Source organism: Mirounga leonina, unplaced genomic scaffold (genome assembly GCF_011800145.1).
Source record: "Mirounga leonina isolate KUSES-001 unplaced genomic scaffold, KU_Mleo_1.0 Mir_53, whole genome shotgun sequence".
Taxonomy (NCBI): domain Eukaryota; kingdom Metazoa; phylum Chordata; class Mammalia; order Carnivora; family Phocidae; genus Mirounga; species Mirounga leonina.
In genome coordinates this window covers 38,524,580-38,596,668 of record NW_023270807.1, presented here as the reverse complement: position 1 = coordinate 38,596,668, position 72,089 = coordinate 38,524,580, and the positions used below count along the sequence as shown (strand labels likewise).

At 39.6% G+C, this 72,089-nt stretch overlaps 1 protein-coding gene across 6 annotated transcripts; it reads left to right on the top strand.

Moving 5' to 3' along the window:
* Positions 1-12,647: 12,647 nt before the first annotated feature.
* On the top strand, positions 12,648-44,313 carry HMGN3 (high mobility group nucleosomal binding domain 3). Of its 6 annotated transcripts, none has more exons than XM_034990515.1 (7): positions 12,648-13,043; positions 32,313-32,363; positions 39,129-39,158; positions 41,747-41,797; positions 43,178-43,291; positions 43,412-43,454; positions 43,832-44,313. In XM_034990515.1, the coding sequence occupies exons 1-7, from the start codon at positions 12,801-12,803 to the stop codon at positions 43,843-43,845; spliced, it is 546 nt and encodes a 181-aa protein (XP_034846406.1). In that variant the 5' UTR covers positions 12,648-12,800; the 3' UTR covers positions 43,846-44,313. The 6 variants fall into 6 exon arrangements, with proteins under 6 accessions (XP_034846406.1, XP_034846404.1, XP_034846403.1 ...); XM_034990513.1 differs by having other exon boundaries at positions 43,412-43,498; XM_034990512.1 differs by having other exon boundaries at positions 43,412-43,504.
* The last annotated feature ends 27,776 nt before the right edge of the window (positions 44,314-72,089 follow it).

Sequence of the window (72,089 nt, the reverse complement as noted above, 5' to 3'; positions counted from 1 at the left end):
ATTACCTTTGTAATTATTCAAAGATCTCAGATTAGACACACTGTACAAGATGATCCCTGAAGTCCCTAGAAAAAGTGCACTCCAAAATGAATTTCTATTAAATGAACTTTGGGATCGCTGACTTCTGTAATCAAGTTAGGGAATTTTTTTAGGAGGCAGGCAGTAATCTCTTGTACACATAAAATTATATGTAAGAAAAAAATGAAATTATGTAGTTCAAGGGAAAATATATTTTTCTTGCAAATATGCACTTTATAAATATTTTCTATCAATATTTTAAATTCATTTAGATTATGCATTCTCAATGGGGCACTGTTGAACCAAACAGGACAAAATTTGTTCCTTGGGGAGTGTTAAGAAAAAACTTAATATTACAATGGAATGCAGCTCTCCAAAGTGCAGCTCTACCTAATTAAATATTATTCCTTAGTATTTCATTCCTCTTGTTGAGTTTTGGGTTTTTAGGGGTATCACATAAGCAGCATTGACACTGGATTCATGGAAGGTACCAAATGTATGCCAGGTCAGTTCTACAAAACTATGTCTAATAGAAGGCTGTGAATCAAGGACTTTCTCTTGCTCAATTGTTTGATCTCAAAAATCACATTTCAAGAGGTAGCCTGAACATGGGTACGGGCTGCTGTTGATCTGGTGATGTTGTTCCTCATGCTTTCAGGTGTAAGGTGGAGTTTGAAAATTAAATAAAAATAGTTCATATTTTATTGCTTAACTTGATAAAAAGTATTTGATACGTTATCAGTTATGTCAAGTGCTAAAAAGAAAACTTTCAACAATATCTGCATGATAAGTTAGCAGCTAAATTAAAAGTTACATTTTCACACCAAACGAAAGCCTGAAGTTTAGTTTACTAAAAATAATTAAGAAATTATTTTAAATTTTTCAATAATTTTACTTTTGCTGGAAAGTAACACTTTTGAGTGATTTCTGAAAAAAATTCAGCTACATTGCTATCATTATTATGTATTTATATGTATTGCTAGAATTTGACCCTTCTCTGAAATTTAGTTTCTTTCAGATTCTTTTTTTTCCATTTAATCGCTCTCTCTTTTAAAATATGAGTTTCTAAGTTTATGTAATTTTTTTTTTCATTTAAGGATGCAAGTGATCGTCATATTTCCTATATCCTAACTGGAACAGAATGCCATTTGTTTTAATTTTGCCATTTTGATAAAGGGAGAAATCAATAGTATACAGGGATTTTATATGTTTGATTTAAACCTTTATGGAAGCAGGGACATGTCAGCATCCAAAATGAAGATTACTTCTCCAGTCTAAAGACACTGATATACTAGGTTATGTATTCTGTAAGGGGTCTCAGTACAGGGAAGTAGCCAAAATGAAATTCTTAGAAATGGGCTACAATGTTGGGGACAATGCTAATTCTTAGATTGTGGGACAAGAGCTCTTCAAATCCTTCCTACGTAGAGTCAATTGATCCTCACCTTGTAATTAAATTTTCTCATGGTTTCCTTATAGAGTCAAAAGCAAACATGAAGCCTCATATTAGAGTATTTTCTCTTTGGTCTAGCAAGAGATGTTAGTCAAAATAGTGTAAAACACCAGACTAGATTAAAGATCTAGAGATGGGTTCTCGTAAATGGAAGAGATGGACAGGATTTAAGGGGTTTCTCCCTTGGACAGAGAGTGTATTCTGTGTGTGAAGAAAGAAGTGTGCACAGACATTTGGGTGGCTAAAGAGAGGCACGGTGCCTGAGATGCTAGTGTACTAGTTTTCCATTGCTGCTGTAACAAATTATCATAAACAGTGGCTTAAGACAACAAACATTTATTGTCTTACAGTTCTATAGGCCAGAAGTCCAACATGTCTTCCTGGGTTAAGAATAAGGTGTTGGCTGGGCTGTGTTCTTTTCTGGAGCCTCGAGGGGAGAATCTGTTCTCCTGCCTTTTCCAGCTTCTAAAGGCCATCTGCATTCGTTGGCTCATGGTCTCCTTTCTTCTCCAATTTCAGAAGTGGTGGGTTGAGTCCTCTTCACATGGAACCTCTCTGACACTCCTTCTGTGGTTACATCTGCCTTTTGACCATAACCAGGAAAAGTTCTCTGCTTTTAGGAATCCATGTGATTATATTGGGCCCACCCAGATAGTCAAGGATAATCTCCCCATCTCAGGGTCCTTACTGCAAAGTCCTTTCTCTGTTTTTACATATTCATAGGAATATCCTGGGAATTAGGATGTGGATATCTTTGAGGGACAGTTATTCTGCCTTCCATAGTTAGTTAAACCTCAATATCTATTTACTTCTTTTTCAAAAGTAGAACCTCCATGTTATTTACTGGAAGCAGAGAACATCACTGCTCAGAAGGAAAACCATGCTTCCCAGCTTCCTTTCATATGTTTGATGTGACTAAATTCTACCATGGGATATAAGTGGAAGTGCTATATGCAGCTTCTGGAAGTTGCCTTAAAGAAAGAAAGCATTTCTTTCTTTCTCTTTTATCCTTCCTGCTGGCAAAAATGTACACATGAGGAATAAAGTTGGATCAGTCATCTTGGAAGATGACATAGAAGCTGTATAATGAGGATGACAGGATGATGAAATAGGAGACTGCATCCCAGTTGGTCATGGTGCTACCATATAAACCCTGTGATTTTATTTTATTTTTTTTAAGATTTATTTATTTGAGAGAGAAAGAGCAGGGGGAGGGGGAGGGAGGATAGGAAGAGAGAGAATCCCAAGCAGACTCCAGGCCAGGGCATAGAGCCTGATGTGAGGTTTGATCCCACAACCCTGAGATCATGACCTGAGCTAAAACCGAGAGTCAGACACTGAACTGACTGAGCTACCCAGGCGCCCCTCAACCCTGTGATTTTAATGTGAAGGAGAAAATTAACTTCCATCTTCCTAACTTCTGTTATTAGGGGATTTAGATGCTCAAATGTATTCCTATCAAATATATAGGGTGCAATGACATTGACCAGCCAAAGTATAGAAAACAAGATAAATAGATAAGGGATGAGAAATGAGCACTTGGGATTTCTCCAGGCTTTGGCCAGCTAAAGAAAGAGAAGTCATGGATGTGGCCATAGAAAACAAAACAAGAACAAAAAACCAATCAAACAAACAAACAAAAAACCTCAAGAAGAAGGTGTAACCAAAGCAATGCAATGGAGGTGTAAGGTTCAAACACAGCAGCCTTTTCACTGAGAGCCTCCGTTCATTGTTTTTCCCTGTAAACTTTGAAAGAGTAAAATTTTAATTTTAAAAGTTAAAACCTTATCAATTTTCCCTGGGGGGAAAAAAGGACCCAAAAATCTCAGTGGCTTAAAATAACAAAGGCTTATTTCTCATTCACTAAATGTTCGCTGCAGGTCAGCAGGGAACACTGCTAATTTCAATAATTCAGGGATCCAGGCTGAGAGAAGCTCATCTTACTGTATGCCTCTCTTCATGACAGCAGGAAAAAGAGAGTATGGTGAATCATACACTGACTTTTAAAAATGGTGCTCAGCATAGCACACTACTCCTGTCACACGCTATACCATGGATGAACCTTGAGGACATTATGCTAAGTAAAATAAGCAATCCACAATGACAAATATTGCATGATTCATTCCATTTATATGAGGTACCTACAGTAGTAAAATTTATACAGAAAGTACAATGGTGGTCACAGGGTAGGGGGGAGGGGAGGTAAACGGGGAAGTTATTTAATGGGTACAGAGTTTCTAGTTTTGCAAAATGAAAATGTTCTGGGTTTCATAAGAACATTCATGTGAGTATGCTTAACACTACAGAATAGTACACCTAAAAGTGGTTACGATGGTAAATTTTATGTTATGTGGTTTTTACCACAGTAAAAAAAAGTGGTGCTCAGGAAAGACAAACATCACTTATGTTCACATTTAATTAGCCAAAGTAAGTTTACATAGCTAGGCCTAACTTTAAAAGTGGGAGGAGGAGAAGGATAATCCCATTAGAAGTAAAACCAATGAACAGTACTGATTATTACCATAGTCATCTCTTCTGGGCATGAAATATTTCTTTCACCCTCCTTCCTGCAAACAAAATGCATTTACTCAATCCTTTTGAGAAAGGAGAACTCAAAAATCCCAGTGATGACGTCAAGCTCAAAGCCCAGGATCTCTGGGTGATGCATGGTGGTCTTCATTTCAGAGAATACTAGCCTCTAAAACGGGTCCATGTGCATCTCCTCTTGATCCAGAGACCTGACCCTCCCTGTGGGGGAGCAGGATCAGGGTGACTTTAATAAATGCTTTAATATAATAATCCTTTAATAAAAAAAGGAAGAATGAGAAACACATGGCAGTCACTGGCCTATTATAATTCTGATATTAGACTGAGCAGAAGTTTTAGGCCTCCTACCCAAAGCTGAGGAATTGTCCCTGAATAGGCTTCATGTAGGTTTCCTAGGAGGGGCTCCCCTGGTATTTATCTCCACGGTCCTTGGATTTTCCCTTTGGGAGGTTCCTCCTTTTCCATTATTCTTCTTGACCTTGTCTGAAGTAGGCAGTGAAGAATATATTAATTTGCCTTAGAGATTGAGCAGTTTTCTCAGCATACTTCTTGTTCAAGGGTCCAAGGGTCATTTTAAGTCTCAAACAGCCACAATGGCATTTAATGCAGTTTGGTGCCTCTTTTAGCAGTGAAACCATCTTCCCAACTTAAACTTCTTTGACTTCTTACCTACCCCCATGTTTCCTTTCTAGACATATGACTTTGTCATATTTCTCTGCTCTCTTGCCCCAATGTCTGTCTCCCTCCTCCTCTCCCTCTCTCTCTGTCTCCATCTCTGTCCCTATCCCGCTCTTTCTCTCTTTCCTTCTCTCTCTCCTTCCTTCCCTTCCTAATTGTAGGTTCCTTGAGCCTAGCAGTGAGTACACCTTTCCTCCTGAACCACTGTATGTTATTTTGAGCTATTTGGTCCAATTGAAAGGAATTTCAGGCCAGCACACCCTAACCCATGCTCAGTGATTTGATCCTTGCTACAAAGCTGAGTTTGTGGTGCCTTGTGGTGCCTTGTGGTCCCTTGTGGCTCAAAGTATCAATTTTATCCTTTACTGTTTGGGTTGAGAACCAGTTGCATTTGAATCTCTGAATTTGTAGACTCTCTAGTCTTTTCTATTTATCATTGTAAACTGACCAATTCTTCTCCAAACATATATCTTTCTTGTAATATTGTGCCAAATGCAGTTGATAGCAGCCAATTAAATGGTAGTATTAATGTTTTCAATCTCTTCCCTAAAGTTAGGTATGCCTTTTACCTTCCAATTTACTGCAGGCAACACTTTTTCCAAATGTTTCATCACCAGAAAAATCCATTCCTCCAGTCTTCAGCAATAGTTTCTTTGATTCTCTCTGACCAGCTCTTAAGCCAATGCCACACATATTTTAGGGTTTATTTTATTATTAAGACAGTACCCCAAGCTCTTAGGTTCTAAGTTCTATGTCATTTTGGAATAAGGTAGATAATCCTGTGAGAACAAATTTCCCCAAATATCAACAGCTTAAATAAAAGGTTTATTTTCACTTATGTCCCATATCCATTGGAAAGGGTTTCAAAGGGCACCATTCACAGTGGTCACTCAGGGACACACATAGACAGTCTGCATCTCAACATTTGCGTCCATAATCATAGATTCAGATGGAAATAAAGCTGGAAATATTTTCTTTTTTCTTTTTTTTTTTTATTCTTATGTTAATCCCCATACATTACATCATTAGTTTTAGATGAAGGAAATATTTTCTAAACAATACTAATAGAAGCTCTATAGCTCTGAGTTCAGATGCAGGGAACAGAACCTGTTGTATCTAATTTAAGGAGGCAGAGATACATTCAAGGAGTCAATGGCTTGTGGACAGCTGGGAGGACTAAAGAAACAGACTCTACCTTTAATTTTCAGAAAACTCCCAAAGTCACACCCCAGAACCAGGTCATCGAAGGAGCTCTGCTTCTTCTGAAGTCAGGACTCCACTAGCGTCAGGACTCCATGAGAATAAAAGTACTTTCTCAATCAGGAAGCCACCACTGCTCCCAGTTCTAGACCATGCCTCACCTGCTACAGTCTATGTCTGCAGAGTGGATGCAGGGAGTCCTGCCTAGCAAAACCCACAAAGCCAGCGCCTGGGATCTCTGAGGATATTGTTGCAGGAAAAGAGAAAGCAGCAGACACAGCAGACATAGCCTAGTGTGGCCTCCTCCTAATCGCCACTCCACAAATTTCATGCTAGTGCATCTAATTGGCCAAATCCAAATCACACCCAGAACCCGAGCTGCTCTGGGATGTGATTTTTTAGATTCTAGCATCAACGGTACAGGGAGGCATACTACAGCAAAGATGGAGTTGAGCCACAAGCCAACATATCCATCCCTTAACACATGGCAGTAGGCCATAGTTTAGGGCAGTACATTCTACAGCAACAATAAAACTTGTTTGTAATGTTTATCTCTGCCTATTTTAAAGTGATTTTAAGAGGTTTACACTATACATTCATAATCAGGCCCTTAGGGATTCAGGAAAAGTTAAAATTTTTCTGTGTTCTATTTTATAATCTATGGGGGAATATAATATACTTTCTTTTTTCCTGTATTAGTTTATTTTTTTAATTTAAATTCAATTAATGAACATATAATGTATTATTTGTTTCAGGGTACAGGTCTGTGATTCATCAGTCTTATATAATACCCAGTGCTCATTACAACACTGATATACTTTCTTCAAACAAAATATGTTAAGTACTATGGTGCAGGCACATGCGCATTCCTATAGCTTACTGTCTCCAATTTTCACACCAATTCTATGAGGTGGTGTATTCGTTAGGGATTATATTCAGCTGCACGTCACAGACACTCACCTACCATGGCTTAATCAAGCAGGTGCTTATTTTCCATGCATAAAAAGTAGTGGAGTGGTACAATCCAGGGCCAGTACAGAGACCTGCAGCCCTGTCTTTCTCTTTCATTCTTGACTTGTTCCGCTCATCCTCTTGGACGTAAGATAAGTGTTCTACTTCCAGACATTATTACCAACTTCCAGGATGGAAGAAGGAGAAGAACAAAGGCAAAAGGCAGCTGTGGGGCTGGGTCTGCCCCTGCCCTGTCACAGGTAGTGTTGACACTACGACCTTGTGACATCTGCACACATCTCATTCACCAAAACAGTGTCACGTAGCAACCTCTCTCTGCTGGGGAAGTGGAGAACTAAAGTTTTTGTTTTGCTTTGGCCAGCTCTAATGTCAAAAATCAGAATTCTGTCAGTAAGACCGAAGACTAGTGTGAATATTGGGTTTGTAACTGGCAGTGTCTACCTTGGATCAACATCATTATTGTCATTTTACAGCAACAAAAAAAGCGGATGTCAAAGAGGTTAAGTAATGGGATTGCAGCTCAATGACTTGGGATGTGAGTTCAAGCCGAATGGCTCCAAATTCAGGGCTTTTTGATGAGGATTTATTTAAAGAATAGTTAAAACTTCAGAAAAGTTTTGACATATCCTATATATAAAGAGGTAAATTGGATTATTCAGAAAGCAAATTTTTAAAAAATTTGTTAAAGGTTCCAAAGGCCAGAAGTGGGAGTAGGAATGAGAAAGGGGGGAAGGATGAGATTTTCTGTGGGAATAACACAATGCCATGCCTCAAAAAAAGCAACAACAACAACTCTGTGTAAAAGCAGCCTTAAAAGGATTACGGCACTTTTCAGGCTAGCGTTCCACTGCTGGGTAGAAATGTATTGCCTTGAGAATTAGGACAGTTATTAACCAAGCTAACCTGAAAAATCTTCTCCAGTTGCCATACGGTGTTTTCCAGAATGATTCACTTGACTTTCATTTCCCTAAGCCTGGATTTTGTTTATTTGTTTTCATTGAGGAAAGAACATGGTTCAATCTGCCCTGAAAGGCAGGACCACTGTGCACAGTGACAGGAAAGGGGCTACTGGGTGTTTCTTGCAAGATCCCAAGGATTCTGAGGTTTGAAGAAATGCAGAAGACATTAGAAATGGGTAGCCAAGATCCCCAGCTTCGAAGGCAGGGTGCGGTCCTGTCTGAGAGTGTACTGGCAAAGGCAGTAATCTACAAGAATGTATATATAACTCCATCTGAGAGATCTGCAACAACCCCTAATGAGTTTCTGGCACTTTGCAGATTGTGAGTTTTCCCCTAAGGGGATGAGTGGTGTCCTTACTTTGCTGCGTCCTCACCATGAAGCCCTTCCCTTAACTTTCACTCCTTGTACACGGCTGGCTCTTGGCACCAGACAAGCTACCAATCTGGCAGAAAGTGATGGCTGGACAAATGTAGCCCAATCCCTGGTTCTAACTACTGAGCATGGCTAATTCATCCCCCAAGAGTCATTTGGGAGTCACAAAGAGCAAATTAATTACACTCCGATGAGTTTAAGCAGCAGCAATAAGAAGAAGGAGAGGTAAATAACACAGAGATTGAACCTGAAAAGGACTAGGGGTGGGAAAACTGTGTAGAACATACATAGGGTAAAGAATCTGCGCACAGATTAAATTTGATTGAAAGCTGGGAAAAACAAGTTGGTTCCTGTTAGAAGATCACAGAATGTCCTGGCCCCCTTGCTGTTAATGCAATTACAAGGTATGCTTGTACAATCACTGAAATAATAAAACATTGAAAGGGTGTGGTTTGTGGAACTTTGAGCAGGTTAGGTTCCCTTTGAGGATGTGGGGCCCGGGAATTTAATCTTGTCAGGGGCTCAAGGAGCTGCCCAGAGCGCTGCCAGCGAAGATCCCAGCTATTCTAGGATCTCAAAGTGTACAGTTTTTAATGACTCTTCATGCTCCTTACAAGTAGAGAAGAGGAGGGAGAAGAATGCAGAGTAAGCATGTAGTGCCAGTCAAAACTGGAACCAAGGACAGACGGAGTAGAAGCACAAGGCGAGGTCCATGGTAGGGAAGTTTCACCCACAGCATTATGCTCCTTCTCTGCAAGTGTGTTAAGTAGGCAGCAGGCTTTTACAGCATTCGAATCTAAGTACTGGCATTCAGCAAATGGTCGTTGAGAACTAAGGCCTAGCTTAAAATTCTCAAATTCTAGTATAAGCGTCATAGGAGAGGGGCGTCTGGGTGGTGCAGTCAGTTAACTGTCCGACTCTTGGTTTCGGCTCAGCTCATGATCTCAGGGTCGGGAGATCAAGGCCCAAGTCGGGCTCTGTACCCAGCGCAGAGTCTACTTGAGATTCTCTCTCCCTCTCCCTCTGCCCCCCCAACTTGTGTGTGCACACTCTCTCTCATAAATACATACATACATACACACATAAAAGAATCATAGGAGGAACTTGTTTGAAGTGCAGACTCCCAGGTCTAGTCATTAAAAATTCTGATTCAATAACTTGGGCTTAGGGTCTAGGTACCTGCATCAGGCAGCTCCTGTGATTTGAGGTTGGTGGCTCTTAGACCTGGTTACTTTGTAAAAACTGTAACATGGTCTCTGCAAAAGTTAGCGTTCAGCAAACTAGAGATTTGACTAATAAAAATGCGAACAAAATAAAGTATTCCTTTGCCACCTCTTGTCAGTTGTTTTTGGTGTTTTGTTATATTCCTGAAATCATTCACCTCTGGAAATCTTTGGCCAATTTCCTGAAGAACAGTTTATTCCAGAATTACAGAGTTATCAGAAGCAACAATAGATTCTACATATTAATTCTCCAGCAATTTGCCATTAATTAAAGCAATACCCTGCCTATGCCTGCCTGAAAGAGGGAAGAATGAACAGATCAAGAGGGAGATGATAATTTCCCTTCAAAACTTCCTTTCAAGATTTGAAGATTAAACACCCTTCTTCAGAGCAAGAAATTGCTGGAACCCCAAAGATCCATAAGATTCATTAGGGCTGTGAAGTAGCTTTACTTCACAGTAATACCTATCCTAAATATACCAATACCTATCCTAAAAATACATTTCAAGTCTCAACCTAGAACACTCACACACGCCTCCACGCACACACGCCCATACATGCCAACTATATACGTACATGTGTGCTGTGTGTTTATGTGGGAATGTATGAGAAATGGAAACATTTTAGAAAACACTACTTATCTTTACCATGTGAAATGCACCCTGATATTTTCCATGCTCTGCCCTTTCTTTTCTTCTCCTTTCTCCTGCTCTCTTCCTTAATGATAGTCATGATACCACCAATGGGTTTGCCCTGCTGTTTTGAAAAATGCTGAGGTAGGTATAAGATTCCAACTGTTTTGACTAGGAAAGAAGGGGAGAGGAATTGGAATTGGAAAAGAAGTTTGTTCACTAATTTTTCTTTCTTTCTTCCTCAGGCAGTAACTCCCTTTATTTGTCCACTGTCCATCTTGGCTAAGATAGTCTCCACATCTTGTAGAGAAGATTTTACTGGCTTAGAGGTTGATGTTTCGAAGCAAGTGAAACACTCAGCAGAATATACTGATAAACACATGAGTTTTTACTTCTTACCAGGTTGACCTTGCCTCCTCACTGTCTTGCATGAGGCATGCTCATTTCTGTTCAGTTGTCTTTATCTCCTAACCTGGAATCCTACCTACCCACTAAATTATTCTCTTTGCCTACTCTTCTTTCCTCCACAGGTCTGTGCTTATTTTCTCAGACCTTAAAGCTACTGAAGCTACAGGGAGAACCCTCCATTCCAGAGTGTTCTCCTCAGGCAGGTGCAATCCACTTCAAAGGAAAGAAGATCAATGCTGTTATTCATTTCAAAACTAATCTGTTATTTTTGTCACTTGTAAATGAACTAAGAGGCTCAAATGACCCAAGGTTCCCACAATCAACTTTCTTTATCCAACTAGCAAATTTCATTTTCATTGCAATTATTTTATTATGTGCAGTAAAAACATTCACAATTTTGTTTGCTGTTGATTGCCTAGCCTTGAAAAATATAAACTAAAGATGCCAAATTGTGAGCCGCTTTTCCTCACAGAGGGAAAAATTCACCCTAGACTACCTTTGTTGTGAAACATTTTGATCTCCATAAAGAAAAAATTTTCGACCCAGATTACAAGTGCTACCCAGCATCCTTCCCACACATATCTTATTAAAAATGTCTTCACTGGCTTTTTTTCTTTTTTAACCACCAAGCATTCTGCAAATGAACTCTTTCCCAAGACAACTCCATTATAAATATGATTTTTATGGTAAAATTATTAACCTCAAAGTTTTTATCCAATTCTCAAGCAAAGAACTGGTTTTATCCGAGTTATTCTGAGCATATTGTGATCCACTGAATGCCTGAAAGCAAGAAATCTACCAAAGACAAATCTGTCAAAAGGACCAATTTGAAAAAGATCTCCTATTGGGGCAATATGAGCATTAAAAAATAGTAATAATGGCAATAGGTTGAATCATATCAAATATATACAAATCCATCAGTTCCTAAAGATATTACAAAAATAAAATCATTGACCACTTCTAGAGTTTGCTGGGATGTCAATTCATTATTCTGAAAATTAATAAAGAAAAAAGCCACATTAAAATTTATTTGATCGCTTCTCAGCCTTTTGGCTAAGATCAAGTGTAAAATTAATTACTTGATGACATTCAATGCATATTTGCAGCCTCTGCATGACCAAAGTGAACTTAGCCATGTATGTGGTGTAAGACTTCAATATATTTTCCTATGATGTGAACTTTTGCCTTCTAATATGATTATGAAACTAAACTTGCCTAATTTTGCTTTTCCTATAGTTTCTTAAGAATGAAATTATTCATTATGGTCTTTTGTATTTGACTTGTTTCATGTGGCATCTTGTTTTTGGCATTCATTCATGTAGGGATATTTTGTTCCTTTTTATTGCTGAGTATTATTCTATTGCATATGGTTACCACAGTTTGCTTACCCATTCACTAGTGCTTTTCCTTTATCTGCTGAAATGATTTGTTTTTTACTTTATTCTATTAATATAGTGAATTACATTGGTTGGTTTTTAGATGTTAAACCAACTTTGAATTCCTAGGATAAACCTCACTGGTCATGATGTCTTATCCTTTTAAATGTTGTTGGGTTTGATTTACTAAAATTTTGTTCAAGATTTTTGTGTCTATGTTTATAAAGGATATTGGTCCATACTCTCTTTTCTTTTGAGATCTTACACTGGTTTTGTTATCAGGGTAAAACTGATCTCATAAAATAAATTCAGAAGTGTCTCTGCAATGTCAGTTTAATGCCTTGCAGAACTTTGAGAAATATTAAATTATGTCTATTTTAAATATATTTATTTAAATATGTTTCAAATATAATCTGTTCTGACCTTGTTCATTCTTTTTCTAATTTCCATAACAAACATCCTATTCATCTTCAAGCCTAGTTTGAAGTTGGCTGAATTAGTGAGTGATTTGTAATCACAGATTTTTAGGAAACGAAAGCTAAGTAACTTTTGAGATTATTGCCATTAGATATCTAGAAAGGGAAACTGAGACCCTTAGAAATTGCCACACTCTCCCAGAACAGGGTATCTTCTCACTCTTACAGGTCTCCATCACCTAACATTCATTACAAGCCTTTACGGGGTAGGAAACGTATCAAGTGCCTGCTGTGCATATACTTATACTATATAGTTGATGTGTCCAGCCTTACTCTTTTTCCTGACTATAAAGGCCCACACTGTTCCTACTGACAGGATCCAAATAGGGAGCAGCAAAACGATGAAACTCCAGGACCGTGTGGCTTGGGGGTTACTAGTTGAACTGGGCATGCTCAGTCACCAGGCAGATTTTTTTCGGTGAAGTGGAAACTACAACAGCGCTTACCGTGTGCGCTGAGGTGGGCGTGCCCTCGTGGAATTTAGAATGTTGCCGCAGCCAATGGGGCCTCGCGGCCGGCTGCCGGGGCTCCTCATTGGAGGAGCGGAGAGGCGAGCGAGTAGAGGGCCCCTGGAGGGAGCCGCGGAGGTGCAGGTCGGAGAGGCCGGGCTACGCCGTGCCCTGTGCGTGAGCAGCTGCGGCGGCGGCAACCAGCGGCGGTGTCTGCAGTTCCACCCCGTTGCTTTACTTTTTAGCTGCACGAACGTAGTCATTATGCCGAAGAGAAAGGTAAGTCTTACCAAAAAAGATTCAAAGGCCTTCAAATTGTGCTTACAGCAGATCTTGTCATTGCGGTGGATTGCGCGGAATGCGCTTGGTAGTAACTCGGCGTTTGCGAACCTCTTTGCTTCCCCACGCTTTTCAGATGCCTGTTGCGGACATTCCTCCTTCCCTCTCTCCCTCCCTCCGTCCTCATCGGTTTCTGCCTGATACTTTCTCTCCAGCGACGCGGCTTCCCTTCTTTCTGAACTCATGCTAGCTGGAATGGTTTCCACCTCGAACAACAAGAAGCAAAAGAGCTTTCCATTCGCCCTTCCAGGAGGGGAGTTTCCTCTTTGAAACTGCCGGGTTGTGATTAGTGTGGAGGGAAAGCAGTGACGGGGGCGGAGGGGGGGGAACAAGTCCATGCATAGGGAGGCCGAAAAAAAAAATAAGTCGGGCAGATGTTGGGGTTATTCCCAGGTGGGCCTAGCCCACGGCTGGGCGCGTCGCGTCGGCTCTGAGGCCAAGGGAAGGGAAAGCCATGTTTAAAATAGCACTCACCCCCCTGCTCGCCTCCGCTGCAGACCCGTATGTACCAACTCCCGTGTCAATCAGGGCTGGGGACGGCGCAGGCGGGGCCGGGCGGCCGGGACCTGCCGGCAGTTCGCGGCGGGAGCGGCGGAGTTAGCCACGCGCAGGACGGGACAGCGCCGGTGGCGCCCACCGTGGCTTGCCGAGGAATGCGGCCAGCGGGTCCGCTCCGGCGACCCAAGCCCGCACGCAGTCGGGGCAGGCGGGGTGCGCGTGCTCCCGCGCCCCTCGGTACCCACAAGGAACCGGGGACATTTTCGTCCCGGCTTCAGCTCCTTGGGGACTGTTACGTCCCCTTCCGCGCGGGGCCGGGACACGAAGTATCTAGCTCCGCGGTGCATGTTTCCCTCGGGGTCATGGTCCTGGGGAGGCAAGGGAAGGTTTTCCTTCACCCAGAGGAAACCGGTGTGTGGCGGCTGTAACCTAAGAAAATGTTTTGCACCCTCCCACTGCCTGCCAGGAGTGTAAATCAGTGTGTCTTAAATTTGAGGCAAAATTACAAATCATATCCTGCTTTATCAGTTAAAGACTATGGCCTGATTTGTGGCATTATTTTATAAAAATAGAGAAGCTTTTGCTTTCTTACCCGCCATTACTAAGAATTGGATGGGAACTTGTCTCCTACACTTTTTAAAAAACACAACAAAAGTTTGTTGTGTTTTTTTTTTTTTCTTAATCTTACAGTTTATTGTGCACATACTGTGTGCTTCATACTGTGGGAAGAGTTTGACTTGTATTATTTTATTTACTCCTCGGTACATCTTGAGAGGTGTTAACGCCATTGAACTAGGGTTTGAATACCTGAGTTCCCCAACGTTTCACCAACCAATAAGCTAGTACCAAAGATTTAGTGGTGGGCGGGTCAAGTCGAATTTAGGAAATGCAAAGAGATTAGGAACCTGAGAAGATGGATGGCATATTAAGAGTGCTAATACTTGGGATTCATTATTTAAATTTGTTTATGAAAATATTGCTTTCCAGGCCTGTTTTACTAGAACTAGGGTATTTAAAATGATACCACCATTTTCAACATTTATCTGAGGATTAATGACTACGTTGGGAATTCTAGTAGAGTCAAAAGAACCAATCATCAAGAGATGAGTGATGGAGTGAATTTGTGCCATCCCTTTTCCTGAGAATTATTAGCAAATTTAAATGAACAGTAACTTAGATGTGCACAAACCTATTATTAGACCCTGATGTGCTGGAGTCCTTGTTGTTATTGAAGGGCCAGAGTTGGTGAAACCATTACTCTTACTTGCTCTCATTGTTCATCTCTCTTAAGGAAACGGGGGAAGGAAAGAACAGTACTGGCTTTTGGTTATTTTATTTCTCTGGAAGGCAGGGAGTTCCTGTGAAGAAGCTAGCCAGGCATCCTGGGACTAGGGGCAGACTTGCATACAAGCACCTGAGTGTCATCCCTCAGGACATCAGCATGTTCTTCAGAGATGGAAAACCTGACCTTGATTAATAGGAAGGCTTTTCATTTATACCTGGAGCCCAAAGTTGATACCTGGACAGAAGCAGCCACAAATTTAACATAGTTACCACGCCATCCTATCTATCAGTCACACCTTAGAGCTGCCTCATGGAATCCTGGAGGCCACTGGAGCTTACTGGTAAAGCCTGCCTAGATGCAAAGAAAAGACCTGAAGACAATCTGTGCCTAGCACGTCAAGAGCTATAAAGCTGGGGCACCTGCTAAAACATTTATATACTACTCCACGTTATTTTTCTTGACTAAAGGACTGCCTGTTTTACATTAAAATAAATTTTTTAAAAGTGCCCCCGGAATACTTTTTTGCCATCTTGGCCCCCTTTTTTCAACTTTTTTCCAGAAATCAAGAAAAGTTATTTAATAAACACCTGTTTAGGCTGTTCTGCAGAGTAAGATCTGGAATCCTAGCACTGCTTTAATGTCATGGGGATACATAGTTCACTCTCATGGAGCTTATATTCAATTCATTGAAGATGATAAGAGTAGCAGGCACAAAGCACTTGAGTAACATTAAGACTATATATATATATGTGGAATATACATATATATACACAATATATATATGTATATATATTCCAGAATATACAGTTTAGGTATAGATTCTAAATGCTGTAGGACTGATAGGAAAAGAAGGTTGAATTTGGGTGGATCTTGCAAGTGTAGGTAGGACTCAAATATATACAGAGAAAACCAGAGTCATTTTCTGTTATCAGGCATTTGAATGCCTCTTCTGATTGTATCTTAATATAAGCAGGCCTCAGTTAAACAACTTAAAGGCCATAATACCCACATTAATATAAAACGTTCTTTTATTAATCAACTCAGTTAAACAACTTAAAGGCCATAATACCCACATTAATATAAAACGTTCTTTTATTAATCATATCTTTGTTTTATCTCTATCTTTGTGTATGATAATTTTATTAAACCAAATGGTTTTTTTAATAACTGTAGTAGAATTTTTTGAAGCAATATGCACTCAACAGTAAGGAGTTCTTTAGTTAACATTAGATCTCTTTCTGAGTTTGCTAAATTTGAAAAAAGTTCAGTTTCCAGTATTTATTACCTAATGGGTGATGGGCCACCCACCACTTTTTAGTAGTGAGTGGGATAGCAGGGAAAATGATAATATGCATGAATGCAGGTGATGCTGAGATCATGAGTGACTGAGTTCTAGACTGTTCTGGTCAGACAGCCATGAATGCCTGCTGTGGTCACATTATTATGTGATGATATGATGTTCTACAAAGAGAGATCAGCCAGTGAGGCCTAGAGTCATGGTCCTGGCATGATTAGCAACAGCAAACACATTTTCACATCTTTTTTTTTTTTTTTTTTTTTAATTTTTCCAGTACCTCATCACTGGAACTATTGGAAATGTCTAGTGTATCACATCAGAAATACACTAATGAGGCAATTTTCCATGAATTTGGGGTGTAAACATTAGTGTCTCTTTACACTCAAAGGCTTAAGGAAGAAAAGGCTGTCTGCCTCTTTGAAATTTGAAATTAGGTTTTATCTCTTAAAGTGGAGAGGCCTAGTAGTTCTGGACTGGGCACAAGGGATGCTTAACTAACAATATTCAAGGTTTCTGATTAATGTTTCAAAAGAATATCACATGTCATAACACCAGAGACAGACTCTATAAATGAAAATACAGATGGATGTGACTTCATGACTTCACGACTTCAGTATGACAAAAACCCATTGTTAACAAAATCTAGAAACTTAGGAAAAACTGGGAAAAAGTATTTGTATCACATATCACTGAAAAAAGTTTGCTATTTTAAAAAGATAGAGTCTCACATGTCCTTATGGAAAAGATGTATATCCTTATAAGAAAATAGCAGACTCAAATAGATGAAGTGTTCAGTTTTGCTAGAGATCAAAGAAATGTATATTATTAAGAATAAGGAGATGTGATTTTTTAAAGCCAATTTGGTAAAAAATATTGGAAGTATCACTGCCAAGTGCTGAATGATACTGACACCCCATAGCAACAATCAAGCAGTGTGGATGGGAGTACAATTTCACTCTAAAAAAAAAAGGCCTTATTTGAGTATGATCTACTTACCATAATGTCCATTCATCTATTCAAAGTGTGCAAATCAGTAATTTTAAGTAAATTTATAGAGCTATGTAACATTACCATAATCCAGTTTTGAGCCATTTCCATCACTCTGAAAAGGTTTCTCGAGTTGTTTGCATCCAGTCTCTGCTCCCATCCCAGTTCCAGGCAACCACTAATCTCCTGACTCTATAGATTTGCCTTTTCTGGAAATTTTACATAAAAGGAATCAAAGAGTACACAGCCTTTTGTGTCTGGTTTCTTTCAGCATAATGTTTTTGAGGTCCATACATGCTGTAGCATGAATCAGTACTACTTTCTTTTCTGTTGCCCAATGATATTCCATCGTTTATCCTTTCACAAATGGGTGGACATTTGGATTGTTCTGGTTTTCAGTTATTATGAATAATGATGCCATGAATATTGATCTGTAAGTCTTTCATGGGCATATTTTCATTTTTCTTGGGAAGTTTCCTAACCATAGAACTGGTGGGCGGTATGACAGTCTGTTTTTAACATTTTAAGAAACTTTCAAACTATTTTCCAAAGTGATTGTACATACCATCAGTGGATGAGGGTTCCAGTGTCTCTACATCTTTGCTCATACCTGGTATTGTCACTTCTTATGCTTATAGCCATTCTAATAAATTTAATTTACATTTCCATAATAACTAATGACGAGCATCTTTTCATGTGCTTACTAGCATAATGTATCTCTTAGGTGAAATGTCTATTCAGATATTTTGCCCATATTTTAACTAGGTTTTTAGTCTTACTGAGTTGTTAGAGTTCTGTAAATACTCCAAATACAAGTCCTTTATTAGCTGTATGGTTTGTAGATACTTTCTTCCAGTCTGTGACTTTGTAAAATAATTTGTCTTAATGATGTCTTTTGAAAAACAGAAGTTTATTTATTTTGATAAAATCTATTTAGCATCACATCTAATAAATCTTTGCCTAATCCAGAGTCAAAAATATTTTCTCTTAGAAGTTTTATAGTTTTCACTCTTATATTTAGTTCTGTGATCCACTTTGAGTTAATATTGTATCTAGTGTGAGATAGGGTTTAAATTCACTCTGTCTCATTGGTTTTTTTGGTTGTTTTTTTTGTATGTTGTTAGCCAGTTTTCCCAATACCAATTGTTGAAAGACCATCCTTTTCCCACTAAATTGCTTAGGTACCTTTGTGGAAAACCAATTCCATCATAAATGTAAAGGTTTCTTTCTGGGTTCTCAGTTATGTTCCATTGTCTATAAGTCTGCCCTTATGTCAGTACCACATTATCATGATTATTATGGTTTTATAGTAAGATCTGAATTCTGGTACTATCAGTCCTCTACTTTGTTCTTCTTTTTCAAAATTCTTTTGTCTATTATGTTCTTTGCAATTCCATATAAATTTTAGAATCAGCTTATAAACTTCTACAAAACACCTCCCATAATTTTAATAGGGATTGAATTGAATCTATAAATCAATTTAGGATGAATAACCTTCTTAACCATATTGAGTTTTCTAGTATGAATATGAAAGGGCCTAACTACATGTAGTATGCTATCCATAAATGCTTGCTGAGTTTAATTGAGTTAATATTGATATGGTACCTATGTTTGAGTAAAGGCTCCAAAATGACAGGCTTGTACATTTTATTCATTGATTCACTTATTTCATGTTAAATAAACATTTATTGAGCATCACCTTTATGCAAAGCACCATCATGTTGGGAAAATAAGTGAATTGGGTTTTTTCCCAACCCTCTTTGAGGTGAATAAGTAAATGCCCTCATTTTTAAGGATCTTTTAGTCTGATAGGGTAGGTAATAGACATATGTAAGTACTTATAATTCATGGCAAAAAATGATAATGAGCCACAAGAAAGGCTATGAGAGTTCAAAGGTTTAGCCAGACCACATGTCTGAAGAAAAAACACTGACAAGAAGTTGTTTGGTTAAAAGGGCTGGAGGTTATAGCTTTTTTTTAAATCTCAGGAGGATCAGTGCTAGTTTGTTATTAAAGGTGATCTGTCATTGGTCTTTTCTGTGAAGTCTTGCTTTCTTTGAAGTATAAGGAAGTTAAATTCAAGCCTGTTAGCAGTTGAGATTACATTGTGTGCAGTAACTGCCCTCCCTCATTAGTAAAGATTAAGTGACTTCATGGCCTTTATGCCTTTCTTTTAACCACCGTCTTGTATTTTAAAGGTGGTTGTCTGACAAGCACCATGTTTCTAAATTAGCACACGTTATTTAATTACCTAATTTGGAATTAACTTCATAATCGTCCTAATTTGACTTCACCATGAGATGGTTCTGATGGTTCTAATATCCCATGCCCCTAGCGCAGGTAGTAGAACTATTTGTTGAACAAGTGCACAAGTGAATCATTTTCAAGGGAAGAAAGGAGTAAGTTGAATTATTTCATATACGTGGTGAGGAGGTAGCCTGGTATGGTTCTGACGTGTACTGTTTACTAGCTGTATGATTTAGGGAACATTGCTTAACTCCTTCCTAAACTTTGAAATTCCTAATTCTCTAGGACTCAGTTTTCTTGTCTGTGAAACAGGGATACAAATATGTTCTACCTCATTGGGTTGTTGGGGGAATTAAATGAGATGGTGAATGCAAAGTACTTAGCATAACACCTGGTGTGTGTAAAACAGTCAATGGATGTTCCTTATTGCAAAAATGATATTTTCAATTATTCAGAGAACTGCAGTGAAATAGGCTTATGATAAGCCCCATGCTTCCTTTTTGTAGGAGGACAAATGGCACACACAGTGGATGGGGAGCAGGTAGATCTCACCCTGCATGTTTAATTAACTGCAGTTCTAGAAGTAGATGTTCAACACACAGATAACAAATGCAGTGTTTTTGAAGGAACATAAGCTTTAACCTGGTGCATTTTTACATGGTTGGTTTTTCTCAAAGAAAAAAATATATTTAAAAATATCTCCATATAACATTAAAATTCCCTTGGCAAATCAGTTATCAAGTGATCCTCTTTTCCTGTATTTTCCACCTAAAACACTGCTTTGTTTACACCAAAGTTAAATATATTCCACTTTCCTGCAGGGTACAATTCGGAAATGGTGACTGAAATAAAAACCATTTTAGCTGTCTGCTTTCACAGTACCTAGTATGTTGAAATATGATGTTAGTCTCCTGAGTAATTTAAAAATCAGTGTTGAAGATAACAAACCAAATCAAAATGTTGAATTCCTTTTTCACTGGCTGCTTATTTTTTGCCTATTTCACTGTCTTCTTAGAAGAGTTCAGTCACATCAAGTATTGGTTCCTTGAGTCCTGTATTACTATATCTTGTGGACACATCCAGAAAACAGGGCCATTTAGACGTGGCAAAGGCAAATACATATTTGATCACACATAAAGTAAATGATACACATATTCAGAAGTAGGGAAACAGGAAAAACGGTTTTAAATTTCAAAATTGGTTGCAAAATTTAATACTTTAAGGGAAACCTATCAGTAACAACATATAAATATATTTATTACTATTAAAATTTAAATAGCTACCATTTATTGAATGCCTGGATGTACCAGACCTTAGGTATTATATGCTTTGTATTCACTAGGCATCTTATTTTAAACCAAAGTATGTGAAGCTATTAGGAACAAACATATAGGGGAACTATTATGGTGTAATTTCATATTATTTCATGTTTTTTTCTCATAACAGTTATATGAGGCTATTCTCATCTCACAGATACGATAATGACAGCCACGATAAATAACATTTGGATGGCTTCCTATAACTCAGGCACTGTCTGAGCACTTTGCATTAATGAACAAAATCCTCTCAACCACCCAGTAAGGTATATGTACTCTTCAAACTGCCATCTTAAAGAAGGCCCCAGTGATAAGAAATGGCCCAGCTGGGACTGCAGTCCTGGCAGTCTGGCTCCAGAGCCTGTGGTTTTAACTGCCAAGCCCTACGGCTTTTCTCATACACACAAGAGAATATTAGGATTTAGTAAGATGAAGGAATTCCCCGCAGGTCACGCAGCGAGGAGGTAATAGAACCAGGAATTCTAAGCCAACCTCTTTTACCCAAGAATTTTGCTCTTAACTATTATACCACAGTACTTCCCATAAATGTTTATTTCTGAGAACCTCATGTATTTTTACTCAAACTAAAATGCCCAGTGAATGAAACAAGGAAGAATCAAGAGTTATATAAATACGCGAGTGTTCATTTGATTAAATGTTGTCTTTATTAAGACCTAGGCTGATGCCTTTTTTTTCTAGGTCCAGTCCAACTTACCCAAGTCATCACTCTCTGTGATCATGCCCTAAGGTTGGTGTCAGGGTCCAGGCATCTGCTCCATTGGAGAGGCACATTGCCATGAAGCCTTCTGGGTATTTCAGTTAACTAATGGATCGTAGGGTCATATACAAAATACGTATATGCACAATGTCCTCACCTAAGTATTGATATCTTTGAGTATCGAGAGTCTAAGACTCAATTATTTTCTCCAGTTACCATAAACTGCTGGATTTACTATTTCCAAGATATATTGTGTTCATTAATTTGTTCTATAGAGAATAACAGGGATACTCCCCTGTGATCAGAAACACGTAAGTACCCTGGCATAGTATATAATATATTGAGAGGTTGTAATGTAAATATTATGTTACCTGACGTCATTTAAAAAAATGAGCAGGTGCTTTTGTTTTTAGAACTCTTCAAATAAGAATAAGAATAAAAGCTTTATAATTTAGAAAATCTTTTGGACCTAGGACTGAATTTATTTCAGGTTCTGGATTACCAAGATTAATGTTTAATTACAAAAGTTATTTATTTTTTTTTTTTAAAGATTTTATTTATTTATTCATGAGAGACAGAGAGAGAGGCAGAGGGAGAAGCAGGCTCCCAAGGAGCAGGGAGCCCGATGTGGGACTCGATCCCAGGACGCTGGGATCATGACCTGAGCCGAAGGCAGACACTTAACCATCTGAGCCACCCAGGCGCCCCTACAAAAGTTATTTTTAAGAGGTATACTGTAAGGTGATTTTATTTTAAAATTATATTTTGATTATTCTGACCCCATGCAAAGATAAATGCGAAGTCTACCCTGAGAAGTGTTGGGTTTCTTATTTATTTTTATTTTCTCTCTTTCTCTTTCTTTTTGGGTATAAGCTGTGTTTTTTTTACAATACTGGACAGAATTAGTTAAATTCTACTTTGTGGGAAGTCATGAGTATTAAGCATGGTGTATGTGGGAGATAAACATACCAAAGATTTGAGGTGATCAAAATGTGAAGTTTGAAGACTCCTTCTGAAGTTCTATATGTGTTCCATGGAATACATTTTTTAAAACTATATTCTTTCTACTTCTCATTGCTTTCCTTTACCTCCTCTTAATTACAATTTTTAATTTTTTTTTTTAATTTTATTTATTTATTTGAGAGAGAGAGAATGAGAGAGAGCACATGAGAGGGGGGAGGGTTGGAGGGAGAAGCAGACTCCCTGCAGAGCAGGGAGCCCGATGCGGGACTCGATCCAGGGACTCCAGGATCATGACCTGAGCCGAAGGCAGTCGCTTAACCAACTGAGCCACCCAGGCGCCCACAATTTTTAATTTTTTTATCCCCCTTTTTGTGGTCACATGTCAATCACATCAGACCTCACTGAATATCAGTTTTGCAAAAATGCAGGGAACATCATAACTGTGTTTACCATTTGCTAGAAATTAATTCATATCTGGGCAAATAGGAAAACAGAGTAACCATCTGGAAAGATCCCTGGTATAAAAGTTGGAAAACTTGGATCTAGTGTGGACTCCACCTCCTCTTTAGGGGAAAGTCACCTGACCTCTTTGAACTTTTATTCTTTGTCTGTAAAATGGGAATGTTAATTAAGGTCACCCATGTATATTCCTATGCTGTTGAGAGGACCAAATACAACAAGTAAAAGTCATTGAAAAATGTCAAGCGCTATAAAAACTAATAGAAATTATTTGGTGTTTTGTCTTTAGTTTTAATAGTAAGGTGAAAATACTTTTATCTATGTGACCATTCAGAAACCCAGAATGGTACTTTTGTGCATCTCAACATAGAGTATTTTTAATGGGGAATTGTTTATTATTCCAAGAGGCTCACCAATGAGGGGGGATAGGAAACATTCCACTGCATATTATATGCTCTTCCACTTGATCTACATATTAAAATATTTCCCAGTCGGGAAACCTTTTGCTCTTCTAGCATCCTAGATGTGCAGCCAATTTTGAAATTCAGAAAACTAACACAAACCACTCTGAGAGGTGTAGTGCTTAAGAGAATGAACTCTGAGACAGCCTACCTGGCTCTGAATCCTAGGTCTCCCCTTACCGGCAAGATTACCAGCTAGGTAATCTTGAGCAAATTACTTAACCTCTCTGGTCTCAATTCCTCATTTATAAAACAGACATGATGCTACTTTACCAACTTCACAGGATTGTGGTGAGGATTAAAAATTTAGATCATTGCCTTGCACGTAAGTGCAATATATACATTATTTTTTATTATTATTATTATTATTATTATTATTATTATTATTACTTAGGATCCATTGTTTTGTCCTTTTCCAAGACCCCAGTACCTATAGGCATCCCTATAATATACACAGTGACACTTCTGTAGTGTGATTAATAAGTACACGAGCAGCTAAGTAAGTCAGGAAAATGAGATCTTCAGGCCCATCATCTTTCAGTTGTACTTGTGAAGAAACTCGGGCAGAGGGAAGTGAGATGTGAGCCAGACCGGAATTCAGGCTTCTGACTTCAGCCAGGTGCTTTCCCTTCTGTACAAAACCACTCACACGAAAAACGTAACTCAGGTGGAAGAGGCAATTCAGACCAAAGAGATGTGTGAAATGTTTAACGTTTATTTCATATTAAACTTCCATTATTGCATTATATATATTTACGCTAATAAAATTTCACCGAACATCCTAGAACATGGCTTTTTCTTTTACTTTTTGTTACCTTTTATACCTGAATACAATGTGAGATATTTTCCCTAAAGGTATCCCTCAGGAAAAAAAGGTAGTTTCTGTTTATTTCAGTTCATCCAGTCTTTTACAACAGCGTTTTTAACTCAATTACTTTTATCTCTAACAACAAAATAACATTGTGGGAAGACATACTAGCCTGACGTGACCTCAGTAAATGAATTTGGGTTTATAGAAGTTGATGAAATTAATAGACTTAAGCAAGGAAGGAGGTAGCAGAGGAATTTAACATTAGTTTGATTATTAACCCTCTTAACGTGATCTCTCAATTCTAAGTATTGGGTTTTTAAAGATTATTTTAAAAAGTAATGCAGTATTGGAGGATCCCAAACAGATCTACAGAATGAATGAAAAACAACCATGCTAATGTTAAATAATGATCCAGGTGGCTTAAATAAAAATTTAAATGTGTCTGTTTCATGTGTCCATTTCATGTGTCATGGAATATTTGAATTTAAGAGAACTACCTATTATTTAGAAAACCTCAAGAATTTTATGGGTAGGGGTGCCTGGGTGGCTCAGTCGTTAAGTGTCTGCCTTCAGCTCAGGTCATGATCCCAGTGTCCTGGATCGAGCCCCGCATCGGGCTCCCTGCTCCGAGGGAAGCCTGCTTCTCCCTCTCCCACTCCCACTGCTTGTGTTCCCTCTCTCGCTGTGTTTCTCTCTGTCAAATAAATAAATAAAATCTTAAAAAAAAAAAGAATTTCATGGGCAGTGCCCCCATTTGGGGTGGAAATTAACACTGTGTTAATCAAATAGTTGAGTTATATATTCATTTTAGCAGAAGAGCAGCAGAGTTCGTTATATGCACATTTCTCTGGGTGGGTTATTTGGATATTTCCTCTGCTAGCCAGCTCACTCTTAGACTGCTTCTTTTCTCCAGCCTTGGATTTGTAACAGAAAATGTAAATTAATTTTTAAAGAAATTTTAAATAATAATGAAGAGGCTTAAAAAATATTGGCGATCAAGTTAGAGAAGAATCACCTCAAAGTAATGCATTCCCCAGGTTAAAAGAAGTAATTATTGGTTTATGTGCATTGTTGTATCTGCTCCCAGCTTTCCCACATTAGCATGGACAACCCAGGAGTTGAGACTGGATTTGTTCTATGGCTGCTGGAAAATGGTTACTTGAATTTCATACATACTCTAGGCTCTCAAGTAATTCACTTAACTTACAAAGCAATATCCCTGTCACTTAAAATCTTAGAAGAAAATCTCTAAGGGCTGACACTTACCAATAAAGAATTTTTGGATCTTTAATATAAGGCCCTGCACTTGTTGCAAGAATCCTGAGCCTTCCCCTTTCTTGTCTTGTGTGGCTTAGAACGATGGCGCAAGCCAGGTACTAGCCTTACATGTCCCAGCTGTCGGCCACACGGTCAGTGTCTTTCTCTGCACTGATAATCCACAGGCTCATGCCCTTTGAATTGTTCCCAAGCAACTCTTGAAGGGTATAAGGACTTTCCCATCCTCTCTGATATCTTCCTGAGTTTGGAGGGAGAAAATCTGGTGTAACACCACCACTACCCTGGTGTGCCCCTCTATCTGGTGGTAACTGCTCTTTACTGGAAGACAATCAGGCAGTTTTTCCTGTTGACTCCTTATGGATCATCTGTGGAATAAAAATTCCAAGTTTCTTTTCTTGGTTTCCTGATAAGGACTGCTGGTTTGTTTAGTCTTCAGGAGAATGGTTGTGTCCCCTTAGTACATTTTTGCGTCCTCATGTGCAGGGCTCAGGCATGTCTGTGTAGGGAAAGAATGGGGATGGTACAGTTGGTCAGCTGCTGAAGGAATCCAACCTTCCCCTGTCAGCTCTCCTCCTACACTAGCCCAAGGAGTGTTCGCATTCATGGGGTCTTGCTCTTGGCTTAACCATCTTGCCCACTCCAGTGCCTTCCTGTGAACCCAGTTGAAGCAATTATGAATATGTCTTGAACAGAAAAGAAAGAGGCAGTATATAAACCAGATTTATAAGTCACTTAAGAAGTGCAGAAAATGCTGTGGATAAACCTAGTCATGAATTTGTGTTAGGGCACAGTTAAACTAGACTTGATGGAACAAGTTTGCTTCTAGTCTTTTTTTTCCTCAACATTGCTAATATTTTTATTTGGAAAAAATTTAAATACAGAAAAATCCAGAAAATAATATAACATATTCATTTACCCACCTCTCAAATTTCACAAATTTTAATGTTATCATTTTGCTTCAGATATTTTTTAAATAAAATAAAATGTTACAGATAAAGTTGAAGTTTCCTTAGAAACATCCCCTTGTTCCCATCCCTTATCAGCCTCCCTAGAGGTAACCATTATCATGAATTTGTTGTGTATCCTTCCAGTCCATGATTTTATACTTTTATGATATGTGTGTCATATATAAATCCTTAATATTGATTTGTGCATGTTTTAAAATTTGTAGAAGTGGAATCATATACATATATTATTCGGTTTTTCTCCTTCTGTCACTTGACATTAAAATGGATGAGTATTATTTGTTTAGGTATATTGTGATTACTAATGTATTTGGACTTTTTCTAAGGACTTATTTTATGGTTTTTATTTATTATTTGTCCTTTTCTTTCCTCAATTTTTTGTTAAAATGTGCTTTATTCCACTCCTCCTGATTTGGAAGTTTATAGATTCTGTTCCTTACGTTAAAAATTTTAAGGGCTATCTTTAAATTTTATTTTATTTATTTTTTTTAAAGATTTTATTTATATATTTGACAGAGACACAGTGAAAGAGGGAACACAAGCAGGGGGAGTGGGAAGGGGAGAAGCAGGCTTCCCGCGGAGCAGGGAGCCCGATGCGGGGCTCGATCCCAGGACCCTGAGATCATGACCTGAGCCGAAGGCAGGTGCTTAACGACTGAGCCACTCAGGCGCCCCTTTAAATTTTATTTTAACAAAGTCTAAAATGATTCTGTGTCTGTATCATCCTCAGAACAAAACCAGGACTCTAGCATGCTTTAACTTCTCATCTATTCATTCTGCTCTCATTTTTTGTGGTTATTATGGTCTAGAACTATGCTGTTCAGTATGGTAGCCACTAGCTACATGAGGCAGTTAAGCACTCTTTAAAAAAAAAAATGAGCTGAATTTTTTAAATTTCAATTTTGATCAATTTAAATTCAAAAACTTGTATTAGATTAAGTTATTGAAAAAATTTAAATACGTTTGGAACAACCTGGATATGTGAAACTACTATAAACTTTATGAACTCTAAATATAGATCAGGTACTCCGGTGAAAACCTAGCATTTGAGTGGAGATGTGCTTATGTTAAGTGTAAAGTACATGCTGCATTTTGAAGATTTAGTATCAGAAAGCTTTGTAAAATACCTCAATAATTTGTAAATTGGTAACACATTGAAATGATACAATTTTAGATAGATTCAGTTAAATATTAAAATTAATTTCATCTGTTTCTTCATACTTTTTTAATGTGGCTATTAGAAAATCCGGAATTACATGTTATATTTCTATAGGACAGCACTGGTCTAGGATTTCTATTGAAGCTTTTTTAAACACAAAAAAAATAGGTATTATCTACAAGTAATAGTTAATTAGATTTACCAGTATTTCATACTTAATTCATATATACTTTGCTTCCATCTGAATTCATTTTTATAATTGCTAAATTTGATCCATTAGTAACAGGTCCTCATTGAAAGGAAGGTTCTATTGATGGTTAACTGTCTTAAGTATCTGTATTCTGAGATATCTTTATTTTTCGTTCATTCTTAAATGATAGCTGGGTATAAGGTTCTAGGTTGATAGTTACCATCAACTACTTGAACATTACTCCATATTTCTTATATTTGTAGTTGCTGGTGAGAAGTAATTCTTCGTAGATAATCCATCTTTTAACTGATAATTTCTAAGATTTTTCTCACTTTACTATAGTTTTACTACTTCATGTTTCATTGTATTTATTTGTTTTGTTTCCAGTTTGTTCCTTGGCATAAGCTTTCAATCTGGAGACTCATGACTTCAATTTGGGAAAATTCTCAGCCACCATATCTTTGCCTTGCTACTAGTACCTCTGTTCCTGGCTTCTGAATTGTCTGTTAGGTATATGTGGAGCCTCTCAATTAACCGTGTCTGCTAACCTCTCTTGCATAGTGTTCATTACTTTATTGCTCTTTGTTGCACTCTGAGCTAATTACTCAGCAGTCTATGATAGTTTATTATTTCTTCTGTCCCTGGTCTAGAGCTTATGTTTTGAGGGTTTTTTCTTTTTTATTTCAATGAGCCTACTTTTATTTTCAGAATCTGTAATTCAAACAAGTTCAACTACCTGTTGATTTTTGCCAAAGTTCATGCCTTCTTGGCCGATTCTCTGTCCCCATCTGGTCACCAGGTGTTCAGTGATCCACCTTCCTGCTGACTTGCCCTCAGATCAGCTCTCAGTGGTACTCCAAACTTCTAGAATCCCTGCTGTGCCTTCCATCTGGCCACCATGTTTGTCTGCCACCCCCCTCCTGGCTCTCAATTCACTACCCTTGCCACTCAGGTACTGAAGTAGCCTCATGTATGTGAATGAGACCTTTTTGTTTGACTATGGTTCTCTACCCTCTTGACCATTCTGGATTCAAACTGGATTAGCACAAGCCTGCTCTGTCCTGGGAAGTGAGACGAGAACGCTTCTGCCTTGGAATTCCTCACACTCACCTCATCCTTCCCATCAGCCCGCTAGAAGGTTGAAGGACGTCTGAGATCATCAGTGTACACCCCCAATGCCCATTTCCCCCTTTGTCTTTATTCCTCACAATCTCTTGGGACAAAAACTTTGGGCTTCTGTTTCAATCCCTTCATACCATACCCTCCTTCCTGTCCCCAGCCTCATGGCTAAGTGTTAAAGGTGGACAGGGTGTGTGATAAGACAGTCTGAAATGGTAAGTCCTTCTGAAATTACTCTATGTTACCCTGTTCAAAAACAGATGACAAGGTTACAGGGAATCTGGATGTGTTCACCTTTAAGGTTCTGTTGAATATAATTGGACATTTGATAATTTAAAGACTCATTAAGATACATATTTCGTTGCATAACATCTGTATAACAATTCACTGTCTATAAAATGCTCTAACATCTCACTTGGTCTTAAGCATGATGCTTGGGAGTTCAATGTCGTTATCATCTGTCATTCACGGATGAAGAGACTCTAGGTAGAGAGCCAGCATTCAAGCCCTTGTCCTGACCTGCATTCATGCTACAGTACCACACTGATCCCAGGGTAAAGATCATTTGGCTTGTTTCTAAATTTGTTATGTGCTTGTTAATAGAAAGCCCTTATGGAGAGATTGCCAGAGAAACCAGCTTTGCCTTGAGTTGTAACTCTTCACATTTCCACTCTTACATTCATTCATCTGAAGCCATTAACATTTTCAGTTATACCTGTTTTTTGTGTGTGTGGCATCTTTCCAGGTTTCTTTTTTTTTTTTTCCAGTTATTTGCATTTGACTTAGGTCAGTGTTTAGAAAGTGATCCCCCAGTCATATTGCTGTCAATAATGCACTGCATAGAAGAATATTGGAAATTATGTCATTAACATCCATTTTTAACTTTTTTAACGTCAGTTAACATCAGAATAACTGTGTGCTACTTCTTTAAATGCCTACCAGTTACAGGTGGAGGATACCCCAGACTGAACTGGGGTACCAACTGGCCTAACAGGTGTGAATGAGAGCCCAGCACTTCTTTTTTTTTTTTAAAGAATTTTTTTTTTATTTATTCATTTGAGACAGAGAGATACAGAGAGAGAGAGAGAGTAGGAGCAGTGGGGAGAGGCAGAGGGAGAGTGAGAAGCAGACTCCCCGCTAAGCAGGGAGCCTGATGAGGGGCTCGATCCCAGGACCTGGAGATCATGACCTGAGCTGAAGGCAGAAGCTTAACGACTGAGCCACCCAGGCGCCCCCGAGAGCCCAGCACTTCTTGACAGAGGATCTCATTTGTGGCCAGAGGGTCGAGTTTGTAGCATAGAATTGAGCAAAGTCAAATGGTCCATACATGGACTGTCTTCATATGCTCACACTTTGTAAGGTTTTGCTCTCTCCAACTTGCCCGGCTGGTATAGCAAGATCTGTGAATTAGAAATTCCTGTGCAAGAGAGTGGGGAACAGAAAAGAGAAGCTCTGTTTCCCTTCATGATAGAGAAGGTATCAGGGAAGAGGGGAAAATGGTTGGTTCATTTGGTAAACAAGAACTCCATGAGAAGCGCCTGGGCAGCTCAGTTGGTTAAGTGTCTGACTCTTGGTTTTGGCTCAGGTCATGATATTTGGGTCGTGAGAGCGAGTCCTGCCTCCAGCTCCCTGCTTGTCTGCTTGTCTCCATCTCCCTCTGCTCCTCCCCTCGCTTGTGTGGGTGCACTCTCTCTCTCTCTCTCTCAAATAAATAAATCTGGAAGGAAGGGAGGGAGGGAGGGAAGGAGGAAGGAAGGAAAAAAGAACAGAACTCCATGCATGTCTCCATCTTCTCTGCTCCTCCCCTCGCTTGTGCGGGTGCGTGCGCTCTCTCTCTCTCTCTCTCTCAAATAAATAAATCAGGAAGGACGGGTGGGAGGGAGGAAGGGAGGAAGGAAGGAAGGGAGGGAAAGAAGAAAAGAAAAGAAAAGAACTCCATGCACATGCGAGGTTCTGGAGAGAGGTGAACTGACAGACTGTGGAGAGAGAGAGGCTGTGGACAGCCTCAGGGAGAACTGAAGGTTTACTAGGTCATCTGCCTTGAAGAAAAGCTATTGACTTTCCAAAAGACTTTATCTACTTCTGATCTATGTTTTACATGTTATTTTATAAACTGTTTTTTTTTTTAACTTAGCATTATCTTATGTGGACTTTCTATGTATTCACACAGCCTAACTATTTTTAATCCCATTGCATTAATAATTACATAGTTTACTTAAATATTTCTCTATTATTTACTAATCATGTGAGTGGTTTCCAGTTACTCCTTATTAAAAACGGTACAACTAAAACGGTATTTTTACAGTCTGTCTTTGAGTCCTGGTTCCAAAACTGGAATTACTGGATCATTATATGATTAGTCCTGTGTTTCTTTCTCAGATTGCCAGTTTGTTCTTTGAAAATATCATATTAATTTACAGCGTCACAAGGCCCACCAAACAGTGGGTTTTATTATCTTTAAAATTTTTTCCTCATTTTATCAGATGAGGCATTACCACATAGCCGTTTCATTTTGCTCAAGCCAAGCAGTATGCCAAATGTCAGTTTGCTATTTGTATTTTTTCTCCCAGAAACTCTATTCATATCTTCTGCCCACCTGTCATAGAGATTGGGTAATCACCTTCCACATTTATATGGTTTTAAAATATGTGAAATAGTTTAATTTTCTAATTAGCTCAATCGTTTTCATCTTATTTACTGCCTTTAGCCAGTAAAAATATATTGGGATCTGCAGTGTGTCACCTACATCTAAGGATATTTTTCCCTCAGTTGTATGTACTGTTGTACTTACATAAAGGAGTCAGATCTGAGCTGTCACCGGGGTGACAGGTGCTGCCCCAGGGGGTGGGTCAAAATCAGGAAACAGATCAGCTGGGGTGGCCTGGCGTTGGGCTGTCCGGCCAAGGCTGGGAGTTCAGTAGAGATGCTGGAGTTGATAAAGAATAATAATCCATGACACATTTGTCAAGTCATATCAAGAAGCGGGCTAGAAATCAAAGCGAGGCGAGTATGGGACAAAAATATGCTTTTGTGCTCAGGCTGAGCTTTCTTAGCCTCCTGCCCTCATCTTAGAGAAACAAAGTTCCTGGAACGTGTGGTGGTTCCTGGCACCGCTGCCCCTGGCCACTGAGTCTCTGTTCTTTAACTAGTGGTGGAATCATCAAAAATCAATGAAAATGACGTAGGGTGAGTGCACATTAAAAACAGGGGTTCATATCAGCTCTTGCACCACTCCTGTTTTAAGATTGGAGCAGTTGTGCAGATAAATGCTGTGTGTGTGTGTGCGCACGTGTGCATGTGTGTAAAATGTATCCTCTTACAAACTTAACTTTTTCTCCACAAAATATCTGTTGACTTATGTGGTTCTGTGAATTGAAATAGCTATTTTTTTTCAAATCTGCCTCAAATGTGTGCTTTCCCTTTTAAATACAATTCACTGAAATATTTTCTTTCTAGTCTCCGGAGAATACAGAGGGCAAGGATGGATCCAAAGTAACTAAACAGGAGGTAAGTGTATCTTTGACATCCTGTATTTAATTATTTTAACTGAAATTTTTAAATATTGCTAGGATTGTCTACATCTGAGTGAATGCAATTCTGAATAAGGTTGTTGAGACTACATAAACCAGAGATAAAAGTGTCACTGTGGAGTGTCTCTTGGCCTAGGTAAATTTCAGTTGGGTACAGTGGTGCAGCATTTTCCACTTACTATGTTGTTTATGTTTCTACCTGTCGGTCTTACTATCTCGTAAAGTGGATACTGAGAATTCCTTCTGGGCAAAGAGCGAGATAATAGGTAAATTCATCAAGGAGAACAAAGTCTGCCTTTCACAGCAAGGAAATGAAAGACTGTTGATTTAATAAATTCTCCGCTCCGATGAGTGAATTATAAATTCCTTTTTTTAATGCTGAATATTTCCTAAAAGGAGTCATCTCTAAAGTAAAAAACTGTGAAAAGACACACAGAATGTCAAAATATTAAAGTTTTTTTTTTAATCAGTAAAATTCTTAGGGCTTAGGATAGTTAATTAGGTAACAATTCAAAGAAACTGTGTATTAAAAGGTATGTGCTAAGGTGAGCGCTGTGAATTTTATAAGAATGATGAATCACAGACCTGTACCCCTGAAACAAATAATACATTATATATTAATAAAAAAAAATGGACTCAAAAAAAAAATAAATAAAGTACAGAAACCTCCAAAAAGCTAAGAAATGGAGAGAGATGGTTGCATTTACCCACCGTGGTAATATGAACTTCTAAAAGGAGATGGATGAAAAAGTAGCAGATTAGATGCTAACTCTGATGACAGCCATTCACTTTTGCAGAGCTTCACAGTGTGTAAAAAAACTGCAGCTCTTACCCTTGAGCTTATAAACTAAAAGGGTCATGTGAAAGTCAGAAACAGTATCTGGTTATAGATTCTTTGGGTGATTCATACTGTGGTTTAATAATTCAGAGGAGTTTGTCATGATAGCAGAACCCCTCCACAAAATTTGTACAAGGGAATTTGTTCTGCCAAATGGAAAATCTTTAACAGAATCTATAACTAAATTAATTTAAAAGCAAAACAAACAAAACTGCCTGTAACCAAGGCCCCACCATCATTTCCAGCATTCAGTGTCTAACAGAGTTTGGGAGGTGAAGTTTGTGGTCCCCTGTCAAGTTACTAAACAAACACTAGAATCAACCAAAAAATGACAAATGCATGGATTTTCCTGAAAATGGCAAAATGTAATTTGTAGGACAGTTGGCTAAGTGTAACAAATCTTAATGTAATTTTTAGATTTGGACACAAACCGCATTTGGATTTTTCCTTAGGAACTGCTATTTAAATTGATCTGTCAGTCAGAAAACCTAGAAACCATTACACACAATAGATCTTGGAGAGTATAAACAGTCTTTCCAATCCTTCTACACAGAGCAGTCAAGCTGGTTAGAATATATGTAAGAGATTCTTGCTTATCCAGCTGTCTTATACGTATTATTTTAGCCTCAGAATTTTAATTATTTGTGTTATTTATATATTTTATATTATTTTTAACAATTTACTTTATGTTATTATATATATTATTGCTAACAAAAATTGTTCCTAGAAAAAACTCTTACCATGTCATTTAAGCCAAGACCAGATTAAAACTCATGATTTGTCTTCAGGACATCAACACAATTGTTTGAAAAGTGAAAAGGTCAGTCAGTTAGCTGGTGGGTTAGGGTAAAAGAACTGTCAGACAGTATATTGATTGATTTTTCCCCCCCACTGAATTGACTGAATTTTCTAGTTATGTCATTGAATATGCACAGGCTTGACTATGGGGAATAGGTATCAGTTACAAAGAGGGATCCTCTTTTGAAAATCCTCTTCCACTGCCATGATATTTCAAGGGCATGGTGCAGAGTATAGTTTTTGGACAATAAGCGACCACAAAAATATGTTAAAAGCATCACACTTGGCAGTTTACAAAGCCCTTTCACGTTCATTATTTTATCTGATCATTACAATAACCCTGAAATGAGGGCAGAGTACATTCACTCCTCAACAGAAATGTACTGTGCACCTGTGATGTGCCAAGCACTGTTCTAGGGTCTGCAGTTTCCACAGTGAACAAAAGAAGCCAAAATCTCTTCCTTCATGGAGCTTCCATTTTAGTGGAAAGAGAAAGGGAGTAAAATAAAATCACTGGATATTTGCTATGAAGAAAAATAAAGCCAGGAAAGGGAATAATGAATATCAGGGAAATGCTATGTTTGATAACAGGCAGATATTATTATTTCCAGCTTTTTACTAGAGGAAACAAGGTCCTGAGAGAAATACATTATTTTCCACAGATGTCACAACTTGTGTATTGCAAAACCAGGAAAAATATCTGAGTCTCCTGATTCAAAATCCTATGTCCTCATGCCACTTTTGTGGTAATCATAAATCTGGCTATCCAGTGCCATTTTTCTGTCCTCTCCATTCCCCAGCCAAGGCTCTGCTATCCATCTTTCCCCACTTCCCAGTTTTCCAAAAAGGTAATTTCTATTTGGCTCCTCATTCGTCTTTGGAAATTAAGAGCAGCTTGACTTCTGGCTTTGCCTTTGAGTACACATGGTCCCTGACTTGTGATGGTCTGACTTAATTTTTTGGCTTTACTGTGGTGAGAAAGCAATGCTCATTCAGTAGAAACCATGCTTTCGGTTTTGCTCTTTTCCCAGGCTATCTTTATGTGGTGTGACGCTCGCCTGTGATGCCGGGAGGTGGCCATGAGCCGCAGCTCCCAGGCAGCCCTACGATTGCGAGGGTCGACAACCCATCCGTGTACAACCCTTCTGTACCTAGACAACCGTTCTGTTTTTCACTTTCCGGATAGTACTCAATAAATTACGTGGGGTATTCAACACTTTATTATAAAACAGGCTTTGTGTAAGATAACGGTGCCCAACTGTGGGCTAATATACATGTTCTGGGCACATTTAAGAGAGGCTAGTCTAAGCTATGATGTTTGGTAGGTTGAGTGTATTAAATGCATTCTCAACTTACGATGGGTTTATGAGGATGTAACTCCATTGGAAGTTGAGGAAGATCTGTACATGGTCAGGCTTAGGAGCATTAAGAAATCTTATAAAAATAAACATACTTCCAAATCCCATTGGAATGGCCCATATGTTTCAAGCAGTATTCAGCAAAGTCCAGTGATTCTACTTGAATCCAGCTATCCCAGTGAACTTAGTTGTAGTGAAGTTAGACTTCCACGTTCTTTTGCAACCAGGATGCTAAAGTAAAAGACTCTGTGTCTTTCAGAGTAGCCTTCACCAGAATTTGCTCCAACCCAGGGAGTGATCAGTTACTCAAATGCTTATTAAAGAATTTCGTTGTGCCCAGCCCCTATACACCACAGTGACAAACCCTCCCATATCTTGTCTCTGTAATTCTTGGTGACGTGTCATTCTGAAAGTCTTCTTTCCTCCTCTGAGAACCACTCTTTTGGCCACTTCTCACAAGGAGTCAGTCAACAAATTGAGAGAAATTCTTACTTTTTTTTTTTTCATAGTGGTCCTGCCCAACGGTCCGAGTCTCAAATGAATACTTAAAATGCTAGTGCTTTAAGGAGAAAAAACTGGCAGTCTTGTCCACGTTACAGCCAATAAATACAGCCCGGTCATTTATAGATTTTAAGGCTGTGCAAGCTGATGGAAGCTTCCAGGAAGGTGAACAAACTTGCATGCATAAGCTGCTGCCTGTGAGTGCAAGGTCTGTCTCAGCCTCCACTGTTTGCAGTGAAAAAGAAAATCTCTTATGGTCACTGGAAAGGGAAATTTAAGAAAAGTCCTTCTTAAATAGCATAGAAAGAAGAGCCAGTAAATTTTAGACAGAAAGTCATGAAATGATTTTACAGTAAAAGATGTGCTTTTTCGAGACGGTTGGTTTCGACAGCCTGGAGAGGCAGACCTTGTTTTTGCATTAATTTCCTAGGCTTGTTATTTCGAAACTCTTGTACTGGGCCTGAATTAAAAAAACGTAGGGAGTCCTCTGGATCAGAACGGCTTTGGGGCCCAGCAGAATAGTGCTTGCTTGGGGTTGGAGTATCTCTGGAAATCCCAAAGCGGTCTCTGACGTCTGCCTCTTCGGTATGCTCAAGGGATCACAGCGAGAGCAGAGGAACTGCAGCACCAGAGTTGGAAATTTTTCACATGGTTTGGCCTCGCTTCTGTGAGATTTTACTCACGACCACTACTTGGTGGATAGGAAGGCAGTTTAAGTAGTGGTGTATTTGGCGTCTTTTCAGATCCCATCCTGGACGGTAGCTGAGCAGTGGCCTCGGCACGGCTCCCCTCCAGTTCCCACTACTACACATTTCTGGTGCATATGCATTCTGCTCACCTCAGCATTTCGTGAGGGCCCCCGCTGGGCACTGGAGCTACGGAACTGCCAGACAAGAGGGTCTTGTGCAGTAGGGGTACAGACAGGAGACAGATGAGGTGACCAGTGAGGTAAGGCCGATGCCGTACATACGTAGACACCAGCTGGAGAGGGATTCAGATAAGGTCCGTTCACCCCTCTTGAGCATAGAGGTGGCCATTTTTTCTCTCAGAGTGTCTCTTTCTGAGCACTCTTCTACCAGCGGGGCTTCACCTGGGAGAGGGTGGGGTAGTTCTTGAGGCCATACAGAAGCATCAAAGCTGAGCTCTGTTTGGTAATTAGTGGATGCTCCGAGAGCATTCTGAAGAAGCACAAGTTACTTGCTGGCTGATTCAGTTGCTAATGTTGTCTTTTTTTGGTGATACCCAGTTCGTTGCAGTTCACCATCCTGAGAAAGGCATCACAGGATTTGGGTTCTGGTTCCCTGTGACTCATGGGTGCATTGTCATGAATGCATCCGTGATAATCCTAGCAGACACCATGGTGTTTCCTATGGAGCATCTGATACAGGCACTCCTCCCATACTAAGCGTCGAGCTGTACGTCCTCTTACCCTGTGCAGTGAATATATCACGGCTACCACTTCACCGGCCCCGTCTCCAGTCTCTGCATATTCTGTTAGCTGGCCTGAAGTCCAGCTCTGCTTTTTTCCCTGAGACCCCAGGGTTAAAATTATTCATGGAGGCTCTGGCCCTTCGTTTCCTTCTGTAGTTGAAAGGAAGATGAATTTAGCTTCCTCCAGCTATTTTCAGGAAGAAAGTTCTTAGATGTGAAGATGGCAAGAAATATTTCTTCCAGTTTGGCCTGACCAGCTGACCTGCACTGACCTAAGCACAGCTTCAAGAATTCCATAATTCCGGGGCGCCTGGGTGGCTCAGTTGGTTAAGTGACTGCCTTCGGCTCAGGTCATGATCCTGGAGTCCCGGAATCGAGTCCCACATCGGGCTCCCTGCTCGGCAGGGAGTCTGCTTCTCCCTCTGACCCTCCCCCCTCTCATGTGCTCTCTCTCATTCTCTCTCTCTAAAATAAATAAATAAAATCTTTAAAAAAAAAAAAAAGAATCCCATAATTCCTTGCAGTTGTGGCATGGGTTCCTACCGACCATCTTTGCTGACCCCCTTAAAACAATTATTTGAAACATTTAAGCTATCGTAATGAGGCAAAGTCTGCATAAGGCAGCAAGGATTAGGCAAAAGATCGAGTTCATTTTTTCAGCACATCCTTTTGAGAATCTACTATGTGTTAGGTGGAACATACACTGTGTTCTGCCAGAGACAGAGCAGTGAGTACAACAGACAAAAAGTATGGAGTATTTATTTCTGGAACACTTTTAAAGAAAGGCAGCTGTACTTTCAGAATGTGAAATCCCTTGGGGAGCCATCTTTTGCTGATGGTAAGTAGAGTATCAGTTCTGTGTGCTTCTTTCTGAAATGCCTACAACAGTTTGGCTATTTTAAATTTTCTTTGCAGTCTCATTTGCTTAATTTGTGCTGTCCTTGAAAAGATTTCCTGAAAAATACCGATCTCAATCTAGTTTTTCTAAATTTTCTAAACGTCCAAACTGAAAGATGAGTGAATTTTGGGGGCCCCCGGGTGGCTTAGTCAGTTAAGCATCTGCCTTCGGCTCAGGTCATGATCTCAGGGTCCTGGGATGGAGCCCCACGTCTGCTCACCCAGGAGTCTGCTTCTCCTTTTCCCCCTGACCCTCCCCCGATGCTCGTGCTCTCGCTCATTCTCTCTCTCTCAAATGAATAAATTTTTAAAAATCTTTATCAAAAAAAGATTAGTGGGCTTTTTACTCTGTTTAAATCTTTAGTTAAACGTATGCATTTAGCAGATAAATAAATATAAATACCTGTTACAGGTAAAAGGAAGTCTTTCTTATTAACTGCCTAAGATTTATCATCATTCTCCTTTCTAGCATAGTAACAAGTCAGGGAACTCCTACTTTTGTTTCTACACAATTATATACGTCTTTTTTTCTATTAATGTATAAGTTTTAGTTCTGTTTGTAAGGAACAAGAGTCAGACTGGAACTAAGTTCTTAAGCAGCTCCTCAATGCTCCTGTTGTTCATTTTATCACAAAAGGAGATTATGGGTCAGAACCTAAATTAATCTTCCTTTCTTTTTCTTGCCCACAACACCCTTAGTTAGGAGAGGCCATTTCTTTGAATAGTGTGTCTACACGTCTTTAGAAAACTTCCTCTTGAGTATTGTGGTACCCAGGGCACTTGAAGGGCCCACCTGGAGAGGGTAATGGGAGCCATACCATAATACTCTTTCAACAAAGTCAGATATCAGGAATGAATTTTTAAAAACCAACTTGGTTTGGTATAATACGAATACATATTTTTTTCATTTCCTTTGTAGCCCACTAGACGGTCTGCCAGATTGTCCGCGGTGAGTACTTTAGAACCCCCTTGTTGTTAGTTCTTATGAGTCCATGTTCCCTCTGTTCAGGACGAAGCAGCAGAAGGAAGATTAAGGTATTATTTCCCTTGAGTTTTTTTATTTCCTTTTTGGAAATTACCTGGGTCAGAATTTCTAGCAAACGTGACCAGTGTTGCCAAGCAATTTACTTGAGCAGATAGGTCATTGAAAAGTCACACGGCCACCCCCATTACCAAGAGTATAAAGCCTGGGAAGTAGTTGGACATTGCTAGATCTCTGCAACAAAAGAAGCACATTAAGCCAAGTCCTACCTCCTGATTCCACATGATGTGCTAAGGTGGACAAGAATTCGGAGTCTCCGCGGCTCATGCTTCCATCAGAATGTGCTGAAAGCTATCAGAATCCATGTGCTGTAGCCTCATTTCAGAACCAGAGAATCTTTGAAAAAGTAATGATTCCACTTTGCCACTCAAGAGTCTCCCACTGTGGGTGATGCTCCTCCTTGCTGTCCTGCCGGTGTACCAGTCCTCACTCCGCCAAGACAGGTAGTCAGCCTGGCTCGCTGGTGGAGAATTTGGTTGAAATAGCTGCCCCCCAGGCTGCGCACTGAGATGTAGGGAGAAAGGCGTTGGCCTCTTGGCCGCCAGGAGCTGCTCGCTCCTTTGGCCTTCAGGGAAGCATGGCTTCCATCCTCGGCCAACACCTGTGCCTGGCACAGAGCAGGGAATAAATGCAGAAATGTTTAATTAGGGCACTGACAAGTTCAGAGGTATAGCCGAGTTTGGGTTGGGTGAGGCAGCGCTTCACGTGAGTCCCAACCTAAGGAAGCGATATTAGAGTCGCCCGAAAGATTAAGAGCCGGGAGGTGTGTGTGTACACAGTTAAACTGGATTCTTCTGCAGCCCCCTTAAGACGGTGTGCTCTGTCCAATATTAACTTTCACCAGGGTTCAGTAGTTACATTTTAACTTTTGTTAGGCTTAACTGTAGATTATACTACAAGCCGCTGTAGTCCGTGGATCTCTAGCCCATTAAGGGAGTAGACCCCCTAAATCAAATAAAAACCAAAATTTAAAACCAAGCTTTTCCTGAGTACCATGAACCAGCAGTAGAAGCACCTTCCACCGAGATCATTGCCCGAGCACCTTCCACCGAGATCATCTGCTGACACAGAGCCTCCTCAGTGGCCAGTGGGACTACAGACTGCAGAACCTCATCCTTTCTTGTCCCATCAACACGCTTGAATGCTGAATCTCTTACAGAAAATATAAAAGAAAATTATTTGCTGTAAATTGTGAAAACAAATATATGTTAATACAATATATCAAAGCCTGATACAACACAATTTTTTAAGTCCTGAAAATGTAGGAGCTCTGCAAGCTGCTGTATTTGGGGAATAGACTACAGATTTAGGGTGGTAAGATTAATAAAAACACCCCTTATTTCTCAAGCCGTTTTCTTTTTGTATTTGAAAAGTCATGTCTAACAGCCAGTCTTCTGGAATTGCACTGTCTACGATTTCCCTTTATGCCCTTGATGAACAGGGCCAGATTCAATATGAACCTGAACCACCTAGAGGCATTGCGGAGGAATTTTTCTCCAGAGGGGAAGACCTTGGGTGGTGTTTTCTGCTTAAAAGCCATTCTCCCTAGTGCTCCGAGAGAAGTACACTTATTTTTTTCTAGCTTGATGAGAGAAATATTTGCCCTAAAATAGCTATAGAAAACCAGAGGCTTAAACCCGTTATCTTCCCCAGTGTCCCCACGTGCACCCTGGTCTAGGAGCCCTGGTAAGCAGGAGAGGGCTGAAGCCCCAAATGGAGGGGACCTTGGCCACAGGGTAGGCACTGCTCAGGGCAATGGGGAAGAGAACCACGTGAATCAAGAGGAAAATAGTCACTTTGTGGACTCTTTGGCTAAGTTTAAGAAAAATCTTAAACTTTGGAAGCTAACAGTGGACATTTTATTATTATAATTGTGTTCTTAATAAAGAGCTCTAGGAGCAAGTGAGCCCAGTGTCTGGGTGGGTGAGAGATTCTTCTCTCACCTTGAGCTGGCATTGGAGAGGATGAAAGTAGAAGAAGCTTGGCTACAGAACTTGAAATCAACATCAGAGGTGGAAGGATGTGGAAATGATTTTGAAATACTTCACAGGCAGCAGTCTTCATTACCGGATGGGCTTTGCCTGCGATTGTGCTGTGATTTCTAGACTGTTGGGAAGGCTAGTGTGACCAAATTCATTGAGTCATTTGGCTGAGGGCCTGAGTCATTCCTCTTACTGCTGTGCTGTGATCAAAGGAAGTACAGAGACATCAGAGATGGAAGCTTAAACCTGTTCCTGGAGAGCTACTCTGGACTGGGGAATAATGAGTCGGCTTTTAAATCTCACCTGCTGTTCACTTGAGAACCCAGGATGAAAATAGTTATGAAATGCACAGATCTTTATGCTGTTACCTGATGCTGAAAATAGAACGAAATATTTTTAAATGAACAGAATCAGAGTCAAAATGGACTGTTGTCTTTTGCAGTCTTGCTGTGTGCCTTTTGGTCCTCAGGGTTGTCTTTTTCAGTATTTGTATAATTTAATTTATCTTTGCAGAAACCTGCTCCACCCAAACCTGAACCTAAACCAAGGAAAACATCTGCTAAGGTAAGAGGTGCTCCCTCCCCCATGTTGGCCTTTTTTAAAACAATGAATAAATTATAATTCCATATCTAAAAATCATCCAAGGAAAGATCACATTTACTGATTCAGGCTAAACGTATGATTAGGAAAGTATCACCATTGTTAACATTCTTTCTCAAAAGGCATAAAGCACAGTTTTATGCTTTACCAGGAATTTCTCATTCGGTCAGTAAAGGCAAAGTCAGAGCATGTTACTCCGAGAAGCCTCATGTCCAAGAGGGGTTTGGTAGCCACATGCTGTTCACATGGCGGCTCGGAAAGCGTGAGGCTGGGCCCTGGCCACAAAGTGGCCCGCAGCTCTAGGGGCTGGGGGAGGGGGCCGGACTTCCTGTAACTGGTCTTAGGCTGGGCTGATGACTCATCATACAATAATTAATACTAGCAAATAATCAACCATCAGCAAACACTTCGTGGCTCTCCTACTATGCTAGACCCTGTTCTAATTGCTTTTCTTATGAAGCCGTTGCATCAGTCCTACTGAGGTAGGTACACACACCCGGGTTTGCTAATGAGGAGAAAAGCACAGAATTATTAAGAAACTTATCCCAAATAGCTTTTCTGTGCTCTGCCCTTCAGAGCATTGTTGTGAATTGTTTGAAACTACATGTTATTTGGGGGGTTCCTGGGTGGCTCAGTCGGTTAAGCGTCTGCCTTCGGCTCAGGTCATGAGCCCGGGGTCTTGGGATCGAGCCCCGCAGCGTCGGGCTCCCTGCTGGGCGGGCAGCCTGCTTCTCCCTCTCCCACTCCCCCTGCTTGTGTTCACACTCTCTCTGTCGCTCTCTCTGTCAAATAAATAAATAAAATCTTTAAAAAAAAAAAAAAAGGAAACTGTGTATTTGTGGCATGAGTAGATGATTCTGAAGCAGAACTCACTTCTGTGGCTTGTATTAAATTCAGGAACTTTTCTTCACGTGGGGCTTCATTTTCAAGCATTTTCTCAGCCTTCTCGTCCCTCGAGCCCCATGTCCCCACGTGAGGTGTTTCTCTTGCTGGCTTCTTCCCTGGCTTCTGCCTCATCCTTCAGTTCCCCACTGCTCTCGGCGGCAGAACCACTTGTCTGTAGCGAGTGAGGAGGCCCACTGAACAAATGCATGAGGAGAATCATCATCTTTTCCTCAGAAGAGGAAGTCAGTGGACCGTCTAAGCAGCCCGTTAACATTCTCATAGAGCCTCAATGTAACTCACTTGAAGCCTTGCAGACTTGGCTTCTCCTTCCCCACCTGAAAGCCACCGTGTTGGCCATGGTTGCACTCCGCCTTGTGTTTGGACGAGGCTGACGGATTTTCACTGACCTCACACCCTGTCTAACATGCTTTGTTTCCCTGTGCTCTGACCCTCTGTTAGAAAGAACCGGGAACAAAGATTAACAAAGGTGCTAAAGGGAAGAAGGAGGAAAAGCAAGAAGCTGGAAAGGAAGGTACTGCACCATCTGAAAATGGTGAAACTAAAGCTGAAGAGGTACTTTCCATGAATACCTCCCACTGACTGACTCAGTGCCTTAAAAGAAATTGCTCAATGCTTCAGCCGGTGATAGCACGTTCATAATGTCTCTTTTTATTGCCCATAATGTTATTGCAGATCCACATCTCTCGCTCAACTGTTAATGTCTCAACCTCCAGAGGTACCCCACCCAGCACACTGTCAGTAAAGGGGCAGATTGAAACAGTGAGAGTTAAGGGTACAGTAGAAAATTCTGCATGTTTGCAGTGGCTAGAAGCAGATAGTAGTAGTGTGGTGTTTTTTTATCATGAACAGTGGGAGCTTGCAGGTAAAGCTTCTGTGGCCGTTTGAAAAGCAGAAAGCAATCAATGCAGCAAAGTGTTTGCGTACTGTATTCCTGCCTTGTCTGTTTTACACCCAGAGTCGAATTAGGTTTTGCAATAGAGCTGCTAAAAAACAGATGTTCAAAGCGTGTGTGTTGGCTGGGTAGACTTTTCTTTGGCTTCTAGTACGTTTAATAGTAACTGTCTCTCTTTTTTTCCCCTTTCTTTTTCACAGGCACAGAAAACTGAATCTGTAGATAACAAGGGAGAATGAATTGTCGTGAAAAATTGGGGTTGATTTTATGTACATCTCGGGGCAACTTTTAAAAGCTATTTTTACCGAGTATTTTGTAAATGCTAATTTTTTAGGATTCTACTAGTTGCGTACAAAAATATATAAGGATGGACATTTTATCTTCTCATAGTTGTGCTTTTTGGAAATTTCCATCATCCTCAAGTGAAATAAATACCAGTTTGATATTGGAAGCTGTGTGTAAGATTGATTCAGCATTCCATGCGCTTGCTTTAAAAATCGAGTCCTGTGCATACTGTGGTGTTTTTACTGTGTGTATTTAAATTTTTCACGCAATTTTTCTAGAGCAATAATCAGTGGTGCTTTTGTACCTAGGTTTTATGTGGTTTTAATGAAACATGGATAGTTGTGGCCACCTGCTGACTATTTGTGGTTTAAAATAAAAGGTTTTCTTGCCTGCAAAATACCTGCCTCTTAGTAGTGTCTTTACTAAACTTGGGCAGTGTTTCATTTTGTTGTTGCTGAAGACGTGAAAAATAGTTGCAGTTTGTGCCATAATGGTATCTCTAGTAAGTCAAACAGGATGATTTCTTAATTACTGGGCCTTTAAAAATGTTGTTATTTTTAATAAGACCATCTATGAGTGCTAGCGTGGAAGAATTACATCTGAAACACTCGATGCCAGAAGTGCTCAGCAATGATCGCCATATAATAAACTTAATAAAACACTACTTTTTAAAAGGTCTTTATAAACAGAACAGAGTTCTGTTAAACCAGAGCTGATGAAAAACCGTAAACTAGGGCTGATTCTTGAGAATCTGTCACTTTTGGGGTGCCTGGGTGGCTCAGTCGTTAAGCGTCTACCTTCGGCTCAGGTCATGATCCCAGGGTCCTGGGATCGAGCCCTGCATCGGGCTCCCTGCTCAGCGGGAAGCCTGCTTCTCCCTCTCCCACTCCCCTGCTTGTGTTCGTGTGCTCTCTCTCTCTCTCTCACTTCAAATAAAATTAAAAAAAAGAAAAGAAAATCTCTCACTTTCAAAGTACACTGAATCACATTTAAAATACTTTCCCATTCATTGAGGACTTCACCATTTGAAAGCTCTTTACCCAGCATGACCACATTTTAGCCTTGCGTGAACCGGAGAAAGGAGGTGGCATAGTTAATATTAGAGCTCCTTTCTAGGCTAAGATATAGGGACTTGGATATATATGCCTTCAGGAATGAGAAAAACCAGGATTCGAACCTGGTCTTTTGTTGAATTTTAAACATAGCCTATTTTGGTCTGTTCAGGCTGCTGTAACAAAATACTACAGTTTGGGTGTCTTATAAATAAGAGAAACTTAATTCTTACTTTTCTGGACACTGGAAGTCAAAGCTGAAGGTGTCAGCATGGTTAGGTGAGGGCTGGCTTCCAGGTTGTGGACTTCTCACTATGTCCTCCCCTAGAGGAAGGGACTAAGGAGCTCTCTGGGCCCTCTTGCCTAGGAGTAGTAATCCCATTCATGAGGGCTCCACTCTTGTGGAAACACCTCCCAAAGGCCCCACTTCCTAATACCATCATCTCTGGGGGGTAGGATTTCAACATAGGAACTTAGGGGGATCACCAGCATTCAGACCATACTGGGGTCCTCTTTTGGGAAGGACATAGGACTGCCAGGAACAGAGGAATCACTTTGTAAAGTAATTTGTTTTTATTTCTTTGCATTCCTGAGAAGTTTGGAGACTGCATGAGCACCCCAGGAAAGCTGAATTCTAGGGATTCCTCTTAGATGAAGATTTGAATCTTTTAAGATGGAAAGTAGCACCTGCACTGCTCAGGACTCTTGCAACCAAGGCCGTTGTTCCTCAGGGCCTTAGCATATATTGGAGGGCTCAGAACCTGTGAGCCAAGGTTGTCCCAAGTATGTTGTGAATCCACTGCAGTTACCAGCCAGCCATATTATATACAGAAAAATCTTAATCTGTTCATAGTTGTTTTTGGCTTCTGATTATAAAATGTACCTTAATTTGTGTTGGACATGCTGAACACCACTTTTACCCAAAGGAAAATAGCTGGTATCCTGTGAATACTTTATGAGAATATTTTCAGTGTGCAGTCAGTACACAGCTGAACTGTATTGCTGACTAGCTACCAGTTCACAAATGCAGTATGAACTTAACAGGTCTACTTTTTAAACAATGACAAAAGTGCTACAGGTGATTTTTTTTTTTTAAATAGACCTAACAGTTGTACATAGAGAAGTCAAAGTCCTGCTCTCTCCCACTCTTGTGTCTTAGAGGTAACACCGCACTGTTTTCTCTGTATATATATGTGTGTGTGTGTGTGTGTGTGTATATATATATATATATATATATATATGAACATACATGCACACACACATATATATGTGAACATACATGCACACACATGCACATGTTATTTTTAAAGGAGAGAATATTATATACATTCTATTTTCAACTTATTGAACCAATAATTGGAGATAAAGATTATTTCTAATACTGCAGTGCTGTCAGTGATACTGCAATAAATATTCTTGTGCACAAAGCTTTGCCTTAGATATTTCTGCTCAACTAGATAATTTCCTGGAAGTGGAATGTCTACATCAAAGGGAATGTACATATGACATTTTGACTATTGCCAAAAAGTTGTGCCCATCCACTTCCATCAACAGCATATAAATGCCATCTTATCTTACCTTTGCCAGTACTCTTATTTTGGTCAACCTGGTAAATGAAAAATAATGCCTTACTGCTTTAATTTTAGATTTGTTACTAGTAAGATTGAACTTTCCGGAGTGCCTGGGTGGCTCAGTTGGTTAAGCGACTGCCTTCGGCTCAGGTCATGATCCTGGAGTCCCAGGGAGCCTGCTTCTCCCTCTGCCTCTGCTTCTCTCTCTCTCTCTCTTTGTCTCCAATAAATAAATAAAATATTTTTAAAAAGATAATAGTTAAAATTTATTTAATGCCGTGTGATAAGTACTTTACATAATTTGGGAGAAAACTTGTGAATTCTGTATTATTTTAATGTTCCCACCCCCTAGTAAAAATGAACCCAATTTTCCAATGCCAAATAGAGCTCAGGCTTATTTAAAACTACAAAGGGAACTTCGTGATTATCTGTTCTTCATGGGAGAAGAAAAAGTCTTTGAAATCCAAGTTTTAAAATGATATTTATATAAACTTCATGACTTTGAATTAAGTAATGGTTTATTAGGTATAACACCAAAAGTACAAGCAACCAAGTAAAAAATTAGCATCACAAAAATGTCAAGAAAAACACAGAATGGGAGAAAATATTTGCAAATCATATCTGATAAGAATCTAATATCCAGAATATGTAAGGAACTCTTAATGAATTGAAAATAAACAGTTTTAAAATAATTTTAAGATGGGCAAAGGATTTGAAAGATGTTTCTCCAAAAATGTACATCAGTAGCCAATATGCAAATGAAAGGATGCTCAACAATTAGTAATTAGGAAAATGTGAGCCAAACCATTGCAAGATACCATTTTACATGCACTAGGATGACCTTAAAAAATGGAAAATAGCAAGTGTTGGAGAGAAAGTGGAGAGATTAGAGTCCTTTTTCATTGCTGGTGGGAATGTAAAATGATGCAACCTCTACAAAAAATAGTTTGGAAGCTCCTCAAAATGTTAGAGAGTTAATGTATGAGCCAGCAATTCCACTCCTAGGTACGTACCCTAAAGGACTGAAAACAAATGTTCACACAAAAGCTTGTACGTGAATGTGTATAGCAGTGTTATTTATAACAGCCAAAAACTGGAAACAATCCTGATGTCCGTTAACTGATGAGCGCATAAGCAAAATATAGTAAGTATATCCATACAACGAGAAATTATTCGGTCAAGAAAAGGACTGAAGTACTGATATGCTACCACATGGATGAACCTTGAAAACACCATGCTAAGTGAAAGAAGGCAGTCCCCCCGAATCACTGATTATATGATGTCATGTATATGAAATGTCCAAAATGGGCAAATTCATAGTGGTAGAAAGTAGATATTACCAGGCACTGGAGGGAGGAGAGAGTGGGGAATGGCTGCTAATAGGTACAGAGTTTCTTTTTTGGAGTGATGACAATGTTCTGGAATTGTGGTAATGGTTGCATAACCTTGTAAATATAATAAAATGCACAGACGTGTACACTTAAAAAACCACGTTTGCAAGGCTACTGTTAAGCACAGGACTGAGAATCAGGAGGTCTGGTTTTAAATCTCAGCACAATCTCTCACTAATTGTGTGAAACCCAACAGGTCATTTAACTTCTGCTTCTCAATTTCTCATCCTCAAAATAGAATTAATATCTGTTTGATAAAAGCTGTTAAGATCAAATGAGACAGTCACTGTGAAATCACTTAGTGCAGTGCCTAAAATACAGTAGGTTTTCCATAGATGCCAACTGAACTGAAATTGGATGAATACAAATGAGCCGAGTAGGCTTTGATGAGTGTGTATCATGTATGTTCGTTTTAGGCAGTCAGCCTCCAGTCAGTCTCCTTTGAACAGTTTAAAAGGAAGAATTGTCTTGCCCTTAAAGAAGGCAATATAGTGTAATGGTTAAACTTATGAACTCTGAAACCAGACTGCCTGGGTTCAAATCCTCTTTGCTACTCACTGGCTACTCTGTGTGACCATGGACAGATTACTCAGTCTCTCTATACTCTGTAGATCTTAGAGTTCCCATCTGTAAATGGAAACAAAAATAGTACCTATTGTCTAGGGTGTTGTAAATGTTAATGGTACAAAGTAAGTGTTCAGGAAGTATCATATTTGGTTAAAACATGAAGCAGATGAGATGTTAGGTCCTTGAAGGAAGGGATCATTGTCTCATTCTCCTTTGTGACACGTAGTAGAAGCCCAATGAATGTGGTCTTCCAGAGACAGGGAAGAACCAAGTTCAGGGTTGTTACCATTGCTATATCCATCTCCAAATTAAGCTAATTGGATGGTGTAGCTCAAATATGCAAAACAATTCTGGTCAGTCTTCCTTGAAATTAACATAAAAATTAAACCATCTTTATTTCACTTAGTTTGTATTTAAGCTAATGCCTTTTAAAACACACCTTTACTACCATAACTTTAAGAACATTTTTCTGTTGGTTGTGGTATTATTCTTATAACAATACCTGTTTAAGCTGTGTACTCACATACTTTTAATTTAGACCCAGCTTCACTTTCCTAGAAAAATACACCACGCACGATATGCAATGCCTTTATTTCTAGGTCACAAAGCACTTAACAATTAAACAGGGATTATATATTCTTAGAGATAAATACATCTGGACCTAGGTTAATGGGTCTTGATGAGTTCCTTGAAGCCAAATCATCAACTCTGAAGAGGGGAAGAATCCCTGAGGTCATCTAGTTCCTCTCTGATGTGGCTTAGATTCCCCTTTATAACAGGACAAGCAAAGAGTTCCTCAGACTTACATCTGATCATAAAGGAGTTATCCCTCAAACAGCTCTGAGACTTAGAAAGTACTTTCTTATTGTGGAGCCAAGATATACCTTTCACCAGGTGCAGGGACACATAGAACTAACGGATTCTTCCCCCAGCAGTCCCTCAAGTATCTGAAAACAGCTGTTATATTGCCTCAGAAACACCTTGGTCTCTCGCACATCCTTATGGATTATAGTCAGAGGACATAGACCTTTCTAAAAAATGTAATGCATTCAAATTAGTCTCATAAATTCAGATGGTTGAGAAATGGAAGCAGAAAATTTTCAAAACAATTAGGTTGAACTATATGAAATGCCTATCTTCTACGGACCTTCAAAAACAGTGATTTCACATGGTTCAACCTATACTTCTCTTCAGTTTTTCCCCCTTATGGAAGCTTGATTAGTGAGTTCATCCTGATCTCTAATGTTTACAGGGCAAAGAGCACTTCAGGACTGCACCAAATACTGTCTTCCAGATTTATCAATTCATCAAAAATATATTGAACATCTACATGCTGGGCATTTTGCTAGGCATTAGGGATTCAGTGGTAAGAAGGTCAGTGTCCCTACTCTTAAGGAGCTTAGAATCTAGTGAGGAAACCAAGATTAATTACTTAGTAACACAAACAAATGTGTATTTACAGGAGCCATTACAGAATTCTAATCTCTTCATGGTAAACCCTTCATGTAGTTCCTCTAACGGACTCCATTTTGAGAAAGACGTTAACCACAAACAAACCCACAAGAAACTAAGCTAACTTACTGAATGGCTTTTCTAAAGTATTAATTCACCTGCTTGCTATAAAGTGCGAAAAATGACAATTTGCACTTGGCCTGATAAATGTTCAGTTGCTCTTCCAGGAAATAATTGGTCCTGAGTACTTCTCATGGCTCTTCTACTGATGTCTTTTTGACTACAAGACTGCAGTCACTTAAATTGTGGGTGGAATTTGAATGACTGGACAGGTGAAACAGATTTTTGAAGACGTGGAGGATGGAAGGATAGTGGCCTCAGAGTTGGGAATCACAGAACTGGATTGACCTTGGTGGGCATCTGATGTAGCTTTCCTCTTAGAGCCTAGTCTCCTTTGAATTCTAAAAAAATTGCTTTTTTTTTTTTTTCTGCCCAGGTTTTGAAGTCTTTTTATAGTAGACTCCAAATCAGAATAAGGGGATTTAAAAAATATATGCTTACTTTTTTGATGGAATTCAATTTAAGAAATTGATAATGAATGAGGCGCCTGGTGGCTCAGTCAGTTAAGCGTCCAAATCTTGATTTCGGCTCAGGTCGTGATCTCAGGGTCATGAGATCGAACCCCGAGTCTGGCTCCGCACTGAACATGGAGCCTGCTTAAGATCCTCTCCCACACCACTCTCTCTCCCTCTCCAAAAAAAACTAAAGAAATTTTTAAAAAAGAAGTTGGTAATGAATCATACTCTTAAAAACTGGTGTACTGAGCACATACAAAGCCCCAGGAGCTGCACTGACCTAGCAACTGTTATGCAGCTACAGTGTTCTGAGCACTTTGCTGCAGAAGTACTAACAAACCCAAAAAGGTGTGAATTTTGGCTTTGCTCTTAGAGATAAAACAGGCCTTGGCTATATGCATTTCTGAATTTTGTTGTTGTTACAAGAAATTGGATACTGATTCATCAGTAAAATCCTCCATTAATCAACAACTGTTGAATGTCTACAATGTGCCCCATGGTGGATAGCAACAAAAGAAAACTTTACTGACCTTTTCTGGCACAATGAGTTTCTTTTCCTCTGCATTCCCATAGCACCTTTCCTGACCTATGCTTTGTACTTATTTTATTTGTCTGGTACTGTAAAATGATGTTTCGTGTCTGTTTCGTCAAGTAGAATTGGAGTATCTGGAGGCAGGGAGTTTTTCATCCTTATTCTCCGAAGCACCTAACTGGTGCTCAGTACGTAGTAGTTACTTAATGAACATTTATTGAAATGTTTAGGCGGACTAAATTAAAAGTCCAAACTGTTCTCTCCACTTTCAAAGTACTACTGACCTCAAAGGAAGACACAACTATGGCACATAAAAGAAGAAAAAAGACTCTAGCGTACAATATTGAGTGTTAAATGTGTATAGTTCAGAACTATCTTGAGCAGCTGTGAGAAGGTTCAATGGTGGGGAAAGCATGGAGGCTCTTGATTTCTTAAGGAGGTCTGGATGAGTCAGAGAGGAGCAGAAGGGCCTGTCAGACAAGGGAACAGCTTTTAAGAAGGCTAGCATCAAATACATCTGGAATAGGTTCATCTCCCAAAACTATGTTTTGGATACCTGAATAGGTTGATTCACCATCGCCTGCTTCCATTTCTTCTGTTAAATGATTGGGTTGGACTTGATTAATGGCTTGCAAAGCCATTTTTAAAGCAGTAAGATAACAATAATTCTGTCTTGTTAGTGGTGGGGGAAACTGCAGGAGGTGTATGACTCACCCTCTTGACCATCACCTCATCCCTTGGGGTGGCTCCTAATGTTCATTGATTGAGCCCATGGAACACAGTTTGAAGACTATTGAACCAGGGGTTCTCCGAAGGTCTGGGTGACAGGATGCCTCCTCCTGCCTGCTATCAACTTGCACAGTTTGTGCAGAAAGATGGAGTTACATAATAACTGGAATAGAGGGTTGATGGTGGGAAGCAGAAAGAACTGAGACTAGGAACATGAATCACTCAGCACTGTGCCTAGCATACAGTAACAACTCAGGAAATGTGATGTAAATGTATGGGGGAATGTGATATTGTAGGCTAGGAATGTGAGATCTACATGGCCATAGAAGCACTGAATGGCAGTCACCGGTGTTTGGACCTGATTCAGCAAGAAACACGGAGCTACTCTGGATTCTTCTTCCACAAAGAGAGACAGGATGAGCACAGTGCCCAAGGAAGAGGAGTCTGGCACTTAACTGGGTCCCTCAATTACCTCATATTTTCCCTTTAATTAGAATATAGTCTGGATATTGCATTTTACAGAATTATTGTTAGTTTTTTAAGGTGTAAAATGGTATTATAGTTATTCTTAGGAAATACATGTTGAAGTGTTGATAACTGCAACATTTTCAAATAATTCAGATGCATACACACATATATATACATATATCCATCTACATAGATACAACAAATATGACAAAATATTAATTGTCAGATCTAGTGGTTGGTATACAGGAACTCCTTGTACCATTTTTTTCTGTATGCTTGCATATTTTCATAATAAAAAGTTGGAAAAGAAGTGGGGAAACAATGTTTTTCTTCGATCTTCTTACAAGAGAGAGAATAATTAATAATGATAATCAATAATGATACTCATACACATTAAGAGAGTGCTTATTCTGTGACGGGTTGTGAAGTAAAAAATTTGGCGTGACCCAAAGCTCCTGAGAAGTAACCTTTAAACTCTTGGTATTTCCCAAGTGATAGAAGTGTTTTTGTTATTCCTGGTGGACCCCGTGGGCCTGGGTATCAGCCCAAATTGGGACGGGAGGGGTGAGGTGGAAGACTAGAGACTGATGGACAATCAATCAATGGGCAATCAATCCATCAGCCATGCCTGTGTAATAAAAGCCCAATAAAAACTGGACACCAAGGCTCTGGTGAACATCCCAACTTGGCAGTATTCCATGTGTATTATCTACACATTTATACCAGAAGGGTAATACATCCTGAGGAAAATGGATGCCTTGCCTTTGCCTCCACCCTATGTGTCTTTTCCTATAGCCTGTTCTAATTTGTATCCTTTCCCTTAATAAATCATAACGATGAGTGTAACACACTTTCAGTGAGTTCTGTGAATCCTTCCAATCTTATCACATTATCAACCCTGGGAGTGGTTTTGAGAATCCCTCGAACTTGCAGTTGATCTCAGAAGTGAGGACAGTCTTAGGGATTGTACTCTTAGACTTTGCAGCTTGGCCAACACCAAGCCCGGACATTCTCCTTAGTACTTTTGTACAAATATTTAATATTCATAACCTAAGCATTAATGAATTGGAGTAGGACCTACGATTTGGCCGATTTCACAGATAAGGAAACCTAGGAACAGATGACTAATTTGCCCAAGATCATACAGTGAGTAAATGCTGGAACTGGAACCTAAACCCTGGCAGGCTGTAGCAGGAAACAAATCTCCATCAGGAATACGACTGAAAAGAATTCCAGAGTACATAGGTCCAGGGAGCAATGTAGGTTGAGTCCTGTGTCCTGGTTCTCTTAACTGCAGAAATGTAAAATAATGACGATGGCCCTTCAGAATGAACACCCTGAGGCACAGCAAGACACTGCCCCAAAAGAAAGACTCAGGGATGTGTAATACTACACACTTTGTTTTCTAAGGCCATTAAGTGGACTAATTAATTTTATAAAGAAGTCCAAGAGTTCTAACAGAATGGGCTTTCTCATAAACTTTCCCCTTATCCAAGCAGCAAGACCTCCACATTCTCTGACCAGTCTAGTTAATAGGAGGCCTGCTATAAAATTTCAGTGGCATGGAAAAAATGCTTTAAAAGAGAGAGCTGTCCCGCACCTCTCTCCACTAATTGATAGTTGACAATAATCCAAATCCAAATGACATGTGCTTCAGAATTCAAAAATAGGAATGGCAAAAATTTCAATACCCTAAAGAAATTATATGAGGAAAGATCTATCTAACAAGTGAAGCTCCTATGTACTCTTCTTTTGCACAATTCAAAATGCTCCAATTCGAAAGGTCTAATTTTAACAAGCCACAAATTCCAAGACTTTGCAAGCACTTTGGTAATTTTGTAAATCAACTAGCTGAATATGCGTTAAATTTTAATCAAATTGTTACAAAAGCTTCCAGACAAATGGTACTCTATAGGTGCAAGCAGAAAGTGTGAATGACTCTCTGCGGTAGTCACCAAAGTTGGGCATTTGCTCTTTGAATATGTGCATTGATGTGTGAACAATGCCCTTACACAGGTTGTGAGGATGCTATTCTTCTCTTGCCACCCCCAAAAAGCCTGGAGGTAAGCAATTCACTAGTGGGGGAAAAAATTAGGCAATGCCAAGAGTACATAAAAACAAGAGAGATCCAAGAGATTAAACCTCTAGTGCTTCTTTATTCTGCTAACTGGAGCCTAATGGCCAAGTGAATCTCTTAAGAGGTTTTAGTTCGTGCCCCTCTTTGGAATTCCTTAAGTGGCTTATATTTCATCTAAAACATAAAACCCACAACTCCAAACAATGTGCCTTGAGATTATGCTTTGCTGTGATCTCTACTATAATCATTTTCCGATTTTTTCAATCATTAAAAAAATTTGATTCTAAAACATAATTACGCACTGTGAGAAACAAAACAAAGAAAAAAAAAAAACACCACCATAAGAAAACAGGAAATGGTATTTACACGTCTCATCTATAAAATAAAATAATCAAAGTGCCTATAGCATAGGGATGTTGTGAAGATTAAGTGAATTAATATTTTTAAAGGGCTTAGGACAGTACCTGGCCCATAGTAAGCTATATAACTTTGTTTAATAACAATTTTTTAACACAAGCAAAAGAAACTTTTCAGGCACAGGAAGAGTAAAGTGAGTGAACATCAGAAACCTGGCTTGTCCTCCTTATAAGTAATTAAGTACCATGAGGCTGTTCTAGAGGCAGAGAGAATTGAGGTACAGTGGGAGAAATGTGTTTCCAGCAAGTCTCAGCTAAGTGTGTTATTCCTTGGTTTATTTTCATTATATGAGTTTTTTGATTCTGCATACTTTGAAGTTTGCCTCAAGGGAAAAAGTTGAATTGGGACTCTTTGTGACTAGAATCTTTGGCCTGGAAGGTTGGCACCTTCAACTGTTTCTCATGCCAAGCCTTTGAGATTCTGTTCCCGTTCCAAAAGCTGACAGGAGCTTCCTTGCAAGTTTTTCAAAAAGAAATGAATGAGACTAAACTCCAACAGATTTCTGCCTTTATGGACCCTTAACTAGCCTAATTAGCTTGGTGAATTAGCAGTACGAAGGCCAGAATGCAGAGTGCAGCAGGCCCCAGTGCTGGGGTTGGAGACAGAGGAGGCCCCACAGATCCGAAGCAAGACCAGTCCTCCGGCTAGTGGGGGCCACTCAAGAAAGGCTGCCCGCGAAAAGACTGCAGAAAAACTGCTGCCATCTTTTGGCTGATTGCACAGGAACATGGATTTTGAACTACGAGCCATGCAAATTCATATCCAGAAAAAGGTTTTGTAATGCCAAACCTAGTGAGCATAAGATACTACATCAGTTCTACTTTGGGCTTGAAAAAAAGAAGGACAATTTTAAGGTGGTTCTGAGTAGCTCTGTTCCATCCCCGAAGGGAGGGAGAAATGACTGACAATGGAATGCGCCATTAAGCAGTGACAGAAGGGACCCAGGTCAAATGCAAAGAACTTCCAGGCCTTCTCAGAACAGTTGTACTAGATCTGGTCAGCCTCACCCACTTTGTATAACAAATATTTGTTAACACCCCCTTTATTATACTGAACTAACACTTATAGATAATACACCTACAGGCATAATTTTAAAAACTCAATATACTGGGACGCCTGAGTGGCTCAGTCGGTTAAGCATCTACCTTCGGCTCAGGTCATGATCCCAGGGTCCCAGGACAGAGCCCTGACATCAGCATCGGGGGCTTCCAGTTTAACAGGGAGCCCGCTTCTCCCTCTGCCTGCCGCTCCCCCTGCTTGTGTGCCCTCTCTCTCTTTCTTTGGCATATAAATAAATAAAAATCTTAAAAAAAACAAAAACAAAAAAACCTCAATATACTGTTCTAACTGCACAATGCAGAAGAATTTAAAAGAAATTTATAATAGATGATTTCTACATGTAAATGTTTGATCATAACAAGAAGACATAATGGAGTAGATGGATGCACAAAATAAGTTTAGCTATAAGAAAAATATATATTTTATTATATATATGTATATATATAAAACTATATATTCAGTGAATGAGTAACATACTCCCCTTATACTGGAAACTTAGAAACCGGGGTTAAGTACTTTTAGAGTATGCGTGGAATCACCGGTGGTAACAGCTGCAGCCGCACTGGAGACTCAAACACTCCAATGATGTTGCAGTTGGTGATGCAGTTTTCTGAAATGGTGAATAACACTTGTTAAAGTTCCAAACTAAGCACAATGTTTAAAACTGTGCAAAAGGTATTCAGAATATTCAGTGTGTAGGGGCACGTGGGAGGCTCAGTCAGTTAAGCCTCCGACTCTTGATTTCGGCTCAGGTCATGATCTCGGGTGGTGAGATGAGCCCATGTGGGTCCCTGTGCTGGGTGTGGAGCCTGCTTAGGATTCTCTCTCTCCCTCTGCCCCTGCCCACCATCACCACCCCCTTAAAAAAAAAAAATCACAAAGAAACTTATGAGCAGGATTTTTTTAATCTACATGAATGTCCAGTGGGGACATGAGAAGGTCGTGAGAGATGGAGGACAATGCTACGCTGTGTGGGACTGTTCACACATTGCAGGATGTCCAGCATCCCTGGTCTCTGCCCAGGAAATGCCGGTAATTTCCTCCAGACCCGTCTCACCCACCTCCCGTCTTCTGGTCATTGTGACAACTAATGATGACTCCAAGAAAGACCAGAACACCCTCTGAGGGCATGGGATGGCCTCCGTTAAGAAACACCAGTCTAGAACCTTAGTAACCTCTCAGTAAAGTCAGGGGGGATGAATCTGGGTGTGAGGTCAGGTCCTAAGGGGTGGGGCCTCTGCTCTTGTTTGGGGGCCTGAGGGCATGGAGGGTGCAAGATCACAAATAGGCTTCCTTCTCTGTGTTTCTCCATTCCAACTTTTTAATTTTAGTGTACTTTATTTATTTTTAAAGATTTTATTTATTTATTTGACAGAGAGAGACACAGCAAGAGAGGGAACACAAGCGGGGGAGTGGGAGAGGGAGAAGCAGGCCTCCCGCTGAGCAGGGAGCCCGATGTGGGGCTCGATCCCAGGACCCTGGGATCATGACCTGAGCTGAAGGCAGACACTGAACGACTGAGCCACCTAGGCGCCCCTGTATTTTATTTTTTTAAATCAAATGTTTTAAAGGTCAAGTAGGACCTAACAGTTAATCTGCTCCACACTTCTCCACCAAGCCCTTTCCCCAAAGGCATATACTTTCAGATATTTCCTCTGTTATTATGCATCCATAATTCTAAATAATGTGTTTTTCTCTCCCTAGGGATTGATGTTTTAAATCATAATATTTTTAAATTTATATATAATTATAACAGATTATAATTATATATAATTTTTACATATATATAATTATATAATTAAATATAACTGTATAGTATATAACCTATATAATATTATAATAATATATATTATTAAAATCATTTATAATCATAAATGTCGTCTATTGGCTTTCAAGTAGGGAATATAAACTTTCATGGCATATGTACAGCATATATTAAAATTAAACTACTTTCGGGTGCCTGGGTGGCTCAGTTGGTTAAGCGACTGCCTTCGGCTCAGGTCATGATCCTGGAGTCCCGGGATCGAGTCCCGCATCGGGCTCCCCGCTCAGCGGGGAGTCTGCTTCTCCCTCTGACCCTCCCCACTCTCATGCTCTCTCTATCTCATTCTCTCTCTCAAATAAATAAATAAAATCTTTAAAAAATAAATAAATAAAATTAAACTACTTTCATATAGTGTTTTAAAATTTACAAGTGAGTTTTCACATGCATCATTTCATGTAATATCCTCACAGTTTTTTTTTTTAAGATTGTATTTATTTATTTATTTTAGAGAGAGAGTGTGAGTGCGGGGGGGAGAGGAGGGGCAGAGGGAGAGGGAAAGTATCTCAAGCAGACTTCGAGCTGAGTGCAGAGCCCCATGTGGGCCTCAATCTCACAACCCTGAGATCATGATCTGAGCCGAAATCAAGAGCTGGGCATTTAACCCAATGAGCCACCCGGGTGCCCCCATCCTCACAGAAGTTCTGATTGGGATTCTGTTAGTGTCGTTCTCATTTAAAAGATGGGAAATCGGAACACAGATAAGTGACATATCCAAGATCTTGACTATAACATAACAAAGACAGGACCCCCTGTCTTTGAATGTTTGCTCTTAATAGACTGTTTTTTTCCACCTTGCTCCGACAGCTTATTTGTCTGTGGAACTCTTCTGCTTAGATTCCCTTCTGGCAGAAACTCCTTCAAGGCCATGTTCCAATGGCACCTTCTTCCTGAAACTTGACTGACCCTCCCCAGGCAGATTTTTTCTCTGTGTGTCCCCAGCACTTTGTCCATGCTTCCGTCATAGCACTCATCACAATGAATCATAAGTTGTCCTTTTCATGCGGCCTGAAGTTGGATCATTAGCTCATCAAAGCCCTGGGCAGCTCCTACTTCCTCTTTTTGTCCCCAGAGCCTGGCAGTTTGTCAGGCACATGGAAGGTGCTGGTTATCCAGGAACGTGAAGAGGAATCTTTGTGCTGGGACCTCTGCTAAGTGCTGAGTACACAGGTGACCAGAACAGAACACATTCCCTGGCTTCCAAACCTCCAGTTTAGTAAATATGTGAATGCTTGAGTGCCACTTTCTGAAATGATAGAGGAGAAATGATTTCAAGAGGAAAGCCACACAGAGACTGAAGTCCTCTCAGATTTGGCTTGCTTTGCACCTTAAATCTTAAAAGATTAACCAAAACAGACTGAAAGAGATACGTATGGAGGACGAACTAGATTGATAAGGTTCTGAAGATCTTGAAAGAGGAATGGAGTTAACAAAAGAGGTCAGTAAAGGTATGTTGTTTTTTTTTTTCCATCATGCACTTGGTTTATTTGCTTGTTTTTTTTTTTTAATTTTTTATTATTATGTTAATCACCATACATTACATCATTAGTTTTAGATATAGTGTTCCATGATTCATTGCTTGTACATAACACCCAGTGCTCCATGCAGAATGTGCCCTCCTCAATACCCATCACCAGGCTAACCCATCCTCCCACCCCCCTCCCCTCTAGAACCCTCAGGTTGTTTTTCAGAGTCCATCATCTCTCATGGTTCATCTACCCCTCCGATTTCCCCCCTTCATTCTTCCCCTCCTGCTATCTTCTTTTTTTTTTTTTTCCTTAACATATATTGCATTATTTGTTTCAGAGGTACAGATCTGAGATTCAACAGTCTTGCTCAATTCACAGCGCTTACCAGAGCACATAACCTCCCCAGTGTCTATCACCCAGCCACCCCATCCCTCCCACCCCCTACCACTCCAGCAACCCTCAGTTTGTTTTCTGAGATTAAGAATTCCTCATATCAGTGAGGTCATATGATACATGTCTTTCTCTGATTGACTTATTTCGCTCGGCATAATACCCTCCAGTTCCATCCACATCGTTGCAAATGGCAAAATCTCATTCCTTTTGATGGCTGCATAATATTCCATTGTATATATATACCACCTCTTCTTTATCCATTCATCTGTCGATGGACATCTTGGTTCTTTCCACAGTTTGGCTATTGTGGACATTGCTGCTATAAACATCAGGGTGCACGTACCCTTTCAGATCCCTACTTTTGTATCTTTGGGGTAAATACCCAGTAGTGCAATTGCTGGATCATATGGTAGCTCTATTTTCAACTGTTTGAGGAACCTCCATACTGTTTTCCAGAGTGGCTGCACCAGCTTGCATTCCCACCAACAGTGTAGGAGGGTTCCCTTTTCTCTGCATCCCCGCCAACATCTGTCATTTCCTGACTTGCTAATTTTAGCCATTCTGACTGGTGTGACGTGGTATCTCATTGAGGTTTTGATTTGGATTTCCCTGATGCCGAAGGATGTTGAGCACTTTTTCATGTGTCTGTTGGCCCTTTGGATGTCTTCTTTGGAAAAATGTCTATCATGTCTTCTGCCCATTTCTTGATTGGGTTCTTTGTTCTTTGGGTGTTGAGTTTGAGAAGTTCTTTATAGATTTTGGATACTAGCCTTTTATCTGATATGTCATTTGCAAATATCTTCTCCCATTCTGTCGGTTGTCTTTGGGTTTTGTTGACTGTTTCTTTGCTGTGCAAAAGCTTTTTATCTTGATGAAGTCCCAATAGTTCATTTTTGCCCTTGCTTCCCATGCCTTTGGCAATGTTTCTAGGAAGAAGTGCTGCGGCTGAGGTCGAAGAGGTTGCTGCCTGTGTTCTTTAGGATTTTGATAGACTCCTGTCTCACATTGAGGTCTTTCAACCATTTGGAGTCTATTTTTGTGTGTGGTGTAAGGAAATAATCCAGTTTCATTCTTCTGCATGTGGCTGTCCAATTTTCGCAACACCATTTGTTGAAGAGACTGTCTTTTTTCCACTGGACATTCTTTCCGGCTTTGTCGAAGATTAGTTGACCATAGAGTTGAGGGTCCATTTCTGGGCTCTCTATTCTGTTCCATTGATCTATGTGTCTGTTTTTGTGCCAGTACCATACTGTCTTGATGATGACAGCTTTGTAATAGAGCTGGAAGTCCGGAATTGTGATGCCGCCAGCTTTGCTTCTCTTTTTCAACACTCCTCTGGCTATGCGGGGTCTTTTCTGGTTCCATAGAAATTTTAGGATGATTTGTTCCATTTCTTTGAAAAAAGTGGATGGTATTTTGATGGGGATTGCATTGAATGTGTAGATTGCTCTAGGTAGCATTGACATCTTCACAATATTTGTTCTTCCAATCCATGAGCATGGAATGTTTTTCCATTTCTTTGTGTCTTCCTCAATTTCTTTCATGAGTATTTTATAGTTTTCTGAGTATAGATCCTTTGCCTCTTTGGTTAGATTTATTCCTAGGTATCTTATGGTTTTGGGTGCAATTATAAATGGGATCAACTCCTTAATTTCTCTTTCTTCTGTCTTGTTGTTGGTGTATAGGAATGCCACTGACTTCTGTGCATTGATTTTATATCCTGCCACTTTACTGAATTCTTGTATGAGTTCTAGCAGTTTTGGGGTGGAGTCTTTGGGGTTTTCCACATAAAGTATCATATCATCTGCAAAGAGTGAGAGTTTGACTTCTTCTTTGCTGATTTGGATGCCTTTGATTTCTTTTTGTTGTCTGATTGCTGTGGCTAGGACTTCTAATACTATGTTGAATAGCAGTGGTGATAGTGGACATCCCTGCCACATTCCTGACCTTAGGGGGAAAGCTCTCAGTTTTTCCCCATTGAAAATGATATTCGCTGTAGGTTTTTCATAGATGGCTTTTATGATATTGAGGTATGTACCCTCTATGCCTATACTCTGAAGTATATCTTGATCAAGAAAGGATGCTATACTTTGTCAAAAGCTTTTTCTGCATCTATTGAGAGGATCATATGATTCTTGTTCTTTCTTTTGTTAATGTATTGTATCACATTGATTGATTTGCGGATGTTGAACCAACCTTGCAGCCCAGGGATAAATCCCACTTAGTCGTGGTGAATAATCCTTTTAATGTACTGTTGGATCCTATTGGCTAGTATTTTGGTGAGAATTTTTGCATCCATGTTCATCAGGGATATTGGTCTGTAGTTCTCCTTTTTAATGGAGTCTTTGTCTGGTTTTGGGATCAAGGTAATGGTGCCCTCATAAAATGAGTTTGGAAGTTTTCCTTCCATTTCTATTTTTTGGAACAGTTTCAGAAGATTAGGTATTAATTCTTCTTGAAATGTTTGGTAGAATTCCCCTGGGAAGCCATCTGGCCCTGGGCTTTTGTTTGTTGGGAGATTTTTGATGACTGCTTCAATTTCCTTAGTGGTTATAGGTCTGTTCAGGCTTTCTATTTCTTCCTGGCTCAGTTTTGGTAGTTGATACATCTCTAGGAATGCATCCATTTCTTCCAGGTTATCTAATTTGCTGGCATAGAGTTGCTCATAATACGTTCTTATAATTGTTTGTATTTCTTTGGTGTTCGTTGTGATCTCTCCTCTTTCATTCATGATTTTGTTGATTTGGGTCCTTTCTCTTTTCTTTTTGATAAGTCTGGCCAGGGGTTTATCAACCTTGTTAATTCTTTCAAAGAACCAGCTCCTAGTTTCGTTGATCTGTTCTACTGTTCTTTTAGTTTCTATTTCATTGATTTCTGCTCTGATCTTTATTATTTCTCTTCTCCTGCTAGGTTTAAGCTTTATTTGCTGTTCTTTCCCCAGCTCCTTGAGGTGTAGGGTTAGGTTGTGTACTTGAGACCTTTTTTGTTTCTTGAGAAAGCTTGTATTGCTATATACTTTCCTCTTAGGACTGCCTTTGCTGCATCCCAAAGATTTTGAACAGTTGTGTTTTCATTTTCATTGGTTTCCATGAATTTTTTTTAATTCTTCTTTCATTTCCTGGTTGATCCATTCATTCTTTAGTGGGATGCTCTTTAGCCTCCATGCATTTGAGTTTTTTCCAACTTTCCTCTTGTGATTGAGTTCTAGTTTCCAAGCATTGTGGTCTGAAAATAGGCAGGGAATGATCCCAGTCTTTTGGTACTGGTTGAGACCTGATTTATGACCTAGGATGTGATCGATTCTGGAGAATGTTCCACGGGCACTAGAGAAGAATGTGTATTCCGTTGCTTTGGGATGGAATGTTCTGAATATGTCTGTGAAGTCCATTTGGTCCAGTGTGTCATTTAAAGTCTTTATTTCCTTGTTGATCTTTTGCTTAGATGATCTGTCCATTTCAGTGAGGGGGGTGTTAAAGTCCCCCATTATTACTGTATTGTTGTCAATGTGTTTCTTTGCTTTTGTTATTAATTGCCTTATATAATTGCTGCTCCCATGTTAGGGGCATAGATATTTACTATTGTTAGATCTTCTTGTTGGAAAGACCCTTTAAGTAGGATATAGTGTCCTTCCTCATCTCTTATTACAGTCTTTGGTTTAAAATCTAATTTGTCTGATATAAGGATTGCCACCCCAGCTTTCTTTTGGTGTCCATTAGCATGGTAAATGGTTTTCCACCCCCTCACTTTCAATCTGGGGGTGTCTTTGGGTCTAAAACGAGTCTCTTGCAGACAGCATATCGATGGGTCTTGTTTTTTAATCCAATCTGATAGCCTGTGTCTTTTGATTGGGGTATTTAGCCCATTTACATTCAGGGTAACTACTAAAAGACATGAATTTAGTGCCATTGTATTGCCTAAAAGGTGACTGTTACTGTATATTGTCTGTGTTCCTTTCTGGTCTATGTTGCTTTTAGGCTCTCTCTTTGCTTAGAGGACCCCTTTCAAGATTTCTTGTAGGGCTGGTTTCGTATTTGCAAATTCCTTCAGTTTTTGTTTGTCCTGGAAGCTTTTTATCTCTCCTTCAATTTTCAATGACAGCCTAGCTGGATAGAGTATTCTTGGCTGCATATTTTTCTCATTTAGTGCTCTGAATATATCCTGCCAGTCCTTTCTGGCCTGCCAGGTCTCTGTGGATAGGTCTGTTGCCAATCTAATGTTTCTACCATTGTAGGTTACAGATCTCTTCTCCCGAGCTGCTTTCAGGATTTTCTCTTTGTCTCTGAGACTCGTAAGTTTTACTATTAGATATCGGGGTGTTGACCTATTTTTATTGATTTTGAGAGGGGTTCTCTGTGCTTCCTGGATTTTGATGCCTGTTTCCTTCCCCAAATTAGGGAAGTTCTCTGCTATAATTTGCTCCAATATACCTTCTGCCCCTCTCTCTCTTTCTTCTTCTTCTGGGATCCCAATTAGTCTAATGTTGTTTCATCTTATGGTATCGCTTATCTCTCGAATTCTGCCCTCGTGATCCAGTAGTTGTTTATCTCTCTTTTTCTCAGCTTCTTTATTTTCCATCATTTGGTCTTCTGTATCACTGATTCTCTCTTCTGCCTCATTTATCCTAGCAGTTAGCGCCCCCACATTTGATTGCACCTCATTAATAGCCTTTTTGATTTCTACTTGGCTAGATTTTAGTTCTTTTACTTCTCCAGAAAGGGTTTCTCTAATAACTTCCATGCTTTTTTCAAGCCCAGCTAGTATCTTTAAAGTGATGATTCTGAACTCTAGATCAGACATCGAACTAATGTCCGTATTGAGTAGGTCCCTGGCAGTCAGTACTACCTCTTGTTCTTTTTGTTGAGGTGATTTTTTCCATCTTGTCATTTTGTGCAGAGGAGAATAGATGAATGAGAGAACAAAATGCTAACAGGGTAACAACGTTCCCAGAAAATATACTCTAAACAAATCAGAAAAGACCTGAAGCAGTGGGAAAAGAAAGGGAAAGAGAGAAGAAAAAAAAATAGAAAAAGATAAAGATAAAAACAAACAAAAACAAAACAAAACAACAAAAAAAGAATGATCAAATATGATCATGCTGGTATATAGATCAGTGCCACACACCAGATTTTGGGTGTATTTTGGCCTGTTAGAAGAAACTGCCTCCCAAAATTTAAAGAAAGAAAAACTTATATATGTACAAAAGTAAGGGTTGATATGATGAAGGGATGGAATATGACTGTAAAGATGGAAATTATAAAAAATTTTATAAAAGGAATTGATAAGAAATTGTTTGAAAAAAGAAAGAAGAGGATTTAAAAAAAAAAGGAAAAAAAAGGGAGAGAATGTGATCAGGCAGGGGAGTAGAAAAAAAAACATACACTAGAGATTTAGGGTATATTTTGATCTGTTAGAAGAAACTATCTCAAAATTTTAAAGAGAGAACAACTTATATATATATGCCAAAAATACGGGTAACTACTCTGAAGGGATAGAATATGACTCTAAAAATGAAAAATAAAAATATTTTTTTAAAAAGGGATTGATAAGATGTTGGTTGAAAAATGGAAAAAGAAAAATTCAAAAAAAAAAAAAGACAGTTAAAAAAATTAACTTTGAAAGACTAAAGAATCATGGTAAAAAAGCCATGAATTCTATGTGCATTTTTCCCCTAGCGCTGGAGTTCTGCCATTCTCATTGATGGGTAAACTTGGTCTTCACTGGCTGTTCTCGCTGATCTTTTGGGGGAGGGGCCTGTTGCCCTGGTTTCCGAATGTCTCTGCCGGAGGCGGAATTGCCCCGCCCTTGCCTGCTCTGGGCTAAGTAATCTGCTCGGGTTTGCTCTCCGGAGCTTTTTTTCCCTGCAAGCTTTCCATACAGCTTTGGAGGCGGAGAGTGAAAATGGCGGCCTCCCAATCTCCACCCCATAGAAGCTGAGAACTTGGGGCCCGTTCCTCAGTGAGCCCCCAGAGAAAAGCCGTCAGTCACTCCCGTCTCCCCAGTCTCCGGCTGCACTCCGTGCTCACCCGGCCTGTGACCGCGCGTTTCTATCTCTGGCACCCGACCCCGGGTGGAGTCTCCAAACCCCACAGATCCCTGCGGTGCAGTCCCGCGCGGCTCCTCCCGGGGGAGGAAGGTGAGTCTCCCCGGATCCGCTGCTTGTTGGGTCCCTGCTGGAGGAGCAGTGGCCCGACTGTGCCGCGGATCACGGTTTATGGCAACCCCGAGCTGAGAGCCCACACCTCAGCTCCGTCTCTGCAGCCGGCTTCCCTGCTCCGTTACCTGGGAGCTCTGCTGCACTCAGGCACCCCCAGTCTTTCTGTGTCCCCGAGGGTCCTGAGACCACACTGTCCCACGAGGGTTTCACCCCCCGCTTAGCCACTGGAGTGACGTCCCTCAGCGGAGCCAACTTCTAAAAGTTCCAATTCTGTGCTCCGCGGTTCTATCACTTGCCAGAAGCGGCCGACGGAGGCCCGCTTCCCCGCCATCTATCCTCCCGAATATCGCCTCGGATTCACTTCTCCGCACGTCCTACCTTCCAGAAAGTGGTCACTTTTCTGATGAGAGAGTTGTTGCTCTTCTTTTCTTCGATGTCCTGTTGAGTTCGTAGGTGTTCAGAATGGTTTGACCCCTATCCAGCTGAATTCCTGAGAGATGAAATCCAGGTCTCCTACTCCTCCGCCATCTTGCTCCGCCCCCCTCAAAGGTATGTTCTTATAAGAACAAAGATGAAAAATGATTTTTGGTGAACAGAAGTGATTTATAAGTAAGGCCAACAGGAGAAGTTTACATTAATCAAGATGCCTAATAATTTGTGGATTGATATCTTATCTGGAAGAATTTTGAATAGATTTAACAATAGAGAAAATATCTTTGGCTCTCTAGGTGGTCAAAGACAAAGAAGAAGAACAATTTAAAGAGATAAGCCTTCAGTGCCAATATAAGAGAGAAGGAGTAAGATTTAGCAATAAATTAGTAATGGATATGAAATTGAAGGGAGTTTATAAAGTTATCAAATCAAATGGTATTGAGAAATTATGAAGTAAAAAGAAATTTTTTCATTGTCCAGTTGACTAAGAAGTGATGGCAACAAACACCTAGTAGAAATTACAACAGGTTATATATAACATACAGGTTATATCCATAAATGCTATCAAAAGTTATTTGAGCTGACAATCATGCATTTCTTTTCTTTTTCAGCCTAAGAAGGAAAATACCCTCATTAATTTCAGTAAATAACCACAGTAGCAAAAAAGATATTTGGGGAGTACTATGTTAGCCAAATACTCTATTTCAAAGAAAGAGTTGACTATTTGTAAAGAATAGTAATAATAGGCATAATAATAGATACATACATGTGCTAGGCCTTGACACAAACTTGTCCTAATATTCTGCAAAAAAGTTTTAGTGAGAAAACTAAAGCAACTTTCCTTTGGTCACATAGAACAGCTCAATAGAGGACACCTGGGTGTCTCAGTCAGTTAAGTGTCTGCCTTCAGCTCAGGTCATGATCCCAGGGTCCTGGGATAGGGCCCTGGCATCAGCATCGGGGGCTCCCTGTTTAACTGGGAGTCTGTTTCTCCCTCTCCCACTCCCTCTGCTGCTCCCCTGCTTGTGCACTCTTTCTGTCAAATAAATAAACTCTTAAAAAAAAAACCAAACAGCTCAATAGATCTGCTGTGCCAGACACTGTGCTAAGAACTTTATATATATTATGACCTCTGTTCTTCATAATAAATCTAAGGAGAAACTATTATTTCATGGGTGAAGAAACAGGAACTTAGGAATATTTCTTGCCCAAAGTTGGAAATAAAAGTTGTAGGAAGAATCTCATTAAAGTCCATCTGGTTCCTCTCTTCCATGTGGCATCCAGCAATTCTTCTTGGACAATATGATGCATATCAGTTCTGCAAGGGTGTCCATGTCCAGAAAAAGCTAGTTAAACAAACTCTCTTTGGTCAAAAAATCATAATCATCATTGATGACAAACATCTGCCATTCTCAAAAAGAATTTCCTTCAATTTTCATTAATGATATTGAATTGTGTAAATTCCTCACACGAGGCAAGTTAATGGCTACTTCAGATTCAAAATAGGGGCTCAATAAAAGGAACAACAAAAGAAGCTAATCTTTGCGGCTTCCATGCAAAGCATGTATTAAAAAGGTAATTTATAAGAAAGGCAGACTGAATGAATTTCAGGTTGAAATAATGAATGTTAAATTAGGCTTTTAAATCTTAGAGGAAGTTTCAGAGTGACCAAGTGTAATTTTGCTTTGTTCCACATTTTCTTCTTTTATATTAACATTTGTTTTAGAATAGCCAGTTATTTATCTTTAGCTGGCTTCTGAAACTAAACAAATTAAAAGGAGAGAGTTTTAATAAAATACCCCTGCTCCTGATGCATTTGTATCTCCATCCACAACGTCCTCACGGAGTCCAAGAGCTAAAGAGTAACTTGGGGTTATGCCCTTTCGGGACCAGGTGAAATGGCAATTATCAGTGTAATGGGGTCAGCAGAGGGCCAAATAGCTTTTCCTGAATTAGCATGTGAAAGGAATGTGGGCAAATTAACTGTGTCTGACTAAACTCCACTTTATTTGCTGCTGGTGACACACTGCTAGAGCCAGATTCATCTCTAAAAATGGAACGCTTCAGGGATCCTCTAAGAGTTCATCTCACCTTCTTGGTCATTACTCTGCCTAATAATAAAACTCACAGGTATCTAGTACTTATGTATATGGGGCTTTAGTGCTTTACATCTGTTATTATTTCGTTCTAACAATAACCCTTTGAGATATTGATTCCATCAGGATTCACTCCAAAAAAAAGAGGAACCACTCTAAATATTTTAAACAAGATGGGATTTAATGCAGGGAATTGGGTGTTTACAAAATTGTTAGATGGGCTGGAAGCGTAGGTTCTAGACGGACTGCCAGAAGTAATTCCCAGAGAAATACAGATCTGGGCTACTAGGAGAGCAATTACCTTCACAGTCACTGAAGCTAGTAAATTTACAAACCATGTCCCAGAACAGGAATCCAAATTCAAAAAGCTGCTACCACTGCCACAGCTTTTGACACCCAGGCAGCTGGAAAAAGAACACTGGAGCAGTGCTGCAGATGAAGACTCCCGCCTCCAGGATTTTTTATGCCAGCCATCAACTGGCCAAGTGAGAGGGAAGGATGGCCTCCTCCTCTCTGCCTTCCAAATTTCAAACAAATCCATCTAAATAGATGGGACCTAAATCACAGCCAAACCCCTCGCTGTGAAGGAGTTTGAGAAATGCAGAATTTTAGCTTTTCAACCTTTGCAAGAGAGGCAGGACGCAAGGACAGAGGTAGAATATAAGCAAGGTGAGCCACATTCTTAGTCCAGGTGGGGACTGCATTACCATCCTCATGCCCCCTTTTAATAAAAAGGAAACTGAGGAACAAAGAATTAAGCCAATGGCCTAAAGTGACACCAAGGCAGTCTGCTCCTAAGCACGGGGCTTTACTGCCTCCTTATAGTCAAGTTGTGGTCCTTTGTGCACATAGGCTAAATGAGAAGTCCAGCAACATTGCTCACCAAAGTGGAACTTTTTTCAATGATAAAAGAATTCCCACAAGGCAAATCAGGAAAAAGCCAATGCTATAGTAAGTGTACTGTTGGATTCTTCCTACCTTAATAATACTAAACAAAATCCACTTAATCAGATAGATCCAACAAAACTCTTGAATTTTACTTTTTCAGAACCTCTGACTTTTGATTTAGGTACTATTAGATGCTATTGAAATGGTGTTTCAGCTTGGAGAACCAGGAATAAAAGGATCCGACCCCAGATGAATCCCCATTCATCACTAAATTCAAACCAAAATCTCAGAATTTACTACTACAATGTGACAAGGAACCTCTTCCAGAGACAAAGAAATCAGACCTCCAGAGAACAACAGAAAATATCGTTTATCCCCTAGCCCAGAGCTGGTGTGGCTGAGACATTGCCAAGTGTTTATCAAGCCCATTTTAACTTCCGCTTGGGCCCTTTTATAGTTAGGCTGGGGCATATAAGTTCTGGCCAGTGGAAGTTCGGAAGTAATGATGTACATTATTGCAGGCCTGGCCACCCTTTTGAGATGACCAGTCCATGTGTTGATGATGGTGGGGGCACAAGATAGATGGAGCCTGAGCTTCTTCTGAATGACTGTATTTGTAGGGGAGTATCCAATAGGGCGTTACTCTCTGGATAGCCTCAATTTCATGGCATTTTGCCTACCTTCTCCTCAACATCAGACTTTTTTTTCAAAAATTCATTCAAGTATTTCCATGCCTTTTGCTTTGCTTCTGCTTCTCAGACCAGGACAGCAAAGCTGCACACAGTGTTAGAAAAGGAAAAAAAAAAAAGCTAAAATGGAATCAGAAAAAAGGACTCTACCTGAAATTGCTGGACCTTTAAAGTCCTTTGATTATGCCACCCCTGGAAAAAGTAGCCCCTTCCATGTGCTGGGATCAGATCACTGGGATGAGCTCTTCTCCTCCTGGGGTGGGAGCAAGCAGGATAAGAGGACACTAGGGAGAGAGAGGACTTGTGCTCCCTTTTCTGGGGACCACAGCACAGGATGACATGGTGAGGGTCCCCTTCTGTACACCAAAAACACATAAATAGGCAAAACCAGATTATCTCCACACCCCCTAAGAAGAAAACCCTAATGTTCCTTAAAAGCACCATTTATATACAATAGCAAATACATTCATTGTAGATCACTTTTAGCTGTTCATTAAACCAAATTCCCTGGGGACATTTTATGTCAATGCTTTGGAAATTAGTCCTTGTTACTTTATGTAATTGAAAACAATAAAGCTAAGTGCTTGTTATACTCTTCTGTAATTTGAAACAGAGACTCCCAACCTCAGGTCCTATCTCCAGGCCCCTCAGTGGCCTCAGAGATAATGATGGGAATCTGTGCATTATTTTTATTATATCAGAAGTGGGATATTTAACTTAAAGCTGTGTGAACTAAATAAAATGTCAAGTTTCTATTTTTTTGACTGAGACTGTATCAGCTTAGTACAATAATTGATCATCTCAGAGGACAATTGATAGTTGAACATCTCATGCTATCTGGTCATGCTGAATAGCAGTCATTTAATGTCTTTGATTAATATAAACCCAATAAGACTTTCATAAAGAGCAAACTTAAAGAAATAGGCTCCATGTAGGAAAAATTATTAGCAGTTTAAGAATCTAGCCAAAAAGTGGAAACGACCCAATGTCCACCAACTGATGAGTGGATAAGTAAAATATAATATAGCCATACAATGGAATATTATTCAGCAATAAAAAGAATGAAATACTGATACATACTACAACATAGATGATCCTCAAAAAACATGCTTAGTGGCAGAAACCAGTCACAAAAGACCATTTATTATATGATTCCATTTATATGAAATGTTCATCAGATGCAAATCTGTAGCGACAGGATGTGGATTCGTGATTACTTAGGCCTGAGCTGGAGGAAAATGGAAAGTGACTGTTAATAGATATGATGTGGGGGGGTAATCACAATTAGATTGTCGTGATTGCTGCACAGCTATATATATTCTAAAAACCATTGTAGACTTAAATGGGTGAATTTTATGGTATGTAAATTATGTCTCAAGAAAGCTGTTCAAATTTTCAGAAGCATGAATTGAACTCCATAATTTTCTATTTGACCAAAATTTACCTGGATTAATGGAATCTTACAGACTGGGAGTAAAGTCAGGTTCTGGAGAAACAACACCAAAACAAACAATAACTGTATATCTTCCCTCGGGAGAAAATGCTGGAAACTCAATATGGTCTCCCTACTTGCTTGGGTCTTCTCCTGCACCCTGTTCCTTGCTAATGGCAGGAAGTCATAAGATAAGATTGTGGCCCAAGAGAAGCTATTTCCCCACTGCCCTGTCTCCATAAACGACCCAGAGCTTCACACGTTTTTGCTTCCATGCAGAGAACATGGCCTATAGCCCTTCAACCATACCAAGATCAATCCTTGTCTTTGGCAGTTTTTCCTTTTCCCTCTACAGCTGGTTTTACCTGGCACTAGATGTACTCATATGAAACTTTTTCCTTTTGCCCCTTTGAGGCATTTAACAAGTTTCTACCAAAGTCATCAAGAGGCACACAGCATTCTCCTAATTATAAGTTCTAAGTCATTTGTGAAAATTTCAGAAAATACATAAAAGTATAAATAGGCTAATACAACCACTACCTAGTAATAACCTTTGTTCACATTTTGGCATATTTCCTTCTAAGGTTTCATATATATTTTTATTCTTTTTTTCCCAGTTGAAATCATACCAGAAGCTTATTTCTGTAGATTATAGGAATCACATAACTAGTCTCCTTGTTGTCCATGACTGCTAAAAAGCCTAGAGTCAAATACACAAAATCTTACACCATTCCTGTTCTGGATAAAACTCTCTCCTAGCTTAATTTTATGATTTTCTATTTAGATTTTTTTCTGTCCTACTTTCCATGTTCTCCTATTTCTACATCTAATCTTTTATTATATGTATCACTATAAACAGTACTAAAGGCTTTCCAAAATAAGTATTTTTTTCATCATAATTATCCTTA

Bases quoted from the DNA above. Each gene is read 5' to 3' on its own strand.
- HMGN3 (XM_034990512.1), top strand. From the start codon at position 12,801: ATGTTGCCGCAGCCAATGGGGCCTCGCGGCCGGCTGCCGGGGCTCCTC. The intron at 41,798-43,177 runs GTAAGAGGTGCT...ACCCTCTGTTAG, and splicing joins CAAGGAAAACATCTGCTAAG to AAAGAACCGGGAACAAAGAT. The intron at 43,292-43,411 runs GTACTTTCCATG...ATGTTATTGCAG, and splicing joins GTGAAACTAAAGCTGAAGAG to ATCCACATCTCTCGCTCAAC.